Source organism: Ochotona curzoniae, unplaced genomic scaffold (assembly GCF_017591425.1).
Source record: "Ochotona curzoniae isolate NIBS_2020 unplaced genomic scaffold, NIBS_Ocur_1.0 contig_1014, whole genome shotgun sequence".
Classification (NCBI taxonomy): domain Eukaryota; kingdom Metazoa; phylum Chordata; class Mammalia; order Lagomorpha; family Ochotonidae; genus Ochotona; species Ochotona curzoniae.
The window spans coordinates 33,384-105,472 of NW_024464920.1; the positions used below are offsets into that span (position 1 = coordinate 33,384).

General features: G+C 41.2%; 1 protein-coding gene across 1 annotated transcript; it reads left to right on the forward strand.

Annotated features, from left to right (window-relative positions):
- Nucleotides 1–10,683: 10,683 nt before the first annotated feature.
- On the forward strand, nt 10,684–58,396 carry LOC121154637 (olfactory receptor 10H1-like). The gene is made up of 3 exons (XM_040977667.1): nt 10,684–10,747; nt 11,883–12,161; nt 57,435–58,396. The coding sequence occupies exons 1-3, from the start codon at nt 10,684–10,686 to the stop codon at nt 58,394–58,396; spliced, it is 1,305 nt and encodes a 434-aa protein (XP_040833601.1).
- Nucleotides 58,397–72,089: the final 13,693 nt, after the last annotated feature.

Sequence of the window (72,089 nt, forward strand, 5' to 3'; positions counted from 1 at the left end):
TTCCCCATAGAGCAGTGTCATCTGAGACATGAGGGGAGGACAAAAGAACCCGTGTAGATGACTGACTGCAAAGAAGGGATAGAATTAGAATAAAACTGAACAATAATCCAGTGGTCTCTGAAAGCAGTGGGGGATGTTTCAAGGCCTCAGGCTGCTGCACCCACGTGGGAGGACCCAGAAGAGGCTCCTTTGTCCCAGCTTTGGACCAGCCCAGCTCTAGCCTTCCAGCCATTGGGAGAGTGAACCAGCAGATGGAAGATTGTCTCTCCATCTCCCCCTGTTTCCCTGCAGCTCTGACTTTCAAATAAAACAGATAAATCTTACAAAACACGACAGTGTGGCAATGGAAGTTGGATGACTGAGTGTAAGTGGTATTGATGATGGAGTAACAGCTCCAGGTTGGGGAAGGTGTCGGATGAGTCATGTGCCTGAGCAGTTAAATTGTCCAGATGATGGTGAGAGGTGGGACTGAAGGAAGAAGCAGACACACTGAGGCTTTCTTGAACTGATGCCACTGAAGGATGAGGAGAGCCAGGGCAGTGTTCTTACTCAGTCCTGTGCCTCTGCTTGACAGATGTAGGCGATGGTTTTTCAGGTGGGAATCAAGCAGGTGTTGTCACCTTCATTCATTTCATCTTGATCACAAATATTGTCACATGCACATTCCTCCTCTTCCACAGAATGCCCACTGTGCTGCGTTGCTGTTACTAGTCTTCGTTTGTCAGTACAGAGATAGAAAAGAAAAGAAAGAAAAACCTTGTTAGTAGTAGTTGATGACAGAAAAGTGAAGGCATTTTTATCGGAAAAATGGGTGGAAGAAATTATGCAGAAATCGCAATAAAAACTACAGCAATGACCCCATGAGGTGAAAGATGATTGGGGCAAATACAGTATTTGTTGTTAAGAGGACCTTAGGGGAAGCTTTTTGCTCAGTCAAATCACATTTGCAGTGAGGTGTAGAAGTCTGAAGAAACTGAGGCTTATTTTTTATAAAAGATGTGTTTTTGTCAGGAGGAATTAGAGAAGCAGAGACAGAGGGAAAGGTTTTTCATCGACTGGTTCTCTCTCCCCAAATGACCACAGTGACTGGAGTTGAGCTGACCCAAAGCAAGGATCCAGGAGTCTGCTTGGCATATTCCCAAGGCCTTGGACCATCCTCCACTGCTTTCCTAGGCCACAAATAGGAAGCTACATGTGAGGCGGAGCAGCTGGGATAAGAACTGATGTTGAAATGAGATGCTGCTGCAAGGAGGAGGATCAGCCAGTTAAGCCATCTAGCTGCTTCCCACCCCATTCAAGATTTATTTATTTTTATCAGAAAGGCAGATGAACAGGAGAGGAGATAGCAAAAGGTGAGGGGTTATCCCTAAGGTAAAGGAGCTTCGGAAAAGAAAGTGTGGTTTGCTCATGACAATGGAACAAAACGATAGAGCAGTGAGAATCTAATTAAAAGTATGATTTCTGGGCCCGGCGCAGTGGCGCAAGTGGTTAAGTCCTCGCCTTGCACGCCCGGGATCCCATATGGGAGCCGGTTCTAATCCCGGCAGCCCCGCTTCCCTTCCAGCTCCCCGCTTGTGGCCCAGGAAAGCAGTCGAGGACGGCCCAAAGCTTTGGGAACCTGCACCCACGTGGGAGACCCGGAAGAGGCTCCTGGCTTTGGATCGGCATAGTATCGGCCCGTTGTGCTCACCTGGGGAGTGAATCATTGGACGGAAGATCTTCCTCTCTGTCTCTCCTCTCTGTATATCCGCCTTTCCAATGAAAAAATAATAAAAATAAATCTTTAAAAAAAATAAAAAATAAATAAAAGTATGATTTCTGCTGGGTTGAGCTGCTCTGAGCTTTTCAGAACAATGTTAGGCAGCTTATGGGGATTTTGAACATGTGATTGATGGTCACTATTTGTAGCATGTAACATGTTTTATCTAATCAGCACAACAAACCGAAGGGGCAGGCTTTTGATAAAGAAATAATTGAGAGCAGAGGAGAGTGGTTATCAGCAGTTTGGTATTCAAGTATTGAAGACTACTTATGTAAATCGGTGTTTTCAAAATATGGTCCCAGCCCAGTACTGTGATCATCTGGAAGCTTGTTAGAATCTGTGCCTCTTTGGGCCACACCACAGACCTACTGAGTTAGAGCTCTGGGAGTGGGGCCTGGTAATTCTGTTGTACACGGAAGTATGAGAAATGCTTGTGTAAAAATTAGGTCGCATTAGGGTGCCAATTAAAAGGCTGTTGGAATAAAGCAAAAGGCAAGGTGAGGGAACTTGTAACTGAGATGGGGTGAAGGTGACCATGTTGCAGAGATGTGTGGGAAACAAGACAGACAGGATTCTGCAAAGATTGGGGAATAGAGCATGTTGAGAAGGTGGGCTGAGTCAGTCTGGGGGCTCAGGTTTGTCCATCTGCATGAGAGTACTAGTCCCTGGGGTGATGGTGGAGGAGCAGAGGTCGTGAGCTTCATTTCTTCATCAGAAGACTTTGGATGTTCCCATTTCTTTCAGGAACATTGGATAAGGCTTTCTCATGGACATTTGAAGACCAAATGGGAGCATTATAGCTATCACAAGTTTCCAGGTTCTTGCTTTGGCCTCCAAGTTGACATGGGTAGAATGAATGAGATTTTGCGAACTGAAAATCTGCTTGGCAGGCTTTGTTGAACTTCTTTTCTGAAGATTTAAAAAAAATTGTTTTGAAAGGCAGAATTACTAAATAGGAGAGACAGGTCTTGCAGTGTGCTGGTCCACTGCCTAAGTGGCTTCATTGGCTATGGCAGGGTCAGGCTGAAGCCATGAACTAGAAGCTTCTTTTAGGACTGTCAGGAGTGCAAGGGCCCAGGCCCTGTGCTGTCCTCCATTGTTAGCACCAGCATAAACTACAATATGAGCTTGAAATCAGCTTTGCTTTTGTTTAGAGAAATATGTTATTTACAGTATTGCTTGGAATAAGAGCAGAAGTGTCTGAGTGTAGAAGTCACATTCTGAGTAGAATTTAAGTTACTTTGAGCATGTAAAGATTGTAGTTTTTCTTTTTTTACTGTCTTTGGTTTTGTTTATAGGACAAAATGAAGTATAAAAGTATACTTCAGAAAGTTCATGGAAATAGAATTTACAAAATCTAAGTGAATGAATAGTTTTTCTCTGAGCATTATAGAACTCAAGCTTCATGGTTGGTTACTTAAGTTTTTTTTGTTTGTTTTGGTTTTTTTGTTTGTTTATTTGTTTGTTTTGAAAGAGTACCAGGGATGGAGACCTAGATTTAAAAAAGTCTTCTAGTACTGTCCTCCTGGCAGGTACCTTAGTTGAGCCATGTCAAGCAGGCCCCCTAGCTATGGCTCTTGTGTGCACTGGTAGGCTGTGATTGATGGCAGCAATCCCAGCTCAGGTCTCCCATGTGGATGGGTGTATTGATCTGGTCCCTAAAGGTCCACCCATTTCTGTCCTCTAAACTATCTGGTCTCCGCGCCCTCATTCACCTGTAGTGCATTAGCCAGGTTGATGGCAGTCCCCCAGAAGTTACTCTCCCGCTGTCATAGTCTCCCTCAGTGACCCTCCCTCACACACATGACCAGACGCACTTCCCTTCGTAATCCAAAACCCCTTATACTAGTCCTCTTGCAGTGTGCAGTGCCAGCCTGGGGCCCTGCTTGCCTACACAGGGCCCGCATATGTTTGTGTACTGGTTCCAGGACACTCTCTGTGTGTCAGCATCTGCCTCCCTACATATCTTAGAAAAAAAAAATAGAATAGGCAACTATGTTAGCACACTGGTGTGTTAACACAAATTTGACAATAACCAGGCCCAGGATGCCTACAGCTATTAGCTGCTGTTCTCCCAGCAGTGTCACACTTGCCTATATACAGTGCAACTGAGGCTGTTGCCTTAAACTGGGTGTTTATAACATTTTCATCAAGGAATAAGATCATGTGGTTCCAATTCCACAGGCAGATAAAGGGTAGCCACAAAAGTTGCCTTACGTGCCTGGCATTTGCAATTCTACTCAATAATCTGTTTACAGATTAATATATGACTTCACTAAGTCTGAGATCTTTAACCATGAATAATTTTTTTAGATAGTGTTTCTTGACTATTCCTGTGATATGTGTCAGGGCATACTGAATTTTACTCCAGACACTTGTCTCACATATAGACGAGCATTCTACCTTCGCATATTTTTAAGATGTAGAAGTAATCTCAAAATCGATTCAGAGGATGAGAAAGTGAACACACACACACATTCATGGGCTAAGCGTTACTCCATAATGAAAAATACCCAGGATTGCCTCAGAGTTGGAGAAATGGGATGTAAGAGACAGAAATTGTACCCAAACCTCAACTCCAGTCTCTTCTCAAAGAGAGAGTCCTTTCCTGTTATTGACCTCCTTGATGAGGTAGGGAGTGGTGCTTCTACAGGGGTGAAGCTACCTGGGGATTACATAGCACCTCCACAAGTTCCATGGGGCACACAGTATCCATATTTTCATAGTGCCTCTCCTGCTTCATGGGTCCTGAATGAAGCTGATGCATCCTGGGAAATGGAGCAGTTCAGATGACAAGGAGGGATAGAATGACACATGGGTGCTTATGACTTCCAGCTCCTAAACTGTCTGGGATACATTCAACGAGACTGGATTTAAGCACGAAGCCGACACATGTAATGTCATCAACACTAGCTCAGTGTCCACCTTGTTTTCCTCCGTGTCTCTCAGTTGAGACAGTATAATCCAAAAACATGCTCGGGAACATGAGTTCCTCAGACTAACCAAGCTGAAACTGCAAGACATCATGCAAATGTAGAAATCCATGTGTGTCCACTGAGACCCAAGCGCTCTATCCTATACAAACATAGCTGCTTCCCTAGTTACAAGCACTGGAGGGTATCCACTGTATTGCTCCTATTTCAGTTGACATTTGTCATGTAGATTGCTTCTGTGGCTATTAGCTTGATTCCCTCTGATTGCCTATCTAGCTTTATCTCGTAATGGTCTCCTACATTATTATTAGTGAACAGGAAGGTTGAAAATGAAGCTCAAAACATTCATTCATTTTATGTCTTTGATATTGGAAAACTGGAATCACATGCAACCAAATGGTTGTTTTGGGGCACTAGGAAAACTGTGAAGGAAAAAGACCTGTTTGGGGCAAATCTGGATCCTACTCCAGACTTTATTATTTTGGATGAACTATTCCATCTGCCATAGCTTTAGTTTCTTCTTCACTGAAGTGCAATTTAAGAACTGTTCACCCTAAATACCCTTAGCAGTGCTAAGAGCACAAGTCTCCAAGGTCAGGCAGGCGTTTCAGCCCTATGTGCACAAAATTAATTCCATCTTGTGAAATTATTGTGAGTAAACCACAATGCCTGTGAATAAGTACCCTGACCTTCCAATGACATGTCAGATGCTATGGGTGAATCTTACAAGAAATATCAGAGTCAACAGCGTGAATTTTATACGAACCATCTTGATGACAAGCTAATTCCAGAGACAATGTCTGTGGTTTCCTTTATTTTTTTTTTAATTTCCCCAAATTCTTTTTTTATTTTGACAATCTTTACATAGTTCATTTGGGTCAAAAGGTCCAAGGGCTACAGGAAAGTGGGTAATACTATTCTTTCCATATTGTTTCCTTCATGTATCTGAGATAAAGGGGGATATTGAGGGAGAAGCCCCACCCGGTTTCCCACCCACCCCAAGTCCCGGGTGTGGGGCATGCTCTGAGATATTCGCTCAGGCGGTTTTAATAGTTCACTAGTTATGAATCGCTGCCAATCTCGCCCCTCCAAACACGATGAGGTCGTTGAAAAATCCACTGATTGACATTGTCCATCATAGCGTCTCTATTTGCCCGGTATTTTATTGCCAACCTATAGCTGAGGTGGTTGATTAACTTGTTCCATCTTCTGCCATTTCATGGTTAGGGTTCTTCTGAGCCCGGCATTTCAATTGGGGAGATCGTCAAAGAAATTTCCTCTGAGGTGTTCCCAGGCCAGATTCTTGTATGCACCAGCAAGTACCAGGCCCGGCACAGTCCATCACCCTGGTCAGCTGGTGGTTGCAATTGCTGGGTTAGTTCTGTTTTCAGCCCTGCCTTCCACTGGAACCAATGGGTGTTGCAGTCCAGACTGGTTCTGTGCAGCACATACTCGGCCCTCACACAAACCAGTGGGAGCTGCAGCCTGGTGAGAGCGACCTGCAATAACCCCCACCAGGCCCACCCCCTACCCTTGTTTGCCAGTATGTGAGGCAGACCAGTCCAGTCTGTCCCACATCCCCCTTGGCTCTCGTACATGGCAAATGGCATTGAAGCTTAGATCCACCTAACCAGCTCAACAACCAAGCCCTCACGGGTGTTGTTGAGTGCCTCTCTGTCTAGCCACCCCAGCCCCTGTCCTAGTTTCTGTGCCAACCCATGGCAGTGGCAACCCAAGAGGGGGGGAAACCCTCTATTTTCCTCCCAGGTCTCTCACTCCCGGATTGTGCACTTTCCAGGTGGTTCTGTGATTTAACTCTACCAGCTGATGCTGCGGCTATGCCCAAGCAACCCTCGCCCACTCTAATTGTAGGTTGCACCCATAGGAATAATCAGCCCAGCCTGGATTTTCCCTGATCTAGTCCACATGAGACGTACAGGTGTTGTAGCCCTGCTTAGTCTGGTCTGGCCCCATCCCACTTCATGCTCTCCAGTGGGAGTAGCTGTCCAGCAGGGGAACCACCCCTTATTTCCCTGCTGGCTCTGCCCCCTCCCTTCCTGGTTCTCACCTGTGCTGGATGGGCACTGCAGTCACATCCGGCACAGACAACCTCATCCTGGCATTCTGTAGAGAGGACTGGTTTTTATTGCAACCAAACCTGGCTCGACCCTTACTCTGATCTGGTGCTGGGATTTGCCAGTGATGATGTTAACTGATTCAGCCTGGTCTGCCCCCGATCCATGCCTAATATATGCCAGTCTGAAACTTCTTGTGGCCTGCTCTGGGCTGTCTCCATTCTTGCTTCTTGCACTTACCTGCAGGGTCTGTGTCCTGCCAGAGGAGTTGCCCAGGCTCCTCCATCAGAATCTCTCCCAATGTCAGATTTCGCGCGTATCAGGGATGTCCATGAGCCAGCCCTACTCAGTTCACCTCCTGTCCTAGCAGGAACAGTGGCTTTTCCTGACTGGCCTTTGACCCAAGCTGGTTCTTGTTGTTGGATGTTTCAGCCCAGTGGTTTCCTTTAGAAGAGAGAATCCCATCTGTGTTAATGAATGATATGAATTATAATAGTAAGAAGTAGGGCATAAATGAAATGGACTGCATTACTGATGCCAAGGATACTAAAACAAAAGCCTTCAACTCCAACATCCACATCGCTCCCATTCACAATTTGAAAGAAGGAATGATTACCTTCATACCGCAATGGATATTCTCTCATTAAAGACGTTTTCTAAATACAAATGCCAAATTTCAAAGAATAGGTTTCCTATTGCACAAATTTGTTTCTATTTGTGATTGTATAGCTTAAAATAAATAATATACGTATATAATCACTTGCCAAAATTAATTTAGCTAAGCCCAAATTTTATCCAAATTCTGCAATCTTCTAGTATTTTGAAAGATCATAATGTCTGAGCAATTTTCTGAGTAGAAATGTACAATATCACTATTACTTTTGAAACAAATGAGGGGAAAACGTCATGAATTTGGAAAGAGATAATGAATAAAGAATTGCCCTTTAAACATCAGAGGAGACGTGTTTAATCTAATTCATGAAATAGTATTTATTACTCTAGGAAAATATGTTTGGTTCTGGCATTCTACTTACTATTTCCTTAAGGTTCGATATTGTAAATTCCCCTACTATGCAGATTTCAGGTCAATTTTGTTGCAATTTCTTGTCAAAGCTGAGCACTAAGATTAGATCTTCAGCTGCTGATGTGCTTAATTCCATCTCACTCTGTGTGTGTGTGTGTCTCTCTCTCTTTCTCTCTCTCTCCTGTTCATTTCTTTTTGTCCTCTCATTGCTGCTAATCTCCAGTTCCTGAACTGCTTGTGAAAAATATGTCTGCCATTATGTACTGTTCCCTTCACTGATATTTTGATAATGAATGTGGATTACTTACTGTAGCTATTGAAAATCCTGTGTGTAAGTATTGGAAATTTTTGAATTTAGACATGTGAACTGTTTTTTTTTTTAGAGCGACTCACAGAAAGAACATGAAAAGTCTCAACTATTAGTGTTCTTCTCTTGGTAGTGTAGTTAGAGGTTAAAGATACAAGTCTTAGGATGAGCCATATTGGACTGCAAGCCAGGCTTTGGAGTATAGAAATTGCATAAGGTGCTTCGGCCTTTCTAACCTCCTGTGACAATGTAGCACACCTACTGACCCTAATTACCTCCCTCCCCTTGCTGTTTGTGAGGATTTAATAGCATTAAGCATTTTGGACTTCTTGGCAACACTCTGACACTGAGCACACAGTATTACTATGATTCAAGTAAAGGGAACCTGTACTCAGATTGGGGATGTCATACACAGACATGCTAAAGTGTTGTGTAGTTCCGGGTTTACCAAGAGGGTTGGAAACAGCAATCATACTTCTTTTTTTTTTTTTTTTTGAAAGATTTATTTTTATTATTTTTTCATTGGAAAGGCGGATATACAGAGAGGAGAGACAGAGAGGAAGATCTTCCGTCCGATGATTCACTCCCCAAGTGAGCGCAACGGGCAGATACTATGCCGATCCGAAGCCAGGAGCCTCTTCCGGGTCTCCCACGTGGGTGCAGGTTCCCAAAGCTTTGGGCCGTCCTCGACTGCTTTCCCAGGCCACAGGCAGGGAGCTGGATGGGAAGCGGGGCTGCTGGGATTAGAACCGGCGCCCATATGGGATCCCGGGCGTTCAAGGCGAGGACCTTTAACCACTTGCGCCACTGCGCCGGGCCCAACAGCAATCATACTTCTGAAGCTGCTATCAGAGTGAAATTACCTGTGCCTGGGGGAAACACATTTATCAAATAACAGTGAACCAGGTTAAAAAAATTTAAAAAAAAATTTTTTTAATGTGTGCATTTTCCTAAGCTAGAGATTTCTACACCTAAATCTTTTCAAGTGTGTCCTAGTTCCAGAAGAGAAGCAGAAAATTCTTGCAGACACCAGACCACACTATTCAGTGAGCCCTTCAGAGTATGTCCCAACATGAAGGCTTGCGTATACATGAGGATAATGTGTGTGATGCTTCCATTACAATCCTGCAGAAATAAGGGCTTTCCTTGATTGCATGTCTTCAAATAACAAGGGCAGAAACTCTGCCTGGATCAATGAGCAGGAGCATGAACTTGACTAGGCTATTACCTCCCATGATTAATATCAATAATAATGATTTTTAAAACCCTGAAGATGTTTATTGGATTTTCCTCTTATTTTTGTACAAAATAAGTAAAGACTGAGTGGTCAGGAACCAATAGCCCCACCCATGATTAACCAGAGAGGATCATTTTTAAGGGCAGTGATAACAAAAATCGGTTCCAATAAATGAACTTTGGTCTAGGATGGAAAAGGGGACGGGATGAAGAGTCTAACAGGAACCTCAGTATTTGTAGTTTTTGTAGTCCTGTGCTCAAAAAAATTTTAACTTATGGAAGGTTAAGATTATCAGACAACAAAACTCCAGGCTTCCTCTATTTATACAAGCTTATTTTTTAAAAGATGTGTTTGTTTAATCAAAAGAGTTACAGGGAGAAAGTGAGAGTGAGAGAAATACCGCCCATCCAAAGAATCACTCTTCAGAAGACCACAATGGGTGGGGCTCGGGTTGAGCAAGGCCAACAACCAATTTCTCCAGTTCTCCCTTGTGGGTGGCAGTGCCCAAACACTCCAGCTATCTCCCACTGCCATTTGCAGATGATTAGCAGGAGTGGACAGGAAAGGCAGCAAGAAGGACACACATCCTATTCAGGATACTGTTAATTTTAAGGTTTTATTTACTTATTTGAGACATACACCATAGCTGCTTCATCTCTCAAATGACCAAAAATGCTTAGGCTGGGCCAAGCTCAAGCCAGAAGCTGAGGACACAACCCTATCCTCTAAATGTGAGTGCCAGAGGTTTAGCCACTTAGACCATTTTCCATTGTTCTTCCAGCCCGTTAACAGGAAGCCGGATTGGAAGTGGAGCAGCCAGGACTCAAACTAGTACTCATATCAGATGCAGGTGCATCAGGCTGCACACCTTTATCCTTTGCACTATGATACCGAACCCTGGTGTTCCAACATTAAACTTACCTGCCACAAAAGCAATCGGAGAGGAACACAGCCTGTGGGGTGAGAGCATGCACTGTTGATTTTTGATCAAATGAAAAAGGTAAAATTTCAAAAGAGCCATTGGATGTTAAGAAGAAGCCTCTTGGGCTACCCCATCTGTCCAGTTCAGTGCACAGGGATGCATGGGCAGGGGTTGTTCCCTGGAAGTGTGGTCCCAGACAAGACCCTTCTATACTTGGCTTGCCACCCATGGGGTACCCATGACAGCAGCCAGCAGCTGTTAGTGCAGGAACAGGGATTGGAATAGCCATGGCTGCTGGGCCATCCCTGTGGTCCCTCCCAGCCTGATACCCACTCTCATGCCTTGAGCGCCTGCTGAAGATGCCCCGGAACCTAATCTGGGAGTTCCTGCAGGTTACCCTGAAGCAAGCCTGGAACCTGGACAATGACGCTGTCATCAAGCAGCTACAAGCCTCCAAGTGTGACCTGCCTCCTCCTGCCTTCTGAAGGTGTGCCCCACCTAGGGCTCTGGTCAGCTTCCCTTCTGGAGGGGGAGGGGTTCAGCAGTGGGAGGGCCCAGCTGGGGGGATTTCTGCCTTCTCCTCACACCCCTTGTCTTCCTGTGCTCCACAGCTCTGCTTGAGAACATTCTGATCTGGGCCTCAGGCAGCTTCCAATATGGTCATTTGGGGAGGGAGGGTGCAGCGGTGACAGCTCTCCCACCCCCACAATGTCACTGCCCTACCTGGAAGGCCCAGTTTCTCTGACTCCATGAGTGGGCATGGGACTGCAGGTCCCTGCACAGAACCGAGAGTGCAGCTGAGTGAGGGTGGTGACCCTGCCTGACTTCAAGGTCTCTGAGGGCGCAGCACCACCCACCTGTGTATGTGATGCAGAAGGTCCCTGTGCATGCCCGCAGTTGTTGCCAGAGATGACTGGAGAGCCTGAGTCAGGCATGCAGAACAGAGATGGGCTTGTCCCAGTTCTGGAGGTTGTAGAGTGGGCCCAGGGGCAGGCTTGTATTGGAACTGGTCAGGCTGCCCAGTGGGTGCCTTCCTTGTGCTCTCACATAGCAGAGATGGTGATGGCCAAATCTCTCAGCAGGGCAAGTTCATGTTGTGTCCTCAGCTCGCAGAGGCTCAAGGCAGAGGCGCAGGGCTTGCCCAGCCCCCACTATGGAAGACAGCATCTCTTGTTCCCAAGGGCCCTGCCTGGGACTGCATCTTTGCCCCAAATGCCCACCTCTTCCTACCAACACTGGAGGGTTCAGATCCATCCTAGCCATTTAAGGGGGACCCAAATGCTCATAATTAAGCCATTCCCATGATGCAGCACAGGGAAATTGAGGGGTTAGGTGACAGGGCCAACATGAATCCTGAGTAGCTACCAAGTGTCCCCAGAGATGAGGCCAAGAGGCAGGGCCCTCAGGTCCTTTGCATCTCTTGGGGCCATCCAGGGAAGCCAGAGGTGTCCCTGACACTGCCCTGATCCAGGCTACACATAGCCTTCCCTTAGGGTCAGCAACCTGGAGGGTGTCCTCATGTCACTTCTGTGTTGAGGACCCAAGAGATTAGGTGCAGACCATGTACTCTGTAGGCCATATGGTACAAATGGAGAAGCAAACTTGCTGTGTTTTCCTTTCAGCAAAGCCTGGTGAGGCCTGCAGCAGGAACCATGATCAGATCCACAGCCCTGAGAAGCCTGCCTCTAAAGCCCTGCAGGGCAGGGACACAACTCAGGACCTGGGGCCACCATCGCAGCCCCCTGAGTCTTCAGATTCCCTCGCCGAGAGTAGCTTTTCTGAACCACCCACCATCTATGTGGATTGGGTAGAAGATACAAAGGAGGAGGAAAACTCTTCTGAGGAAGACATCTTTGAATGCCTCAACCGAGACACACAAGTGCAGGCTTGGAGGGCTCCACGTGAGCCCAGCATCACCAAGACACCATGGAGCGTGTGGCACAAGGGAAGGCTGCTCCAGTGGTGGAGTCTTGCCAATCTACAAGGACCAGTGACGGGTGCAGATGGCCCGTGGCTGGAGATGGGAAGCCAGAAGGACCTCTCTGCTCCTCTGCATTCCTCCCAGCCCATGGTTCCAGGACCCACACAGGCCATCCAGGCCCCAGGTTCAGGCCTGAAGACGGCTTCCCTCCATGACTTCCACCAGAGTCCCCTGGAGTATGCTGATGCCTGTGTGATGAACAACATGGCCAGATGCACACAAGGGACAAATGAGCTAGTTCATCTAGAGCAACAGGGGGTGTCAACTGCCTCTTCAGACGATGGAAAGCAAAACAGGTTAGACAACTCTCCTGGCTAAGCTTTGCAGCATGTCCCTGGGCTTGTGGATGCTGTCAACCAATAGACCTTGGAAAGATTTTCTTGGCCTGGGAACATGGGGAAGCTGCTGTGTGTGGGTCTCCCTGTGAACCGTAAGCAGGCTGTTTACCAGAGCTCATTCTCTGTCATGTCCGTGTGCTTTGACTTACAATTTGCCTACTTAAGAAGGAATGATGTGTGGATGTCACATCTTTGTTCTCTGTATCAAATCTGAGTTTATTCAATGGTTTCAGAGAAGGACTAGAAAATTCTGTGCCACCTTATTTTCTGCCAAATTTCAGTAAAACTGTAAAAAATATAAACTGCTTAGGTGAGAAAAAAAAAAAAAGCCTTTGTTGTTCAGGTCTTGATCTCTTTTATCTGTGTCCCCAGAGGTCACTAAGTCCTGCTTCTGCCTGAGGTTTGATGTCTTTGCTCCAAATTTGTTTCTTTGGTAGTGTGCTAGCATGGCAAATTAACATGCCAACTGTATATGGGTGCCAATTCAAGATCTGGCTGCTTCCCTTGCAATTATGCTGCTCACTAATACATCTGGTAATGCAGCCTAAGGTTTCCCAAGTACTTGGGTTTCGGCCCCACTGTGGGACACCCAAAAGATGCTCTAATTTCTTGCCTTTTGTTTGACCCAGTAAGTGCTGCCATATATTGAGTGAGCCAGAAGGTAGAAGATCTCTTGTTCTCTCTCTGCCTTTGAAATAAATAATTAAACCTTAAAAATAGAGACTGGCTTATTTTCAAGCAAAAATTACGAACTAAAAGAGACAGAGATCTATTCACTCACTGGCTCACTCCCCAATGGCAAAAAGAAGGAGTGCTGGACCAAGCCGAGTCCTGGAGCCTGCAGCTTCCTCCAGGTCTTCTGTGAAGGTGAACAGGGTCCAAGCCCTTGGACTGCTTTTCCCAGCAGATTAACAGAGCTGGACTGGAAGTGGAACAGCTGCTTCCATATGAGATTCTGGTGTTGCAATTGGCAGCTTCACATATTATACCACAATGCTGGCCTTTGCCTTAGCTTTTGATACTATTGACAATGTTTTTTTCTTTTTTCTTTCAAAGATTTATTTATTTATTTTGAGTCAAGAATATTTATCTTAAATCGAGCACATAAAAATTTATATTCAGAAGCTAAATGCAAATTTCGTCATACCTGAGAATATTTGTTAGATATACCAGACATTCCTATCTTTCCTATAGACAGTTTTAGGAAAACCATTGGAAGGTAGCTGAATCAGATGGGAAACAGAACTACCACAGTGAGTTGTTTTTTTTATTTCTTATAGTCTAATTCATGACAAGTGTTTTACAGTTAGTACAATCTTATATTACAAATTTTGAATAAATTCTGATGCTGTATGAGTTAGTGGGAGGGTAGAAGGATGGGAGTCTAACATATCCTTCCTGTGCACTTCTTTATTTTGTGATTCTCTGGGACTCGGTTTGACTTTATTTTCTTCATGTGGTGTTAACTAATATGCCTGTGTGACGACCACCTTGCTAAGTAGTAGCCACCACTGGCAAGGCACTGACACTGCAGCATTAACTTGTCCTGATTACTGCCAGTCGGTGTGGACCTTCCCTTGTTGTTCAGTGAGATTTTCCCTTACATAAAGTGCTGCTCTAGTTAGGATCAGTGGGAAGAAGCATGTTGTCTAAATTGTGTGTGAAAAGCTGTATTATTCATGCCAATTCTCGTATTCAAATTGTTTCTTTTTGTCATCATTTTTTTAAGATTTATTTTATTTTTATTGGAAAGGCAGCTATACAGAGAGGAGAGACAGAGAGGAAGATCTTCCGTCCGATGATTCACTCCCCAAGTGAGCGCAACAGGCTGATACTATGCCGATCCAAAGCCAGGATCCAGGAACCTCCTCCGGGTCTCCCAAGCAGGTGCAGGGTCCCAAAGCCTTGGGCCGTCCTTGACTGCTTTCTCAGGCCACAGGCAGGGAGCTGGATGGGAAGCGGGGCTGCCAGGATTAGAACCGGTGTCCATATGGGATCCCAGGCATGCAAGGCGAGGACCTTAACCACTTGTGCCACCACGCCGGGCCCAATCATTTTTTTAAAATAATTCTTACTCATGTATTTTATTCATGAAAGTCACAGAGACAGAGTGATCTACAATCTTCTGGTTAACTCCTTAAATTCCTGCAAGATTGTGACAAGGCCTGGCCAAACACAGGAGCCAGTAGCTAAGTCTGTGTCCAGGAGAGTAGTTGTAAAAACTAACATACCTGAGAAATTTCCTGCTTTCTTTTAGGGAGTGTGTTAGCAGCAAGATGAAATTTGTTGTGGAGCCATAACAAACACCGAAAAGTCCAGTGCAAGGTGAAGGTTCCTAAGCATTTTCTCCAACACTTCTCCAGATGTCCAGACCTCCTCGTTTTAACTGAGCATCTGGTAGGATTGTATTTTCTGTCTTTTAATAAGTTATCTAGGCTATGTGTCTCCTAATTTTTGTTTGTATAATTTCCCTAGAGTCTGTAATGTACATTTGTAAATAATCTACACCCAATTTTAAATAACACTGCAGTTTCTTGAGAAGTTCAGATATGTTATAGTGGCTGTGTTTTTCACCTATCCTGTGTATAATTTCTGTCATTCCTATCAGTTATTATAAATTGTAATGACTTGGTTCATGAATGGTAGTATCATTTGAATATTGATTTACACATTAAATGGTATGGGATGGAGAAAATGAATGTTTGTACCATAATTTAATGCAAACAACTCTGTTCCTCCAATGACCTGACCTCCCAAATCACATTGTACTTTTTGATTAGTTTCTCTATTTTTTAAAGAGAATATAAGCAACATCAGAATTTTGATTAGATGTTTTATTTCCCAAATGCCCACAACTAAAAGTACAGATCAGGGCTAAAGCTGGGAGCTGAGAACTCAATGCAGCTTATTCCTGTGGGCAGCAGAACCCCAGTGTCTGAAGCCATCACCACTGCTGCCCAAGGTCTGTGTTAACACAAAGCTGGAGTCAAGATCAGAACTGGGAATGGGACCCAGGTACTCCAGTGTAAGACACAAGTTCCTTTCCTGCTAGGCTGAACACTCCTCATGTGCTATTGTTGTTTTGTTTTTGTTTTGTCATCATTATTAACTGAGATACATTGATTCAATTCTGAGTACCTTTCCTGTAATTTTACAGTGTGCTTGGAAGACAGCATAGCATGTCCCAACTCCTTGGTCCCTGAACCCCTATGGAGGATTCGAATGGAATTCCAGGCTCTCAGATTTGGCCTGGACTTTGTTGATTATTGTGGCTTAATATGGAGTAAACAAGTGGAGAGAAGATCTCTCAGTCTGTCTCTATTTGACTCTTGCTCTGTAATTCTCACATTTAAGCAAATAATCAAATTGTTTTTAAATAATTACTAAGGGTCTGGCATGGTAGCCTAGTGGTTAAAGTCCTCAACTTGCAATAGCCATTATAACATATGGTTGCCGGTTCAAGTCCCACCTGCTCCAGTTCCTATCAGCTCCCTGCATGTGACCTGGGAAAGTAGTAGAGGACAGCCCAAACCCTTGGGAGCCTGCATCAGCCTGGGCAACCCAGAAGAAGCTCTTGCCTTGGCTTCGGCTCAGCTGAGCTCCAGCTGTTGTGGCCACTTGGGGAGTGAATCAATGGATGGGAGATCTTCCCCTCTCTCTCTTTCTCCTTCTCTCTGTATGGCTGAATTTTCAATGAAAGTAAATATTTATAAAAAAGAAAGATACAATAACAAATTTTAAAAGCACTGTGTTGTATATTGTGTCAGTTTGGACTGCTTAGTTGTTTTAGATAGCTCTTTGTTAGTATGAAGGGATGATTCTCATTTTTAATAAAATTAGTGAATTTTTATTAGCATGTACTTAAATACTATCATAAGTTACAGTGCAGTATTTGAGTATACAAGGCATACGCTAAGTCAATCAGGTGATCAGGCTGCCCACTGTGTTTTTGCAGCATGTAAGGTCGGTGGGCCAGTTTCCTGCATAAGCTTATCATTGTGTGAACTGTAGTCACCACGGGGATGGAACACTGGATTGTGTTCCTTCTGTTTCATTGTCTGTGTTACCTGTTCCACCTCCTTCCTATCCCTAGGCCTCACTCTTCCCAACCTGTAATAATCACCATTCTACATTTACAGTGATGTTTTTTTACATATATATGATAACATGCTAAATTTATTTGTACTTTGGCTTAATTTTATCATATACAGTTTCATCTATTTTACAGCAAACAACAGTATTTTATTATTTTTAATGACCGAATGCAGTCTTGACATTCATTCATTTTCATTATTGATAAAATCAGGGGAATCGAAACCTAAATCAAAAAGAATTGCATCTTCATTCCTATTCCTGTGCCTTTTATTTCCTTCCCTTGTCTACTTTCTTTGAGAAAGTATGAAATTGAATAACAGTAACAGGTTGGCATTCTAACTTGGTTGCATATCTTACAGGAAATACATCTATATACCTCAATTGAAGTTTAGTGAGGTATATCTAAATATTTGTAGGTTTATTTATAAATAACATTTATAAGTAAATGCAGGTAATTTATAAATAACATTTATGCATGCTATTATAAAGTAAATCTAGAATTTTATTGAATGTTTTCTATAAGATGATTTTAATGATCCGTATCCTTCATATGTTTACGTGAAATATTTGGTTTGTTGATTTGCATTTGTTGTCCCATATTCTTCATCCTCAGGATAGATGCACCTTGATTCTCATGTGTGAGTGTATTGGTGTGTTGTTGGATTCATTTTATGTGTATTATGCTAAGAATTTTACTTTTATTTTTATCAGGTATACTGGTCTGTGATATTTTCAACTAAATTTCTGGGGTATTAAAAGCTATTTCAGAAGAAGCATTAAGAAATAAATATACAGAATAACAAGTGTGCTACAATGGAGATTGCATTTTTACTTAAGCATTCCATTGTACAATTTAATTTAAAATACAGTCTGATGTAGGTTAAGATTTCACAACTGCTGATTCAGTCTGGTTTGGAAATCTAAATATTGCTAGGTTCAGGATAAAAACAGAAATTTTCTTTCTTTCAGATTTTTGCAATGATTCTAGAAACTTTAGTGTTAATTTGGTAGGATTTAGAGTGAAGACACCTGGCATTGACCTTTAGTTTGCAGTTTTTATTCCTGATTCAGTGTTGTTACTTACTGTTAGTTTTCTCCACATTAAAAAAAAATGTATTTATATTTATTGGCAAGTCAGATATACGGAGAGGACAGACACAGAGAAAAATCTTCTACCCACTGATTCTCTCCCCAAGTGGCTGCATTGGCTGGAGCTGAGCTGATCCAAAACCGGGAACAACTTCTGGGTCTTCCCACATGGGTTCTGGGTCCCAAGGCTTTGGGTCATCATTAATGCATTCCAATGGCACTGGCATGGAGCTTGAAGGAAACTGGAGTATCCAGGAAATGAACTGGTACCCAAATGGTCTCCAGTGCACACAAGGCAAGGACTTCAGCTACTAGGGTACTGGATGAGCCCTTGTAAGATTTTTAATATCTTCCTGATTCACTATGGTGGACTAATAAGTATCCAGTAGTTCATCATTTCTAACAACTTGCTTGTTTATAATTACTGTTATTCATTGCTAGTGGTCTGTTTCTTCTTCTTCTTCTTTTTTTCTTTATGGTAAGAAAAGATTTATTTTATCTATATGGAAGACAGTTTAGAGTAAGAGGGATAGTTAGACAGGGAGATCTCATTCTGCTTTATCCCTCTCCAAGTGACCACAGTGGCTAAAGGGGGACCAAGTTGAAGCCAGAAGTCAGTGGATTCTTCCAGTTTTCCCACAGCAGTACAGGGACTCAAACACTTGGAAAATCCTCTGCATTTCCACGTGCAGTAGTAGGGAGCAGGCTCAGAAAGGAAGCAGCCAGGACTTGAGGTGGCATCCACATAGGATGGTCGCGTCATAACCTTTGATTTCTATATGTCTCTGATGAAGGGGGGTTCTTTATCATTGACTTTAGGAAGTATAGTCACAAGTATAAGTGTGCTTTGGTTGCCATAACAAAATACACTAGAAAATGTGTCTTGAAACACAGTTATTCATTTCTTGTGGCTGTTTTTATTTTTCTTTTTAGATTGATTTGTTTCCATTGGAAGTCAGATTTCCAGAGTGAAGCAGAGATGGAGAAAGATCTTCCATCTACTGAATCACCCCCTAAGTATTCTCAACGGCCGAGGATGAGTCGTTCCAAAGCCAGGAGTCAGAGCTTCTTCTGGGTTTCCCATGTGGCTGCATGGACCCAAGGCATTGGGCCACCCTATACTGCTTTCCCAGTCCACAGGCAGGGAGCTGGAAGGGAAGTGCAGCAGCCTGGATTAGAACTGGCACCCATATGAGATACTGGATATGTAAAGGGAGGACTTTAGTCACTAGGGTATCACAGTAGTGTGTCCTGTGATTCTAATGACTGATACTTTAAAATGATAATAGGTTTGGTTTCTCCTGGGGTCACTCCATAGCCAATTCACAGCCTCCATCTTCCTGTACCCTCACATAGTGCTTCAGCTATCCATGTGCACCTTTCTAAGGGAACCTAAGGTTGTTTGAAGCAGATTGACAGCTACAATATTGTCTGATAATTACCTTCTTAAAAGTGCTGTCTCAAAGTAGAGTCACATTGGTGGTCCATCCTTTATGATGTAAAACTTAGGCATATCAATTTCTATGTATATCAATTAGAAGGAACCCAGTGATCTGCTCCAAAGACAACGATCTCTGTAGTGGATTTGGTATTTGAAATTAGTGTTATGACTGCTGATAGTTTCATATTAAATATTATCTCTGTCACCATGGATTCATGTATATCTATACCCACATATACTCATAAAACCTGTATATGCATATATACTCCGTTATGAAAATGCTTGATGATCATATGCATGTAATCATAGGGTAATCCACAAAACATGTAAAGTAGAAAGAATGATAAAAGTTAACATGTGCACCATGTAATATTTATAATTTTTAAATATGAACTCTAAAATTTGAGAAATTAAACAATGCAAAATAACAATCTTACTGCTCAGTCAGCGTGAGGGATGGTTTCCTATGTCTGTATATACATTTTGGGGGGGGACTAAATGAAACATGGAATGATGTACTTCCCAAAGTGTAAACCTACTACTATTGCAGCACAATTTTTGCTAAAACTGCTTATTTTCTTAAAAATAAATGCAGGTTTTCTGCTCTTTGATAAGCAGTTGTAATAATTAAATTTTCAAGTGCATCATAGGTGTATTTCTGAACACACACATTGATGGTACCCATTTAGTGCAGTAGGCATGACATTTGCAAGATTTAAAAGAAAATTTATAGTTCTAAATTTTTAAAAGCATTATATTCTTAATATAGTCAAGTCTCTGAAGCACAGAATGTGGGTCATTAATGGGAGACATATAATTGAATTTAATTTTCTTTTGCCAAGTGTTTCCTACTTGTGTGGCAATTAGAGGTATGTAAATTTAGAGTATGTAAGCACTCATGAGAGAGTGGAAAAAACAAAAATGACCCTACATTCACCAGTTCACTACCACCATGACCCAAGGTGTTCAATTTTAGTCTTAGCCAAGCCCAATTCTGGAGCAAATAATTCCATTGTGTGCTGGAGTCCAGCTCTGGTTGACTCGGAAGTTTGCAAAGGATGTGTGGATCGGTGAGACGACTAGAAGAGAAGAGAAGAAGGAAAGACAGAGGAGGCATGGACCATTACAGCACGATGTTCATAATGGACAACTCAGAAAAGTTGCCTTCTTTATTTGTACACAAATCATCACAAGCTTTTGCACATCATCCAATTGTTTCATTTTTACTTCATTATAAAAGAATGATTACAAAATCAATCCTAAAAAACATTATTATTATTTTACTTTAGAGAAAATATTTTCATCAAACTACTACTCATTCAGACCTGTGGTGACCTTGCAGAAGCCAGGAACTCCACGGTTGGCAGCACATGCAGTTCCATAATGACAACTGGTTTACCTATATTCAAAAGCAATTTTCACTAAACACAAACTAGCTAATATTGCTTAAAATATTAAGAGTAAATGAAAGAAATTTATAAAAGTATATAACAGATTCTTTGCTAAATCTTATAATAAAATCATGCATTAATTACCACCACCTTCACCTAGTGCTGATTCAATTGTACTTTGTTCTTAATGTTGATTTAATTGTTTTTTTGTTCTTTTGTTAAAGGGCAGTGAAAGGGATCAAGGCAATTCAGCCAATCTACAGAGGGTCTTTACAGGAAACTTTCTTTTATCTTTATAAACTGTTTTCTTTCCTAAAAGTGAGTGCCAATATAAAATAGAAGTTTTAATAAACTGTTTTCTTTCCTTAAATATAAGTGCCAATATAAGGCTGAGATTTTATGCCATTTTGGGGGCGGGATTCACGTTTGTTTCTCTTTAGAAACAATATACCCCATATACTTTCTGCTTTCCATGGTAAGAAACCAAAATGCATCATATCGTGTGTTGTAATAGTTTGAGGCGCATGGTAAACAAACTCTTTGTACCCCCGTGATTGCCATCTGTTCCAACATATTATCAAACCATTTCTTAAGGAAAACATAAGGTATATTAGGGCAAACTTCAGGACATATATGGGCACAAAACAGGATGTTTGGAGACATTGTGGGATCACTTGTGCTACTGTATGCTTTTAGCTGTGTGTCATTGCCTTACATTGCTAAAGATGTTTTTATCATAACAAGATTGATCAGTTTGAGGTGTCATACCAGTTACAGGAATAACTTCACCTTAGCAGAAAAACAACAACACCCTCAGGAGAATTCTGTGAGATATCAGGGAGGTGATTGAGTGTCCCTAAATGGGGTGAGGCAGCAATGAGGTGCCCAGAGACATTCTGCCGAACCTTGCCACGCAGCCAGAAACTCCTCTTAGACTTGCTAACTGAGGAGCGCTGCTCATCACAGACCCATGCCATGTGACTGAACTGCATGTCTCCCCACGTGTTCTCCTCCGGAGGTATCAGAGGCCCGATCCCTGGCACCATTCACTGCCATGTCAGGTGTATTATCTTACAGCTAATCTAAAGTAGAGTGGCTGGTACAGAAACTGGTGCTCTGATAACAGGATGCCATTAGTGGGTCAACCTGCCATGTCTCAATGACAACCGTGATAAAAACTATTTTAAAGAAAAGAAAGATAATTCTTTGTAAAGTTTCTCAAAATGTTATCAATGATATCGCAACTAGAAACATATTTAAAGACAATCCAGGATTTGATCAAGGCAAGGAGACTCAGTATTCTTTGAAGCTAGAACTGGTTCCTCCCTCTCACATCATGACCAGGTATTGTGGGAACTGCACTCCAGGCAAATGCAACTGAGAACACAGACCACCTCCTGCCGACTGACAGGAGATGACATCACCACTGTATCTGTCCTCAGTTACCTGTTGGCAGAACCATGCTCTGGATGAGTGGTGTTGAGAGGTATGGGCCCGGGGCCAGATTGGGTGATGAGGCCCTTTATTGAGCATGAGGACACCTAGATTCCGTCTTCACCATGTGCAGTGTCCACTCTGGGTGAATCTATTTAGAAGAAGGACATTTGCAGTGACATTTCACTGGAAGTATTAAAGGTGTTAGAAGTCCAGAGAGGATAAAATTTCTTTTTCTCCTTTCCTTTTCTCTTTTTTCTTTTCTTTTCTTTTCCTTTCTTTTTTCGTCTTTTCTTTCTTTCTTTCTTTTTCTTTCTTTTTCTTTAGTAAACCTTCCTTTAAAATGTATGTTTTTTTTCTATTTTAACCACAGCATTACAGAGAAAGAAGCAGAGACAGAGAAGGATGTTCTATCTGGTGATTCACTCTCTAGATGTCTCCATCAGCTGCAGGTGGGCTGGTCCTGGTTAGGAGCTTGGAACTTCTAGCCCTCCTACACGAGAACAGTGGTGAAGGACTTAGACCATCCTTTGCTGCCTTCCAGGCCATTAGCAGGGAGCTGGATGGTAAGTGGAGGAGCCGAACACAAGGCAGCACCCATATGGGATTGCATTCCTGCAAGTGGATGCTTGGCCAGAGGATGCTGCTGCCATTTTTGTATGTTTTTATTTTAGAAGCAGGGACAGAGAGCATGAAGATAGTGAACACTCAGAAGCCGATTGCCTACCTAAATTCCTGTGCCGTATTAGATGAAGTCAAAACTGGGAGGCAGGTATGGCAACACAGCATGTTTAGCAAGTGATTTGGATGCCTGTATTATCTTTCAAGAGTGCCAGTTCAGGATTTGGCTACGTGTAATTAGCAGCTTCCTGTTAATGTTCCTGGACAAACAGCAAAAATATCCCAAAAATATCCCTATGGGAGCATGTATAGAATTCCTCATTTCTAGCTTAGACTTAATTGCGTAATTGGGTTTTTTTAAGATTTATTTATTTTTATTGGAAAGGCGGATATACAGAGAGGAAGAGAGCCAGAGAGGAAGATCTTCTATCTGATGGTTCACTCCCCATGCGGCCTCAATGGCTAGAGTTGAGCCAATTCAAAGCCAGGAGCCAGGAGCTCCTCCAGGTTCCCATGTAGGTACAGGGTCCTAAGGCCTTGGGCCATCCTTAACTGTTTTCCCAAGCCACAAGCAGGGAGCTAGATGGGAAGTGGGGCTGCTGGGATTAAAACCAGTGCCCATATGGGATCGCAGTGCATGCAAGTTGAGGACTTTAACCACTATGCTATCGTGCTGGGCCCTCAATTGCACAATTGTTAATAGTCACTTGAAAATTGGTGGGGGTGATGATCATGATGGAAAAACTATTAGCTTTATTTATAACTCTTCTAGTTCCACTGAGGTGATTTTTGACATTGTAAAAGGATGCAATGGTTTATTTCAACATTTTCAAGTGTATTTTAGTAGGTCAAACTCCAATCCATGCCAAACTTAATTTTCCTCTATAGATTCTGTTGCATATTTACATGTTCATAAATTATATGAATTACAACGATTGTTTCAAACACAAGAGTTTTGGGAAAAAGTGTCATTAACATGTTTCTCTTTTTAAGATTGGGAGTATAGTGAATTAATTTTTTAATATGATCAAACATCAAAGGTACATAAGTCTATTTTTAGTATTAATGTATCAAAAAGACTAACCTTTGGTGCTTGCATTGTGGTGTAGTGTATTAGGCCACTGCTAGTCATGCTGCAAAGAATATTGTAGCACCAGGGTAAGGGAAATCCCAGAGCCCATGCAATATACCATAGGTTACAAATAAAATAGAAAGAAAACAAAAGAAGTAGAGTGCCCATGTACCTGCAAAAATATCAATTGTACAAGTGTTTTTGTGAAGTTTTATTAATTGTATTTGGTGTGTAGTTCTTTATGACTCACCAAGATATGTCCACAAATCAACTTCTAATATGTAGTTTTATGTACAATACACTTACTTGTAATTATTTTTTTAAAGATTTATTATGATTATGTTTTATTGGAAAGGCAGATATACAGAGAGGAGAGACAGAGAGGAAGATCTTCCGTCCAGTGATTCACTCCCCAAGTGAGCGCAATGGCCGATGCTATGCCGATCCGAAGCCAGGAGCCTCTTCTGGGTCTCCCATGCGGGTACAGGGTCCCAAGGCTTTGGGCCGTCCTCCACTGCTTTCCCGGGCCACAGGCAGGGAGCTGGATGGGAACCGGCGCCCATATGGGATAGAACTGGCGCCCATATGGGATCCCGGGCGTGCAAGGCGAGGACCTTAACCACTGTGCCACCGCACTGGGCCCACTTGTAATTATTTTTATAAATATGACATTTATTAGAAAGGTAGATTTGAGAGAAGAGCTCATTTATTCACTCCCTAGATATCAGGGCTCTGCTATATTTAATCCAGCAACAGGAATCCATCTAGGTTTCCAGGAAGTTCTTGGAGCCTACCCACTGTGTTTCAGGCACAATAGCAGGATGCTTCACTGAAAGTGGTAAATAGCCAGTAGACAGAAACAAGGCATCTGGGTATCAGATATGATCTATCCCAAGCAGCAGCCCAACCTTCTGTATGAAGATATTCATTCGTTCAAGTCTGAGGGTTTTCTCTGGCTGTTGGCCATGATGTAGCGATTTAATGAGCTAAAGGGAAAACATTTTCAAACTATGTTGATGTCAGATTTATGAGTGTTATATGGGCTAAGACAAGTAAAATGGCAAAGTCAAATGTCACTGAGGGTTTAGGAACTGGGAAGTGTTATCCAAGTTATGATAACTTTCATTTGGTACAATTACAAGAAAGCTATATAGAATAAATGCATATTGAATGCATTTTTTCAGATATCGGTTTAGACAAATTTGCTCTGACAAAGATATTTGCTTTCCACAGAGTTTTTAGTATTAATAGCAAGAAGTGTCCTAATGGAAGTCCCTACATGAAATCCTCTGCAGCTCATCTCTAGAAATAGAGAAACATTTAATGCCACCTAATTATTTTTCCGCGGCATAAATTTTAATGATGATATGATAGACTTCTATGATATATTGTAATTTGAACAATAGTTGTTAAAAATAAGTTAGAGGTTGGCAGTAACGTTATTTTTAAATAAATAGTATTTTTTTGCATTAGCTAATTATTGAAATTGTTGATGCTGTTTCATGGCAGCTTCCTGGCACTTGTCATCTGTAAAGCACTGTTCTTGCTCAGGAAAGCAGATTGCTTTTGTTTTTCCAGCCAATCTGCCTGGTTCCTGTCTTGACATTATTTAGCACGGTAGGAACCACTAAGGAGACAAGAAACAAACAAGACCAACTCGTGACTCCCTCTTTCCTACCTTGTCTTGCTGGTGTAGCTCTGCAGCCTGCTCCATCCTTCCAAGGCTGGAGAACACAACCACACCCTCAGTGAGTTGTTTCTTTACTTCTCAGCTTGTCTTACATTGTGTTTTGGGAACTTTATGACATTTTCAAACTAAGTAAATATGAGAGAAAGAAGGTTAAATTGCCATAACTAAGACATTGGAGCTGTCAAACCTGATTGAAGATTTCTCCAGGTTTTCTGATGCCATAACTCAGACGTTTGTTACATGATTCAAATTGAAACTAAGAACTTGTTAATGATTATAGGATATCAAGTTTGAAATGGTGCTTATTGATCTTTCAGATGATATAAAGATTATTTAATACCAACATAAAAATAAATGCTCAACATTTTGAATAGTAAGAATTACCAGAGATTAAAAGAAAATAGTTATTAAGTTATCAGTTTTTCTCTTTCATAACTGCTGAAATGGTGTGGTTCCTAATAGCATTTGGAGGCTGTATAAGATTCTGCCATCTTCATTCTCCCTCCAGAGCTTGTATGATATTCAAGAACTGCTATAGAAATGTGGGCAGAGGTAATGTGCTATATGTTCTTTTGTTGAATATTTAAATATTATTTATTAAATTGCTTATTTTAATAACTGAGTTACAGAAAGACAAGGGGAGAGACCTAGAGAGACATGACTGCTATCTGCTGATAGATTTTCCAATTTATCACAATTGTCAGAACTGAACCATGTCAAAGAAGAACCAGATCAATCTCAATCACCCATATGAGTCTCCCACCCAAATACTTGAGTCATCATCCACTGCTGCTAATGCACATTAGCTTAGAGGTGGATTGGAAGTGGGGCAGGTGGTAGTTTAACCTGAAATGCCACAATGCCTTTTCTTTTTGAAGATTTATTAATTTGAAAAGCAGAGCCACTAGGAAAGAGACATGAAGAGAAATCTCATCTGCTGGCTCACTGCTCAAATAACCAGAATGAGCAGAGATGAGCAAGTCTAAAGCCATCATCCAGGAGTATTGCCCAGGTCTCCAACTTGGTTACAGGAACCCGAACCCAAGTCCTTGAGCCATCCTGCAGTTCCTTTCCAGGTCTGTTATCAGGACCAAAAGTGGAGCGTTCAGGATATGAACCAATGTCCATGTGAGATGCCATTGGATTTATCTGCTAAGACACAGAGCTGACCCCCTATTGCATGTCCTATACAGAGCAAAGGAATGTGTGAGAGAACAGAGAGGGAGAGAGAGAACTACCATCTTTAAGTGTAGTTCCCATGTGGCTGTAATTGTAAAAGCTAACTAAACCAATCCACAGCCAGGGACCAGGAGCCAGGAGGCTCTTTTGGATCTCCCACATGGGTGCAGGTGACAGAGGACTTGAGCCATACTCTGTTGCTCCCCCAGGGCAAAAGCAGAAAACTGGATTGGAAGTGGAGCGCCCAGTACAAGAGCAGCGCCCATATGGGAAGCTCAGCCCACCAGGCCAATGCTTAGTACACAGATACTGACCGATTTATAAGGAAACAGAGGCAGATGATAAAATCACCTGTATGCTCCCTGCTTCTTGCAGGTGATGCCCTGTGTTGGTTCTAAAGTTTGTGAGGTTAATAACATATGCAATCCTTGAGTGCCATTTTCCACATTACTGTCACCATTTTACCCTTACATCACTAATGCCCGATTTCAGTTTCTCTCTGTGAACTTTTTTTTTAAATGAAGAACATTGCTGTAAATATAAAGTGGCATCTCATTGTGATTGTCATTTTCATACTGAGACTCTTGTGTTAATTACACTTTTGGTTATCTTTGTAGAAATGCCTGTTTAGTTCTTTGTCTATTTTGAAATATGTTTATTTCTTTTAAATTGTAGAATTTTCTTCCTTATTATACATTTCTAACATATGATCTCTTATGCCATATGGTTTCCAAATATTTTCTCATAAAATTGTTTTCCTTTTAATTCATTTGAGGGTGTTGATATGAAATTTTTTGCTTAATTTATTTTATCTTACATATTTTTAAATTTCATTGGAATGTCAGATCTATAGAGAAAAAGATATGGAGAGAAAAATCGTTTATCTGTTGGCTCACTCCCCAAGTGGCTGCAATGGCTGAACCTGAGCCAATCCTAACCTAGGATCCAGGAGTTTCTTCCAGGTCTCCCACATGGGTGCAGGATCCCAAGCCTTTGGGCCATGTGCTATCACTTACCCAGGCCCCAAATAGGGAGCTGGAAGGGAAGTGGAGCGGCTGGGACATGAATCAGCACCCATAAGGGACCCTGGGTGTGCAAGGCAAGGATTTAACCACTAAGCCATTGTGCCAAACCCAAAGGTTTCCATTTGGAGTATTTTTAATAGTTTCTTTTGTTGCCCATGTTATGAATTTTACTCTTTATTTAGTCTTAAAAATCTTAAACTGATAATTATATCCCTATATTTCAATGCACATTTATTATTCATATTTAAACTGATGCACAAATTGAGATTTTCCTATGGCTGTACTATCTATTGACCTTAATAACTTTTTCTGTGTTCCACAATGGTTAATAATGCTTTCTATGCAAATTCCTAAAAACAACTTGCATGTAATGTACTGGAATGTGTGAATAGCAGAGGCATTTTCATGACTAGAAATCTACTTAGAATGCCATTTTAAGTATAATTTGTTAAGTGTATTTTTTAATTTCCCTTAATTCTTTCTCTCACGGAATATAAAAAACATATAATGATTAACTTAATTACTGATGGTGTTATTATTTTGGTTTTAGATCTTTTTTTAAAAAAGATTTCTTTTTATTATTTTTTTTATTGGAAAGGTGGATATACAGAGAGGAGAGACACAGAGGAAGAACTTCCGTCCGATGATTCACTCCCCAAGTGAGCACAACGGCTGATGCTATGCCGATCCAAAGCCAGGAGACTCTTCCAGGTCTCCCACATGGGTGCAGGGTCCCAAAGCTTTGGGCCATGCTCGACTGCTTTCCCAGGCCACAGGCAGGGAGCTGGAAGGGAAGCGGGGCTGCCGGGATAGAACCAGCGCCCATATGGGATGCTGGGCATGCAAGGAGAGGACCTTAACCACTGCGCCACCGCCCCGGGCCCTGGTTTTAGATCTTATAGTCTTAGGTGTCTTAAAATACTTTTAAAAATTTGATTATTTACTTGACAGTGTTGTAGAGAGATAGACGGGGAATTCTCCCAACCTCTGGTTCATTATCCAGATTAAGTGCAACAGCTGCATCTGAGCCAGGCTGAATTCAGGAACAAGAAGCTTCTTATTGGTCTTCCACATAGGGAGCAGGGACCCAAACACTTGGGACATCGTTGTTGTCAGGAACCGGGATCAAAGCGGAGCAATTGAATATGAACCAGAACCAATATGGGATGTTGGCCATGTGGGCAGTGGCTTTACTCACCATGCTACCATGCCAACCTCATGATTTTTCTTCTTCATTTTTTTAAATCTGAAAATCAATTTTAAAGAGAAAGGAGAGGCAAAGAAATCTTCTGTCTGTTGCTTCACTCCTCAAATGTCTGTAACTGACAGAGCTGAGTTGCTTTGAATCCAGGAGTTAGTAACTTTGCACCGATTTTTCCCAAAGAATACCAGGTCTGAGGATTTGGGCTATTCTCTGCTTTCCCTGGCCATAAGCAGGATGCTGTATCAGAAATGGAGTAGCCAGAATATGAACTGTGTGCATACGGGATGCTTGCACCAACGTCCAGGATTAGCCTACCACACAATCACATTGGCCGCAATGATAGCACTTTTGATTTATGGTTCAGTATATGTTTTCTCATAGTTCCCCAGAGTGATTTATAAACATTGCAATTTATGCTTGTATTTGATTTCTATCACTTTATTTTTTCAGTTACTATAAAATTGATGCAAATTTTCAAACACTATTTCTGATTTTTTAGTTTATTGTGTGTACTTCATGTCATGTTTTGGTCTTTTTTTAGGGACTTTATGTCATAATTTTGTCATTCTGAAGCACTGTCTGTTATGTAATATCGGTCCAGTGTGCATACATACATTCATATACGTATGTTTGTATGTAGTGAACATATTTACATGTATCAAAATACAGACTTTAATTCAGTAAATGTTTATAGGAAATATTACTGATGTCTTTTTTAAAAAGTTTCTTCCCAAAGGACAGATGATGTCATGCATCAGACACAAGCATTCAACAGTCTCCATGTGCAGCTTTATTCTAACAATGTCTTCAACAGTTAAAATTTGCCAGCCTGAAATAAAAAATCTAGAACTACATGTTGATCTTTTACACGCACTTGAGTCATCATCTGCCACTCCCAGAATACATTTCCAGGATGTTGTACTGCAAGCAGAGTAGCCAAGACAAGACAAACTAGCACCATGGTACTATGTAAGACATCCCAAGCACTAGTTAGAATTTCTGTGCCACATTTTCTGTCCTACACCCATCAACTTATAATACATTGCACATAGTTGAAATTGAAGGTGGGTCTCAGGACGGGCCGTCTCATGCCTGGATCCCAGGCGGCCACCATGGGCACATGGTGAGCCGTTCCCAGCCGGCCAGTGCACCATTGGTGCCAGGCTCCGCCTGCTGGCCGCCCGGCTGGGGAGCTCTGGGGATTTGGTTCTTTCAGTCGCTGCTTAATTAGCTCCAGGTTGAACCCATTGTGATTCTCGGACATGAAACAGGCAGTAACTCTTTCTTTGTAAATGTTGTAATCACTAATAATGCTGGGCACCAAATACCAGTCCATGCAGAAGCCTGGGCTTGGGGCTTGTCCTGCAAAAGTAGCTCCAACGGCTGGCTAATGTGTTAACTGGTAGGGAACAGAATAGATCTGGTATGACGGAGCAAACCTTAGCCCACAAGTAAAACTAGAAACCAGGAGGGAGCAAAGGTCATGCTGAGCTAGGCTCTTGTACCTACTGGTCTGCAGGAGCCAGGGACACGAAGCCACAGTGTCTAAGGCAGAGGTCGGGACAGGTGAGGAGCTGTGCCAAGCTGAGTCAGAGCAACCACTGGCATGCGAGTGATCTATGGCTGGGAACAGACCCGGTTGGGGAGCAAAGGGGACAACCCTAGCTGGGCTGAGGTTCCCACAAAGAGGCGCGTGGCCTAGAAGAGGGGCTGCGTTCTGATCTGGAAACAGTTGTAGTCTCCCTTGGCACAAGTGTGGACTGGGATTGGATGCACCGAACCGGGCTGGACCCTGACTCCCCCTGGTGTTCTGGAGGACCAGGGCAGATGTGTGATAGAATAGGCAAGGTCTCAACCCCTACTGAGCCATGTGTGAGCCATACATAGGTATGGACAAACCATGGCTGGGCTGGAACATCCAACAGCAACAACCAGATTGGGTGGAAGGCCAGTCAGGAAAAGCCACAGTTCCTGCTATGACAGGAGGTGGACTGAGTAGGGTTGGCTCATGGACCCACTGGTAAGCGTGTAACCTGGCATTGGGAGAGGTTCTGATGGAGGAGCTTGGGCAACTCCTCTGGCAGGACACAGACCCGACAGGTCAACGCAAGAAACATGATAGGAAACAGCCCAGAAAAGGCCATGGAAAGCTACCCACTGGCATACACTTGGCAGACGTGGGGGCAAGACCAGGCTGAATCTGTCCACGTCATCCACTGGCAAATCCAGGCACCAGTGTGGGTCGACCCAGGTTCGGTCGCAACAAAGACTAGTGCACAATATGGAATGCCGAGGTGAGGTTGCCTGTACTGGAGGCGACCGCAGCGTCCAACCAGCCTGAGAACAAGAAAGGAAGTAGGCAGAGCCAGCAGGGGAATAAGGGAGGGTTCCTTGGCAGGATAGCTACTTCCGCAGGAGAGCATGGGCTGGGATGGGGGCAGACCAGACTAGGCAGAGCTACCACACCTGTGCGCCTCATGTGGACTAGATCAGGGAAAAGCCGGGCTCGGCGGATTATTCCTACTGGTGCAAACAAAATTAAAGTGGGCGAGGTTTGTTTGGGCAGCATCAACTGGAATCTGGGAGTGGGAGAGGCCTGGGAGGGTAATAGTGGGCTCCTCCCTCTTGGGTTACCACTTCCACGGGAGGACATAAAACTAAATAGTGGCTGGGGTGGAATGGGGTGTGGGACAGACTGGATTACTGCTACACTTACTGGCAAACAAGGGTAGGGGCGGTCCTGGTGGGGGTTATTGTGGGTCGCTCCAACTAGGCTGCAGCTCCCACTGGTTTAGGTGAGGGCCAAATATGTGCGGGGCAGAACCAGGCTGGACCGCAACACCCATTGGTTCCAGTGGAAGTCGGGAGTGAAAACAGAACCAACCCAGCAATTACAACCACCAGCTGATTGGAGCGATGGACTTGTTAGCACATACAAGAAGTTTCTTTGGAGATCTTCCTAATCTAAATGCTGGACTCAGAACCCTAATGAAGAAAAGAGAGAAGACAGAACAGGTCAACCAACCATCTCAGCTATGATGGACTATGTCAATCAGTGGATTTTTCAAAGACCTCATAGTGCTTGGAGTGGCAAGATTGACAGCGATTCATAACTGTGGCAATATCAAAACCACTCGAGCAAGAACCTCAGAGCATGCCCTACACCCGGGACTTGGGGAGGGTGGGAAATTGGTGGGCCTTCTTCCTTAATACCCCCCTTTTAAACATGAAGGTAACAATATGGAAAACATACTAGTATTATCCACTTTCCTGTAGCCCTTGAACCTTCTTACTCTAAGTATGTAAAGAATATCAAAATAAATTTTATTAATAAAAAAAAGAAATTGAAAAAGAAAACTATTATATTAATGTGTCAGTAAAGATACAATGCTCGTGCATGGCCAAATTTTACAGATATTAAGCTTGAATGTACCTAGAATGGCAAAAACTTCTTTGAATTCACTTGAATTTGAAATGTGTTATTTAGATGTGATTTATGGATATGGTTATTCTTTTTCTTCATTTCAGATTCCTACAGAAAATATGAGTTGATTGGAGCTAATCAGGAAAGTTAGGAAACAATCACCAGGTAATTTGTAATCACAGAAATGCCAAAGATAATTAATAAGCTCTGGCCATAATTGAAACATGATATGAAAGGGAAATTGTACAAAAAGGAAGCTTGAGAAATATAATTTGTTTCTGTTTTAATTTGCAGACAGAGAGATTTATTTACAAAGTGACCAGGTGCATTTGGAAACCAGAGAGAATGGAAAAGCACCTCCCAAGAGCGAGCCAGGCAATGGGGCACCACTTGAATGGAGAGAGGAAGAGACACCATTTTTTTTTCAGAAGTTTTGGGAAAGAATTGTTTACCTCTAAACCAAGCCAGGAAATAGCTTCTACTGAGCAGCTCCAAATGAACCACTACCATTTTATGGCTCCTCAGGGCTCAGAGCTTGTAAGTCATATAAGTGATAGAATTGAGACAGCAGACACAATTAAAGAACGTGTCCACTCTAGCACAACTAATCAAAAAATAAAGGGGAAGAGAGAGAATATACAAATTAATGAAGTAAGTGATGAACAAGAAATACAACAACGGATACCACAGACACAAAAGAATGAGAAACCATTACAAGCAACTATATGGAAGCAAATCAGAAATCACAAAAAAAAGGAAACCTGCAATTTTCTGAAGCTGAAACATGAGGTCATTTAAAACTTAAATATCCCAGTAGCTAAGATGGAGATTGAATCAGTAATAAAAAAAATTTCCTAAAAAGGACCAGGTAGATTAACAGCTGAATTCCCCCAAACATCTTAAGAAAAATTAACTCTAGTTATTCACAAACCATTCAAAACAGTACAAAGGAGGGCAATCCTCCTAAATTCCTTCTATAAAGCCAGCACTACATTAATCATAAAAACAGAAAAAGACACAACAGAGAAAGAGAAGTATAGATGTAGATTTGATGAAAATAGATGCAAAATTCTCAACACATTGCTAGCCAATTGAATCCAACATTGCATTACACAGGTCACTCACCTGTACCAGACAGAATTTATCATACTTACACAAGGATATCTCATATACCCAAGTCAATAAATGTGATACAAGTGAAAATAAAAAACATATGATCTCCTCAATAGATGTAGAAAGAGCGTTCTATAAAAATCCAACATCACCTTATTTTAAAAGTCCTAAGCAAGACAGACAAGAAGGAACAATTAACAACACAATCAATACAATATACAAACAACAACAACAAAACAAGCATGTAGTGAATGTAGAAAGGCTTAAGTTTTCCCATTAAGATTTAAGACCAAACAGAGATGTCCACATTCAACAATGCTATATATAATATATATAATATACCTATATAAGGTCCTGGAAATCCCAGCCACAACTATTAAGTAAGAAAAAGAAATCAAGGGCCCTGTGTAATGACTTAATGGCTAAATCCTCATCTTGCAAGTGCTGGGATTCCATATGGGCACCAGTTCATGTAGCAGTTGCTCCACTTCCCTTTTAGCTTCCTGCTAAGATCCTGAGAAAACTATGTAGGACAGCCATAAGCCTTGGGATCCTGCACCTGCATGGGAGACCTGGAAGAAATTCCAGGCTCCTGGTTTTGGGTCAGCTCAGCTTCAGCCATTGTGGCCATCTGGGGAGTGAAACAGTAGATGGAAGATATTTATCTGTGGCTCTCCTTCTCCATAAATCTGATCTGACTTTTCAATAAAAAACCAATCATTAAAATATAAATTAAAGGGATCCAAATTGGAGCAGAGGAAATAACATCATCTCTGTTCACAAGCAACATAATTCTATACAAAGGAGAACCATTGGAACTTATAAGAGAGTATGGTAAGATAGCACGGTACAGAATCAATAGACATAAAATTATGGCCTTAGTATATACAAATAACTCTATGGCTCAGAAATAACTTGTAATATCAGTCCCACTCAAGAATAGTAGAGAAGAACCCTAAATACCTTGAAATACACCTAACATGTGAAAAGCTTCTATGAAAAAAATCACAAAACACTGAAGAAAAAAAGAAATAGAAAATGTTAAAAGACAGAAAAATCTGCCATATTGTTGGACAGGTAGAAACATCATCGAAATTTTTATAATACAAAAATTAATCTAGAAATTCAATGTGGTTCCAATCAAAAACTCACCAAAAACATTATTCTCAGAGGAGAAAATGTGACTCAAAAATTCATCTGGAAACACAGGATAGTCCAAGTAGCAAAAGCAATCTTAAGCAATAAAGCAAATCTTAAACAATAGCAGATTTTAAAATATAATAAAAGGCAGTGGCAATCAAAACAGTTTGGTATTGGTACAAAAACAGAATGGAGCAATATAGAAACTTCTGAAATAAACCCACACATCCACAGCCAATTTATCTTCTACAAAAGAACTGTAAAAATCAGACAAAAAGGATTGTCTCTTTAACAAATACTACTACGAGAATTGGATATGCATTTGCAGAAGTAAGAAACAAGACTGCCAACTTTTACATTATACAAAAATCATCTCTAGATGGATCAAGGACAGAAATGCTCGTGCAGAAACCATCAAATTATTGCAGGAAGACATAGGGAATACAGTATAAGGAATAGACATAGGCAAACATTTATTGGAAAAGACACCAAAGCACAGAGAATCACTGTCTAAATAAATAAATAAGAATGCATTGGGCCCGGCGCAATGGTGCAGTGGTTAAGGTCCTCACCTTGCACGCCCTCGATCCCATATGGGTGCCAGTTCTAATCCCAGCAGCCCCGCTTCCCATCCAGCTCCCTGCCTGTGGCCTGGGAAAGCAGTCCAGGACGGCCCAAGGCTTTGGGACCCTGCACCCGCGTGGGAGACCCGGAAGAGGCTCCTGGCTTCAGGTCAGCATAGCACCGGCCGTTGTGCTCACTTGGGAAGTGAATCATTGGACGGAAGATCTTTCTCTCTGTCTCTCTTCTCTGTATACCCGCCTTTCCAATAAAAAAATAAATCTTTTTAAAAAAAGAATGCATTGAACTAATAAGCTTCTGTTCAGCAAGGTAAAAGGTCAACAAAGTGAGGATGCTATGAACAAAATAGAATGAAATATTTGCACACTACCCAACAGATAGATAACTAATATCCAAGATCTACAATGAGGTGCAGAAACTCAAAACATAAACAAACCAGTTAAGAAATCAGAAATGGACATGTACGGATATTTTTCCAAAGAAGGAATTCAAATAGCTAATAGTCACATGAAAAAAAGCTCAGATTCCCTAGTTTTTACAGAAATGCAAATTAAAACTACAAGAGGTTCCAACTACAGTGTGAATGGCCTACACACAGAAATGAACTAACAAAACCTCTTGATGAAAGGGTGTGAAAGAGGTATACTACTCCAATCTGGGTGGAAATTTAAACTAGTATTACTGTGGAAGTCAGTATGGAAAGTGCCCAGGCAACTGAAAATTGATCTAACATATGACCCAGCCTTCGAACTTCTGGGACTAAATCCAAAGAAATGAAATCAGCATTTGGTTGGAAACCCTGCAACCCTTCATTTATAGAAACACAGTTCACTGTAGCAAAGCCTGTTCGCAGGTGCCCGTTAACAGAGGAATAAATAAAGAAATGTGGTACATCTACTTGTACTGCTACTCAGTCATAGAAAGAGTATCTTATTGAACTAAGCCTTTCCCAAAAGGGCAATTTTACACACACACACACACACACACACACATACACATGCATGAACTGCACAAGGGAAATAGGAACAGTGGGAACTAAAGGTACTATTCACTATCTATTTCTGAATGAAAAGTTCCCAATAAAATGTTTAATGGACCTCTAAATATGATGCTAGGTTTTCTACGTTTGCCTTTACTTATAATTAAATACTGATATTTAAATACATGTACTGATATTTAAATACATGATTTTATCATGTACTAAAAAATATATACTAATATGAGAATATGCAAGAAATGGCAGTAGGGGGAAAAGGAGAGGAAGGAAGGAAGGAAGGAAGAAAGAAAGAAAGGAAGGGAGAGAAAAACACTTAAAAATAAAAATCTGTATGGAAAAAATTGTTTCAGATTAAAATATAAACATATTAAAAAACTAGCTTTTTGTACACTAATGATGAATTTATAGAAGGGCTAATGAAAGCAATCCCATTCACAACAACCAGAAAAAGTAAATATTAGTAATAAATTTAACCAAAGAAGTGAAAGAACTCTAAAATGAAATTATAAAAATTTGAGGCCGAAATCATCAATGATACCAAAATAGAAAGATAGTCCTTGATCATAGATTGAAAAATTCAGTATCATTATATTTCACTACATAATGCAATCTAGATTCAATGCTATCTGTATTAAAATGCCAATGATATTGTAGACAGAATTGGAACAATCTATGCAAAATACACTAGAATTACAAATAACCAGAATAATCAAAGTGATCCTGAACTAAAAAAAAAAAAGTGAAGCTGCAGGCATCCCAATTCTTGACTAGTGATAGTCACTAAAATAGCCTGAGGGGTGTGTGTGTGTGTGTGAACATGAAAGCACCCAGAAACATCTGCAAAAAAATGAAGAAAGGACTAATTTGCAGAAGTCTGACTGACACAAATTTCAGTGAGAAAATGAAGAAAAAAATGGTGGAAGCTCCATGGAACAGGAGGACAATGCTTGGTTATGTAGCTTGTGGTCTGTTATTTGGGACTTCCAAATTCAATATGAGCTGCAGCTCATCGCCAACTCAACTGGGAATCACTGCACCATGGTTCATGGAAGACGCTGAGGAGCATAATGCAATCAAGCAGCTGGGGGCATTGCCTGGCATAGACTCACTGGGGCCACAATGAATCCAGTCCCATAGATGCCATAGCAAGGGAAAGCTATTGGTTGGTAGCTGTGCAGAAATAACATGCTACTTTCTCAGATTATCCTACAGAGTGACCAAACTGGTGATGAGTAGTCACCATTTTGGTAGTGGCCCTGTCCTGTGGCTATGAGACTATGGCATACATTTGATTCTTTGCAATAGTGGTTCTGTTGAAAGAATAAGCCCATTTCACTCTGAGTTGGGGAAGGTTGCCTAACATAGGTGGAAAATACAAAGCCACTCTTTGAAGAACCTTGAAAGGAGGTATAGTAGCAAAAACTTTTAAGGCAAAGCACCCAAGGTAGCTGGAGCAGGTAAAAATTGCTGTTGTGTGCAATTGGAGCAGACACTTGGGGCTGAAGAAACTTCAGAATCCTGTGACTGTGTGTGTTTTCTGCACAAAGAGTAGGAGAGTTTACTGATTATAAAATAGCGTATTGTGTGTAACAGAGTCTCCTAGCACACAGAGAACTGCAGACATTTTGTTTTATTCGTGCACTGTGTGGGTGGGAGTTGTAGCAACAGTGGGCCAAGCTCAAATATTGATCATCTGGAAAGAAAGCAGGTCAGGGCACAACTGAATAACAGTCATGAACATTGTCTCCCACATGCTGACATAAGAAAATGTTCACCATTCCCAGCTTGAGTGTCACCCTAGACACTCACTTCAAACTTGAAAACAGACCACAGTATGCCGCCCAAAGTTGGTACACACATCTAGATATTCACCGAAGGTGCAATAATTACAGCAAGCCAGTGAAAAGACAGCAATAGGTTTGGTTGCATGGGGGAGCTGAAGAGACATCTATGAGCTAGAAGATAATTGTTTGGAAATTTTTCAGTCAGAAGAGAAAAAAAAAGAAATAGGAAAATCAAAAAAAGTCCAAGAATATTATGCAGTATTCAAATGACATAACAGACATGTCTTAGATGTTTATGGAGGTGTAGAAAGAGAAAGTGGAATAGAAAGTCTATTCTATAAAATAGTAACTAAAAGTTACTCTAAGTTGGGTGGTGGAGTGTATATAAAAGTACAGGAATCACAAAGCACTCCTCAACTCCTCATCATACAGAGTGACTGGATAGATTAAAAACAAGAGACATCTATTTGATGGCTGCAAGCAACAAATGTCACTAACAAAAAAACACACAGACTGAAAGTGAAAGATTTGAAAAAAGATACTCCACATGACAGAAAGGAAAATTGAATAGGAGCAACTGTATTTATAATAGGAAAAAAAAAAGTTTAGGGGCCAGTGCATAGGCTCAACTGGCTAATCTGTGTGCAAGAGCCAGCACCCTGGATGAGCACTGGTTCATGTTCTAGCTGCTCCACTTAGCCATCCATCTCCCTACTTATACCCTGGTAAACGGTGAAAGGTAGAGACCCAGAAGAAGCTCCTGGCCCCTGGCTTTGGAGCAGCTTAGTTCTGGCCACTGTGGCAACTTGGAGAGTAAACCAACAGATAAAAGATCTTTCTCTCTCTTTCTCTCTTTTCACTGTGAATCTGTCTCTCCAATAAGAATAAATATTAATAAAATAGGCTTTAACATAAAATAGGTTAAAAGAGATGAAACAAGTGACTAAAGAAATCTATATGTACTTGATGCTGGAGCACCTGGCTATTTAATATAATGGAAGACATATAATGTAATGGGAGACAAAGCTTCTAACAAATTGACCTCTGGTTATTTCAATACGCCATTATCAAGAATGAGCAAATCAATGAGACAGAAAATCAAAAAAGAACCAACAGAGCTAATCTATACTATGAAACAAATGGGCATAATTTGTATCTATAGAACATTTCATCCCATAGATGCAGAATACACACTCTTTTCACCAACTCATGAAATATACTCTAGAGTAGATCACATGCTAAACCATTAAACAAGCCTTAGAAAATGTTTTAGAAAATGGAATTATACCATGTATCTTTTCTGATCAGCATCCGAAAAGCCAGAAATCAGCAACTCTGGAAAATACGCAAATATATGGAAACTGAAAAATATGACACTGAATCAAAATATCAATATAAACTTTAACATTAAATAAATAAATAAATATGGCATGGGAAAATGTATGGGATACATCAAAAATAGTATTAAGAGGAAAATTCAGATAGGGGATGACAAATTGGCCAACCACGGAAGGCAGGTGTAACTGAGAGCACTGGAACAGGGACAGTTAGAGCAGAGAGCTGGAAAAGGAGCATCACTGGGTGAGGTGACTGAATCTCCCTGGAGTCCACTAGTGGGAAGCGGGAGCCAAACAGACAAGGAAAAACAGCTGAAAAACATCCAAGGTTGCAGCCAGCAGTCCAAGAGGGTGAACACAGGCAAGCTACGGGACAGCACCCCAAGCTGCAGACAAAAGCCTGGTGAGTTTTGAAGCAACACAGAGAGAAAAGGAACAGGGAGACTCCCAGCGAGAGGCTCCTCAAAAAGACAGTGGGAGGCAAAAAACAACAACAACAACAAAAACCCTTAGGAGAAAACACTGGTGAAAGAAGGCAAAGCAGAGGAGAAACTCACAGGCTCTCCATCCAATGCCCTCTTCCCCCACCAAGAAGGGCATGTCATTGGGGAGGCAGCATCTAGGGAGTGAGCCATCTGAGAGAGGAACACACAGAGGGAGCCATGGGGCAGGGAGCATCTGGGGAGTGAGCCATCTGACAGAGGGATATGCTAAGTGAGAATGAATCTACCCACACCTGAAGGGTCTGTGCCCTTAACCCCTGGAGACTGGGGCCACCCAAGAGGGAGACACAGGATTCCTGGGGTGCAGTCTAGATTGGGAAAATCTAACTATGAACCACAAAGAAACTCCAGACACACTTATGTCAATAAGTATTAGGACCCAGAGACCAAATAATACAACAGGATGCAGACCCACTGATGCACAGGGATACAGCTGCAAGTGCCTGGTGGCATGCACCTCGTTTGTGCAGGCCTCATACACCTAGTCTGCTGAGGCTGCACACAAATGATCCATAGCTGCAGCTAACCGGTCAAGGGGAAAGGTTGTCAGAGAAGAACTCTCCCCAAGCAGGTGCACAGCGGGTGTTCCTCAGATGAGAAAACCTCATTATGAGCCTCAGCTGGCTAGCATTGAGATGCACACACTGAATAGCACAGGATGGTGCAGACCTGCACTTCGTGGCTGAGCTGAAAGTCCCTGGGGGCTGAGAGCCTGTGAGTCAGAGAGGAACTTTCCCCCAAGAAGGTGTACAGCAAGTGTCCCAGCAGCCTCCCTGACCACAGACACCTCAGAAAACACCAGCAAGGCACCAGAGACTGAAGACCCACAGAGGCATGCACGTTAATAGCAGGAACAAGAAAGCCCACAGATCTGAAGGGACATGGGGAAGGGCAACAGAAAAACAGGAAGCAGCATGAATGAGGAAAGTAGTGCCTCTCTCAAAAATGAACAGATGTCCATAGCAATTACAAAGCTACAGGATGAAGATATTGAAGATCTCCAGACAGGGAATATCAGAAAACCATATAAACAAAGCAAACATACCAGTCAAGAAAGTGGCAAAGGAAATGAGTAGACACATTTCAAAGGAACAAATCCAAATGCCTAACAGACACATGAGGAAATGTTCAAGCTTCCTGACAACAAGGGAAAACACTTGAGGTTCCACTTAACTCCAGTGAGAATGGCCTACATACTGAAAAGCAACAGCACCTGCTGGCAGGGATGTGGAGAAAAAGGAACCCATTCCACTGCTGCTGGGATTGCGGGCTGGTGCAGCCACTGTAGAAGTCTGCATGGGGAACATCAAGGCAACTGAAAATAACCTATTATATGACCCAACTACTGGGAATATATCCAAAGGATCTCATCCATACACATAAGAAAGCGACTTGCATCCTGTACTCATTGCAACACAAACAACAATTGTAAAAACATGGAAAAAGTGAAAAGTGACTGGACAAAGAAACTGTACATCTACTCTATTGAATACGACTCAGCTATTAAAAACAATAAAATCCTATCATTTGCATCCATATGGATCCAACTTGGAGACCATTATGCTAAATAAAATGAGCCAATACTGAAAGGACAGATATCATGTGTCCACTCTGAGACAACTTCCATCAAAATTATGTAACAAGGGCCCGGCGCGGTGGCACAGTGGTTAAGTTCCTCACCTTGCACGCCCGGGATCCCATATGGGTGCCGGTTCTATCCTGGCAGCACCACTTCCCTTCCAGCTTCCTGACTGTGGCCTGGGAGAGCAGTCGAGGACGGCCCAAGGCTTTGGGAACCTGCACCCATGTGGGAGACCCAGAAGAGGCTCCTGGCTTCGGATCGGCATAGCATCGGCCATTGCGCTCACTTGGGGAGTGAATCATTGGACGGAAGATCTTCCTCTCTGTCTCTCCTCTCTGTATATCCACCTTTCCAATAAAAAATAATAAAAATAATTTTAAAAAACATTTTTTAAAAAATTACATAACAAAAGACAAAGAAGAAAAACTACCCACATGTAACCCACAAACAAAGGATGTGATGGAGACCAAGCACCTGAAATCAAGGAAAATAAACAGAAGACCTTTCTACTAAGGATTGATGGTAGACTCCCATCAAAACTTCTAAGTAGACCTGGACAACAAAAAAATTACAAACCCTGCTACTGACAATGCCAACAGCATTATGACCCACATAATGAGTAAAAATTGCAGCCATTTCTCTCTCATCTCTAATTTTAAGTGTTTGTCCCCTGGTGATGCTCAGTGCTATTATGACTAAGAGGTTGTTTTGCTCATCTTCAGGAATGGCTCTTTTTTGCTTCAATTTACAATTTCATGCTTTTAAATATAATCATTTTCGCTGTGAATTTTACCTTTTCACACTTCCTAGTCATTTGTATTTTTTTTCAAGAAGTTCTTGTGATTCATTGATTGGTCATCCATAAAAGACCTAAGTTGTAAATGTCCCTTTCAACACTATTTTTGTTACATCTAATGGGTAATGATGTTCTTGTCTTTATTGTAATTTCTTCAATGCCACATGAGTCATGCAGTAGAATGAATTCCTACAAAAAATGTTTTTGCTTTTCTTTCTCATCCCTCCAGCGATGTAATGGCATTTTTGTGCCATGCTGTTTAATTTCATATTGATATCAATTTTCCGTTTTTCTCCCTGATGAAGACTGTGTTTACTGTCTCTGTATTTAAGAGGATGTATGATAGTAGTGTAGCAGAGACTGATATTTTCAGATGTGGAGACAAAATGCTGTATGTCTGTGTGCATCCAGACCAAAGATGGACTCCAGTGAAGCAGTTGAAAATGTCCCACTAGGATGCTGGACTCACTGACATTGTCCATGCCCACAACGTGAAAACACTTCAATAGTAGCATGCTGGACTTATCACTGTTCATGAAGGACCAACCATTGTAATACAGAGGGAAAATCAATAGTGAGAAAAGGAACTTGAGGAGGAGGCGGAGAAATTTCAGATCCCATGGAAGTGTATCATAAAACAATAATAAAAATAATTTTAAAAGAAAAAAATGAAAATACAAGCAATAAATCATTGATGAAAAAATTGAAACAAACACAAAAACATCACATGTTTATTGGTAAAATCAGTATCACTAAGCTCTAATAGTCAAAGCTTTTTTTTTTTAACAAATTCAGCATGCACCCTATCAACATTCCAGATATTCTTCAAAGAACTAGGGAAAACACTAACAAAATTAATATGGAAACATGAAAGATTAAAAATAGAATGATGCAAAGCAGAGAATATTTCACTACACAGTTTTAATATATATTATAAAGTTATACTAATCAAAATTATATATCATTGACTAAAAACAAACCCATTTACCCATGGAACATTTTAGAGAACATAGAAAAGCCCAGGATAGTAGTACTAAGAATATACATTGGAAAAAGAATAGTCCTCTGACCTAACCACACTAGAGAATGATATTCATATACAGAAAAATGAAATCAGACCTCTACCTATCACCATGCACAAAAATCAATACAAAATGAATTCATGCAAAATGAATGAAATTAATTTGAAACATGGTACAATGGAATTATCAGAAGAAACAGAAAAAAATCAGGGTATTGGATTAAGCAAGGATTTTTCTGGATTAAACTCTCAAAATATAGGGGGAAAAAAGCAAAGGCAATAAATGAGACTTGATCAAGCTAAAGAGCTTGTTTACAGCAAGATAGATAATCAGGGATGAAGAGACAAGTATAGACGAAAATAGACAAGAGTAGGTAAAAAAATATTTTCAAGCTATACATCATATATCCAGAATTTATAATGAGCTCAAACGATTAAAAAAAACTAGTTACCAATTATCCAGGTAGAAGGACACCATGGATGTGCAGTGGGTTAAGCCTCCACCTGCAAAGCCAGGAACGCAGATGAGCACTGGTTTGCATATCAACTACTGCACATCTGAACCAGCTCCTTACCAATGCAGAAAATAACCCAAAGTGCTTGAGCTCCTGCCACTCATGTGAGAGACCCAGAGTTCCAAGTTCCTCTACCATCTCATCCCAGCCATGATGGGTAATGCATCAACAGCTGAAGATTCTCATTTTCTCTCTTTCATTTGCTCTTTGTCCATCTCCCTCTCTCCCGCTTTCTCTCTTCCACTGTGTCTATCCATCTATCTTTGTAATTCACCTTTCAAATAAGTAAATCTTCAGAATATAATAAAACAATTAAAAGTGGGTAGTAGATTGAAGTTGTAAATGGCCAAGAGGTACATTTAAAAATCTCTGTATGCTTCCCTAATCGTTGGAGGACTGAAAATGAGTGTAGAAGGACATTGTGATTCTAGAAGGACAACAAAAATGGGATTACAATTGATAGGATAACATTTGTATGAGGACAACTGATTGGATAGCATTTGAATGAGAACACTGGATGGGATATACAAAACAAGAGTTCCAAACAAGGGTGTGCAAACAATTGGGTTCTATAAGAAGGTTTTATGGGACCTGCATAAGCTCAATACCTCTTCCCTTCTCCTGTGCGACCCTCAGTCTATAAAAGTCTGATGTCACTAATAAACTTCGGCTACCTCACCAAGATGATAGTCCACGTGCACTATTTCAGGCACCAAATCCATCGCTGCAGGACAGCGATAAAAATGAGAACTTCAGTGACACAGCTTCAAGTATTGGTGTTTCACAGTTGGTGGGGAAATAAATTAGCACAGGAATTGTGGGAAACAGTACAAAGGTCTTCCCAAATAAACATGAAAATAGAGTAACTGTGTGATCAAGAAATTCCATTCCTGGGTACATAGCTAAGGGAAGTCAAATCCATCTGTAGATGAGACATCTACACCCCCTTGTGTATTGCAACATAATTCACAATAGTCAAGAAATGGAAGAAACCTAAGCTTTCATCCGCTATGAATAAACAAAACCTGAGAGAGAAACAGAATACCATTCATCCACATGAAAGGATCTTTCCAACAACACAGATGGAACTGTATGTAGGTCACGATGTCAAGTGAAATGAGCCAAGGACAGGACAAATTGTTTTAAATCTCACTTATACACAGAGTTAAAAGCTAGGCGACTTCAAGGAAGTTAAAAATTGAACAGTTGTTACCAGTGTCTGAGGAAGCAAGCGAGATAGAGGTTAGGTAAAAATTGATTGACAGGTACCAGATTGTAGACACTTAGTCAATAGTTATGGAACTTTTTAATATACTATCAATAATTTTAATATGTTGTTTGCTTCTGTATTTAAAACCCTGAAGTTAGGTTTTTATATTTTCACTAAAACAGTATTGCTAAGTTCTTTTTTTGTATTAAGATATTTGCCTGATTAAACATTATACAACATATTTAAGTGAAACGTTGTATCTAGTCCATAAATATGAATACTTTTACAGCTAATTTTAATAACTTTTTAAGTATTGATATCTTACATTTTGACTTTCTTGCCTCTCCCTTGAATATAAGTTCTGTGCTCACTTCCTTTTCCTTAACATTCTCTCTCTTGCCTTCACTTGTTCTGCAGCTTTGCTACAACATATTTCTCTTTATCTATTCTTCCTGGATATTCACTTTTATTTTTGAACCAATGTATAGATTTTTCGTATTTTAATCAGATTTAAAAAGACTTCACTATGGTTCCTGGACTAGTCCATGTCCCCGTTTTCTCTTGTATTTCTGAGATTTCGATTAAATAAAACCATACATTCAACTTCCAAACTCCATATTGCCTTTTATGTGCTTCCTTGTTTATCACTGATTCCACACCAATTCATTATTTCTGTCTTTGATTGTCTGACCTGCCTTAAACTCCTCCCCATTCATTTTAATGTTCTGTTTTCACTCTTACAATTACAGTTTTCCTTTTCAATCTCACATTTTTTAACAACCAAAAATTGCATTTTATTCTTTCAGTTTATAGTTGCTTCATAACCCCTTGCCCGGTAATCCCAATGTGTGAAGTGTGCATTGGACAGTTTCTAGGACAAAAGGGAATTGGGTGACTCTGAAGTTGTTAACTGTGTCATGATGCACACTATGAAGTTTGTGGTGAAAGATGCAGACTTAGATCCGTAGTCACCCTCTATTCTATCTCAGACTTGGTGCAGGGTCTGCTGTGTAAGCTTGGTCCTTTCCCTGATCCTCTATGTACATTGTATTCTAAGAGGCAACAGTACTGGAGACCTCTTCTGAGAAGCAGAATCTGCAGTTCTCCCAACTCTTCTTTATATCAGTGGACAGAAGGGAGCAGACTGTGTGATATCATCCTGGAATCCTATCTCATTTCCTCCAATGCTTGCCTACTCAGCAGCAGTGAGGGTGATGAAAATATAGGTGTAGTCTAATACCTAAAAAAGAAACAGCTGAGACAGGAGAGTGTGTGACAGGAGATAAATAGTCCAAGACATTAAAAGGGAGGCAGGGAGAGAGAATGTTAAGGAAAGAAGAAAGAAGAAAATAAAGAAAAATAAAGGAATGTAGTGAAGACGGAGTAGGGGAGAAGATAGGGAAGGAGATTAAAGTGTCACATGCATTTTCAGTGTCTGAACCACCTTCCTCAGGCTTTCTTGTCATTCCTCAGCCTCGGACAGGCAGTGTGGAGAGGCCCCTGGGAGCTGGCCACTGGGGAGACATCTGCAGTTATAAACCTCCCCCCTCCCATCACGAGCCCAGACCCACCGCATGGGGCCACCCTCAGCCTTGGTAAGAAGGCTTCCACAAAGTTTTCTGAAAAAGGTAAGAGGAACCCTCTATTTTCAGGGAAATTTTCTAAGATGAAATGACAAAATTTAGAGTATGCAAGGAGAAGGCGTGAGGAATAAAACTGGAATCAGGGAAGCTATGAGTTGGACACAGGAGCAGATAGCGTGGTAATGGAGTGAGGGGCATATTATGCCAACGACCCGGGCCCTGGCTGATTCAGTGTGTCCTGGTTCTTGATCACCCACCACCGCATTTCTGCTGCACAACTTCCCCATTCCGCAGTAATTATGTCTGCCAGTTTTCAGTCCATCTAAGCAATGGCATTGTTCCAGACTGCGGTGAGGGCAACACGTATATGCTACTAGGTATATGCATTCACTTAGTCACAAATGTGTATTTCTGCCTTTACTGTGTGTTTGTGTGTGTGTGGTTATACCTACTTCTTGTAGTTGTCATTGCAGAGTCACAAACGTGGTGGCTCAGAGCAAGAAATATTTACTGTCTCATACTTTTGAGTCCAGAAATATGAAATCAAGATGTCCAAAAACCCAACCACAAACCTCTGAATACTCTAAAAATCCTTCAATACTTCTTGCAGCTTCTGGTAGTTCTACCTGCTGACTAGCGTGTGATGCATCCCTCCAATCTCGGGCTCATTATTCACATGGCTTCTCTGTGTCTTTTCTTACAAGGATGCCAATCACTGCTTAGGAGCTTTTCTAATAGATTACTAATCTCCATCCTCAAATTTATTACCTCTGCAAAGCCATTGTGGAAAACTGTGAGGTTCTAGAGGAAATGAATTCTGAAGGCATATTTCTCATGTGGCTGATTTGTGTCTCTAGTTTATCAAAATTCCTGATAAGCTTTTGACACTTTCCAAGTGCTCAGAAGGAAGGTGCAGCATATGTGGTGTTGGTTCCCTCTGCTTGTTTCCTGGGTGTCACTGCTACTATGGTTCAGAATTAGTGCAATCGTGCAAAATGAGTTAGATCTAAGGAACAGGTGAATTAAAAGAAAGCTGAATGCCCCAACCTTGGTGGGGGAATTACGTCGAAACAGTGGTCTTACCCACTTTCCTGTAGCCCTTGATGCTTTGTAAAGATTGTAAAAATAAAATAATTACAAATAAAATAAAATAAAATAAAGGCAAATTGGTGCTCCCCTTGGAGAGAAAGGGCGCGGAAGCAGAATCTGGGGTCAATACTGTCTTTGCAGTAGCATGGGGCTTCATATAGGATCCCTTAGCTGGAAGGATACTGCTCTCATTCTACCCAAATTTCAGACATATAGAGGGCTTTTGGAGAAGACTCCAAAATTCCTAGGCATTTTACTGGTCACTGCTGGTGTGGAACAAGAGCTAAAGGGAGACAAGGGACACAGAAAGCTCTCTTGGACACTGCTTTTTCATAGTGTGCATTTGGGAGCTGTGACCCTAGAGCCTGTTTGTATTCAGGAGGGAAAAAGTAGTGGACTGCCTGGAGGAACAGATTCTGAGAAGTAGAGGGCGTTTAGAGTGCAAGGGGAAAGAATAACCTGAAATGGAATTTACATCCATTTGCCTGGTTTATACATGGGTTATCTTGCAGGGATTACCTAGTGGGGAGGAATGGGGGGCAATCAGGTTGGCAAAGAACAGCCAACATCCAAAGATAAAGATCCGGGAGGAGGTGTGTGTATATATTGAGCAGGCAAGTAGTGATTTTCAGAGATGGCAGCTAAGGTAAAAGAGGGTGAAGAAGAGGATGGTGTAAAGGCTGGTATTCCAGGCACTGGCTCAGCTGGCTGCATCCCCTTGAGCCTATAATGCTATTTTCCTGCATGGCACGGCTTGTCCTAATCTAAGCCAAAATATCCATTTGCCAGTGGGATTATGAATCTCATAAACATTAATGTGATCTTCCTGTTAGAAACAACACATAGCAATGACCTTTTCAAGTGGGATTAGGGTGAACACTGTCCTGGTGTATTTCAATGCTATTATTAAAGCAGCTTCAGTTAGTTAAAGAATTTAGATATTTCAGTAATTGCACTTATTACAACATTTTGTCACTGTTTATACAACAGTGAAGACATTGCTTGGCTGATTCTCACTTATTATGTCGCTCCATTCCTTCACTCCTCTCATGGCAGTCACATGTTCTTATTTGTTCAAAGTCCGTTTACCTACATGATTCTTAAAATGTGTGCTTTAGCATATAGATATTTTCAGTGTGATGGGTTGTTCTGTGCTGGAAGTCTCCTATGTTTTCTAATAATTTTACTCAATACTGTTTTCCTTTCATTCAATAGTCATTTTTGAATTTTAGATGTTTATGAAACACAATGTGATACTGTGTATGCAATGTGTAATTATGAAATCAGATAAAAGTTAAAATTTCCATCTCCTAAACATTTATCATTTATTTGCTGGGAATATTTGAACACTTATCCCCTAGTTCTTTGTGACGTATATAACAGATTGCTGTGAACCACAGCCACCCTTTTGTGATATAGACTAGTATCTGTTTTTCATACGTAACTGAATTTTAGTACCGATTATTTGACTTCCCTTTAAGTCTCCACTCATTCCTAACCTCTTTAGCTCTATGAGAGCAAAACTCATTGTTTCTACCTGCAACATGTGACATTTGTCTTTCTATGGCTGGTTGACCTTACCAAACAATGCGTTCCCACTCCAGCCACATTGCCACAAAAGACAGCATTTCCGATCTGAAGTAAATATACTCGCTTGCTCACCTGATCACACTTTCCTGATCTAGTCTTCCCTCCTTGAACAACTGGATTTATTGACTATCTTGGCTATTCTGAATGGCCAACATTATGTTTTTAAGAGTCATTGAAAAAAGGAGGGAGGTAAATATGATTATTGTCTTAGAATTGTACTTATGAAGTAATAAAATCTGTTCTCTTTGTATTAATAGATTTCTTTTTTAAAAAAATCAGTGGAACTTAAACAGATTTGTGCCTCAATAAAATGCCATTTCAATGTCCAAAACAGTCACTCACATTGCCGTATCAATGTCAACTTCTTATTAATAATATCTTTAGTCTCATGGCATGTAACTGCCACATTTTATTATTCATTCTCAGACAACTAGGGCCACCCAGTCTCCTGGTTCTTCACTTTCTCAGAAAATGTTGAAGAGAATGTCTGTGAGAACTCCATTATGGTAGAAACCCAAGAGCAGCATACTGGGGACTTGGGGAAAATGTTGTCTTGATTTGACCATGAATATCTAGGCATCAGTGACATTTTTAAGTGACATATTAAAACTATATATAATTATAGGATACCATGTGAAGTGTTAGTGAGTAAAAGCATTATATAGTGATGAAAATTTATGCAGTGAAGAAAAGCATTGGGAAAAAAATAGTCATTGAGTACCAAATCACAGCTATAATAAGTAAGATCCACTGCATAATAACGTGACTATGAAACATTTTTAAGAAAGCTAGAAGAGAGATTGACATTGTGGAATAATTAGTAAGGCTGTTGCTTCCCATGTGGACTCTGGTTTATGTCCTGGCTACTACACATCATATCTAGTGCCCACTCCCTGTTGATAGCATGGGGAAACCAGCAGAGATCAGCCCAGGTATTTGTGTCCCTTACACCTATGGGGGAGACCTGCATGAAGCTCCAGGCTCTCGGCTTCAGGCTGGTTCAGCATTGGCCATTACATTCACACTGTGTGTGTACCTAGAGACAGACTATCCCACTCTCCCTCTTCCAAATAGGTAATTTTTATAAATGGAAGAAACAATGTTAATGTCTTTACCTATTTTAATCACTTCACTCTAATTGCTGGTGAAGTTAAATGGGCCAGTTTATCATTAGCATAATAGATTTTTGCTTCTGCAAGCTACCTATGTTTATTCATTGCCCACATTGTGCCATGCTTTGTTGTCTATTTCCTTCTTGGTTTATATCAGTTTCTTTTAGATTAAACGTATATTTTCCATTCTAAATATTGCAAATATCTTATTATTTTCTATCATCTGTTGACTTTATCCATGATAGTCATTGTTAATAAAATCTAGAATGCTAATGTGACATATTTGATCACCTTATTCCTTTTCCGGTTTGATTTTTTTCCCTTTGCCTTCCTGTTTTCTTGTTAACTTTTTTGTTTATATGATAGTGTCATATGGTTTATTATCTGTGCTCTCATCACTCACCATTAGGTCTTTACTTTGATTTAATGGGTTAGTATGGAGAGTCCATTTGCACTTTTACCCATAATAAAGAAGTACTTTCCCCCACAGCATCCCTAAAATGGTTCATCTTTTGCCTATTGATCTGTGTAGCATGACTTTCACCATCTATGTATGTCTTTATTTCTTAGGTAACTATTTTTCAAGTTTTTTAGTGATACAGTTCTATAGGCTGAGGGATTTCTCTTTCCTCTCCTAGTGTTCTCCCCCATTATTTTCCCCTAATTATTACAACAGTGCAGTCCTTCAAACACAGTCACAAGTCCACTATTCTGATATTTAGGTGCATCCTTAAGTATCCATTTTGAATCATCAGTCTGTTTTGATGTTTTTGTGATCATTTGACAGTGCTTTAATTCCGAGACTTCCTAGACTGTTTCATTATCGAGAGATTATTTTCCCACACTTCCTCTCACTCATCATCTTCAAGATTTTCTATTTACTAATGGATCCTATTTTCTCACAGAAGTTTCATAATAAATACACCATCTTTATTGAAAAATTCAGCTGAATTTTTTGAGAAGTGGCTGATGAACAGGCACTTTAACTCTAGGGAAGAATTAACACTTTCTTTAATATTCTCTTCTCTGTTCTACCCATCGATTTAAAATATCTGTTATGTTTCCTTTTTTAAGATTTATTTGAACGACAATATCAGAAAGAGAGAGAGTCTGAGAGAGATCTTCCATCTACTGGCTTCCATCTAAATGATCTTTTCATTTAGATCTTCCATCTAAATGGCTTCAATGAACAAATATCTATGCCAGGCCACAGCCAGGAACCAAAGGTTTCAGCTGACTATCTCACATGGGTAACACATGGGTAATATTGGGTCATCATCATCCTCTTTTCCTAGTCCATTAGCAGAAAGCTAGAGTAGAAGTAGAGGAGCTAAGACATGAGCAAGCCCTCATATAGGATGCCATAATCTAAACAGTGCCCAAATCTGCTATTCCACAGTGCTAGCCCCATTGTTTCCTCTTAATAAGAAGCTCAATTAACTTGCATGAAAGTATTGTGTGTTCCTCATTAAATAATTTTTAGATATGTGATACTTTCGCTGCTACTTTGAATTGAACCTTTCTTTGTGGTTTTAACTTTTTATCCTTAACACTCAACTTATAAAATTTTGCAAGTGCAATACAAAAACATTTTCTCCTTGTCACCCAAATTCTCATTTTGTCAGCATCTTACAACAGTCTATTACATCCGCTAGTGATAAAAAAATGTTATTGGTACATTTTTAAGCCAACTACAAATTTACTTCAATTTTATCATCGGTTATACTAATATGCTTTTATGCTCCAGAATTAAATTAATTTTAATGTATTGTCATTTCAACTTGTTGTTATCATTTAGTTCTTAGTATTTTTTAACCTTTTCTTTTATCCCACAGATTATTGATAACTATGTTTTTATGACACAGCAAATTGATATCCAACTGATATGTGTGTTTCAAATACATGGAAATTTTGTGTATTTTCTGCTTTTTAATTTTGATTTTTAGTGCACAATGGCCAGAAAGGCTCTTTTTATTATTGTAACTTGGGGTTTACCTATACTTCTTTTATTATCAAACAGAAGTTCTTTTAGGTGTAATGTCATGTTTTAAACAATTACTGCAGGACAGGCATTGGACTTAGTGAATTAGGCCACTGTTTAGGAAACCTGTAACCCATATTGAAGTCCTTGAGTTCAAGTTCAAGAGTCACTGAATATTCTGATTTCTACTATTGCATACCCAGGGAGTCATACGTGATGATTCAAGTAGTTGTATTTCTGCTACACACAAAAGAGTTCCAAGGTCCTGGCTCCTGCTCAGCCAAACCTGACCTGCTGTAGGCAATGGGAGAGCTAATGAATGGGATGTGTTTCTCCGTCTCCCTACTTCTCAGATAAACTGAAGGACTAAATACCTTAAAATATTTTTTGTTATGTTGAAAGAATTGTGTGTGTTTATATACATTTAACAGGCTAAATACACATATGAAAACATAGCTACTTGATATTGTATATAGACATATTTAATATTTCAAGTATTAGTTACAGAATGAAGTTCCAAAATAATTGTAATTGACCAGAAAAAGCCTCATATGCATTAATTGAATTTACCAATAAAAGGAGAACTATGTTCATAAGCATCTATAATTTAAGAAAAAAAAACAATGTAAACCCTGCCATTTTGGGACTATTATTGTCCTCTTGTTTTTAAATAGGAAGAAAGCAAGGTTCATAGACAGGAACGAACCCATGGACATGAGTCTCTAAAGTAATGATTCAACACAGTTGTGCCTGAATACAGACTCTGATTTTCTACCACTGAGCTACTAAAATAGTAGTAACAACTATTATTATTAACAACACTGAGGGATAACTGTGTTAATGACTTTCCCAGATGGACTAACCATGGCTTGGATAGGTAAAGGACTGGATAAGAAAGTGTGGCCTCGGGCTGGTCCTTGGACCATGCTCTGTGGCAGAGCAGCCACCATTCAGGCTGGTTGCCCATGGGGCACAGACACAGTCCTATGTTCATGGGAACCTAGAGGTGCAGGTGGTAGGGGGTCTGGGGATTTGTCAGTGGGGGTGTGGGGAGATCTGAGGCCTCGTATCCAGACTGGTGGAAAGGGCCTGAGGATTTCCCCACATGTGTGATCCATGGATTGATCAGGGAAGAGAGGAAGATGTGTGGGAGGAAAGACTACTAAAGGAATATGTTGCAGGTAAGGAATGACTTCTGAGGGACTCCCACCAACAAGGGACTGTACTTGCAGGTAGGTGAAGGGGCTAAGACCCAGTGGTTGGAAGGTGGAAGGAGCAGGACTTCTATGATTCAGACAGACAACCCAGCCCATATGGAAGATTACAGTTAGGCTAGTTAGCATAGACCACTTACCAGTGCATACTAAAGCTAAGGCCTACCTAGTAGGGCTAGATCCCAGTACCCAATGGTGAAAGTCAAAACAGGGGACAGGTAATGATAGGCTGGGCCATAAGAGAACCAAGTACAGGAGGCAGATTCTCTGGGGAATATATGGGCCCACCCCAGTGAAACTGCAATTTTCACTGGTTTGTTTAAGAGCTGGAGGCAGTGATTAGCTGAGCTAGGCATGACCATGAAACCCTCTGACATTCATGAGTACTGGGGTTGGGAACAGGCAGGGCTGATCCAGGCTGCAGCATCCATAGATGCACCCAGGAAAAAGGTGTGAGCTGGGCTGGGCTGGGCTGGACCATAACATCTACCAGCTCATACAAAGACTCGGGTGGAGGGAGACTATGCTGGGTAAAGGCCTAACACCTGGTACATGTGAGATCTGATTCTTGGAATGGGCCCGATCAGGGAACTTGGGAAATTCCCCCGGGGTGGCATAAGTCCTGCTGGCGAGCATGTGAATCAGGCCTGGGTGTTGGTCATGGTAGGCAGGGCAGCTCAACCCATTGGCAGGTATGTGTGCTGGTTCTAGAGGAGAGTGAACTGGGAAAAGCTGGGTTGAACACTAGCTCACTGGCATATGCAAGACCCAGGCTGAAGTACAGGTCATACCAGGCTAGGCTATCACATCTATGAGTTTGCATGGGCCAGGGATAAGAGATGACTGGCAGGGCTAGGCTGCAGTAACCACCAATGAGAGTTGGAACGGGGGACAGGCCAGGACAGGTAAGGATGCAGCATCCAATGGCAAAGGCCAAGACAGGGGATGGGATATCCTGAGCTGGATCAGAGCAACTGCTGCCACACGTGGGATTAGCAGCTGGGAACGGGCCTGGTTGGGTAGTTAAGGGGAGTCCACAGCTGGATTGTAGTTCTCACTGGTTAGTGTGAAGGCCAGAAGGGGAGCAGCATTCTTGGCTGGATATGACTGCAGTATCCAACATGGATGTGGACTGGGTTTTGGCTACACCAGAGTGAGTTTGACTCCAGCACTCAATGGGGCTTGTGAGAGACAGGATGATGTAGGATAGGCTGGACTGGGTCATGGCACTTGCTGAACCACAAGAGAGCTATGTTTGAGTGTGGGCCAGGTATGGCTGAGCTGTAGCACCCAACAGTAAGAACCAGAATGGGTGTGGGCCAGTTGGGCTATGCTACTGTTCGTGCCAGGACAGGAGATAGGCTAAGGCAATCTGGACCAAAGACTCACTGTTATGTGCTAGATCTGCCACTGGAAGGAGGTCTGAAAGAGAAACTTAGGGAACTCCTTTGTCAGGATGCAGTCCATGCAGATGAGTGCAAGAACCAGGGCTGGGAGCAGGCCAGCCCAGGCCAGGTTGTAATACCCACCAGCATACTTGTGGGGCAGGTCTGAGGGCAGACCACACTGGGCCAGTTCAAAATACCCATTGGCAGATAGAGAACCAGGATAGGGTGTAGGATAAGTCGAGTCAGGCTGCAATACCAACCAGTTCACAATAGAGCTGGGACTTGGGGTCTGGCTGGGTTGGTCTTGGCAGTAGCACCAACCAGCATGAGCTGGACCTGGGGACATGGGCTGGGTCAGGCTACAGTATCTGTCTGCAAAAAGGACCATGCTAGACTGGGCCACAGCACACACTAGCATCCCTGAGACCCAGGTGGTGGGTGGTAGAAGCTAGGTAGGGAGCTCTGCAGCACTCTCCTACTGGGCCACTGCTCTCACTGGTGAATGTGAGAACTGGAACTGGCAGGGCAGGGCTACAACACATATTGGCCTGCATGTGAACTAGGTGAAGGGAAGAGCCAGAATGGGCTAACCAATTATATCCACTGTGCTGGTTGGGCTTTGTCACGGCATCATCTGGCAAATGCTAGGAATGGAGGGCAAGTCCTGTCAGGCAAGACTGCAGAACCACCTGGAGAGAGCAAGATCATGGCTGGGAGTGGGTCCAGTGGGGAAACAGTGAAAACCTCTCTGATGTGCTGCAACTCTCACTGATGAGTATGAGAATCAGGGCTGGGGATAGGCCTAGCTAGAAAAGCAGTGGCATCCACTAATGTAAATGATGGCTAAATAATAGGGTTGGTTGGGTTGAGCTAGGTTTCAATGCCCATTGATGTGTATAAGAGATAAATGGGTCAGTCTGCTGCACATACAGGCAAGCATAGGAACCATGGCTTGGAGCGGTTCTGATGGGGGCTCTGGAGTCACTCTAACTAGGCTGCAGTTCCTGATGGTGAATGTGAGGGTTGAGTGTGTGGTGAACAAGTTGGATTGGACTGCAGTATCCATTGGTTAACGCATGAAGTGGGACTGGAGACAGAACTGGCCCAGCATTTCCAACTACCAGCATCTGTGTAGGCTGACATGGGTGATGGACTAAGCTGGACCCCATATGACAAGCACACACAAGAGTCAGGTCTGGGATTGCCTCAGATAAGGTTACGACTGAACTGCTGGACTCAGAACTCCAACCATGGGGAGAATGGTAGGATCTGTCGTCGGACTGTGGAGTGCATTTTCAGAACTGGATCTCCTCAGTGGCTAAGATGGAGCAGTGGATAGCATACCAAGATGCACATAGATGCTATGCAATCATTGGGACCTGCAGAGGACATCTGGTATCATAGCAGAGGAAGGAGTGCAGAACAAATTGCTCAAACACCCCAGCCAAATGTTGACAGCAAATAGGACAAATGGAGACTCTGGGGTAAACTATGTCATCAGATGTACCTTGGAAGGATTTCCTCATTCTTGAATCAGCAAGACTGATGGCATTTCATAACTATCAGAACCACCCAAGTGGAGCCCTCAGAGCAGACCCCACATTAGAGACCCTAGGATGGCATCAGGTGGCTGTTCCCCAACCTCAGGACTGGAGTAGTGGGGAGGCGGGTAACAATTTCACCCCTAGAATTGCCCCTTACTTCAAACACAGGAGGAAGAAAGGGAAAACTGGAAAACAATTGTCTCACCAACATTGCCCTAGTCCTTGACCATTCTCATTCTGGTCAACTATAAAAACATCAAAAATCAAAAAATTTTAAATGTTGTATAAATACTTAATGGAATATTATTCAGCCATAAAAAGGAATGAAATTCCATTTTTCCTAACAACATACATGCAACTGGAAACTATCATTCTTAGAATGATAGATCACCTCAGAGATGTATAATATATAGATTTTATGATTTATGATGTAGGAGGACATTGTGAGCCTGGAAGGTCAGCGAGCACAGGTTTGCAGTTCATTGGACAGTATTTGCATGACAACAACCAAATGGCTACCTTTGGTATAAACAGCATGTAAATGAGAACACCTGGGGTAATATACAAAACAAAAGGAATTCCAATCAAGAGAGGGAAACAGTAAGGACTCTCAGTGTATAAAGTCTGATGCCCCTAATAAACTTCGGCTTTGACCATCAGTCAGGGTCCACGCGTGTTATTATTGGCTCCGTGCACCAAGTCCATCGCTGTGGGACAGCGACATATAATAACCAATATACCAAGTTTCAAAAAGTACAATTTATATAAACAAAATCAACATTTTGAGATATGATTATTACTTATTACCCTTGTCTACATTCTTAAGAAATATTTTTCTACTTACTACTTATTGAATTATTATTTTGAGAAGTTAAGCTTGCTATTATGAAGTAAATTTAAAATATGCTATTACAAAAATTTTTTAAATAAGATGGAGGGTAGAAATATCAATATGTCAATAAAATGCTATACATGAAATACATGAAATTAGTTCACTTTTATAAACTTTAAAAGTATAAAATAAATTTTTGGTTTTTTATAAAAAAAAAAAAAGACCGTAATAAAGAACTGCATCTACTAACCATTGGGTCTTCCTTCTCTCTCTCTAGGTGTGACTGCCATTATGGTGCCAAACTACACATCAGTGTCTGAATTCATCCTCGTGGGCTTCTCTTCTTTCCCCCGTTTTCAGCTCATTTTCTTCATGCTGTTCCTGCTGATGTATCTGTTCACCCTGCTGGGGAACCTGCTCATCATGGCCACCATCTGGAGTGAACACAGCCTACATACACCCATGTACTTCTTCCTTTGTGCCCTTTCCATATCTGAGATTCTGTACACCTTTGCCATCATCCCACGCATGCTGGGAGATCTGCTCTTCCCCCACAGCTCCTCCATCACTTTTATGGCTTGTGCTAGCCAGATGTTCTTCTCCTTCATGTTTGGTTTCACTCACTCTTTCCTGCTCACTGTCATGGGCTATGACCGCTATGTTGCCATTTGTCAGCCCCTGCGCTACAATGTGCTCATGAGACCCCATGGCTGTGCCTGCCTGGTAGCCTGGTCTTGGGCTGGCGGCTCAGTCATTGGTATGGTGGTGACAATGTCTGTATTCCATCTGACTTTCTGTGGATCCAATGTGATCCACCACTTCTTCTGTCATGTACCACCTTTACTGAAGTTGGCTTGTGGACATGAGGCGCTGGTAGTTGCCAAGAGTATGGGCCTGATGTGCATCACAGCTCTATTGGGCTGCTTCTTCCTCATCCTTCTATCCTATGTCTTCATTGTAACCACTATCTTGAAAATACCATCGATTGCAGGTCAGTACAAAGCCTTCTCCACCTGTGCGTCCCACCTTACTGTGGTGGTTGTGCATTATGGCTTTGCCTCTGTCATCTACCTCAAGCCCAATGGCTCACAGTCTCTGGAAGGAGACTCTCTGATGGGCATAACCTACACAGTCCTCACTCCCTTCCTCAGCCCTATCATCTTCAGCCTTAGGAACAAGGAGCTGAAGATTGCCATGAAGAAAAGCTTCTTCAACAAACTCTTTCCCCAGAACTCCTAAACTTGCTCATTTTCTGGAAGGAAATGTGGTGAATGGGGAACTTTCTTTTTCTTCCTCTTGCTCCTTCATCCTTTATTCTTATCTCTTTCAGTCTCCATTTATCTGGTTTTTAAAAATTAATGTATTTTTAACACAGTCCCATTGGCTCAGGGATTTCCTCTCCTCCCTTTATAATTCCCCCACACACACTGATTTTCCTAGTACAGTCCTTCAAAAACAGTCATAAGTCCATTAGTTTGCTATTTACGAGAATCCTGATATTGTTGACATAGACAATGGAATAAGAGCCCAGCATCCTATTGTATCAGTGTTCACAAAATAAATTTTGTTGATTATTATTTATCATTATGAAGACTGAAAACTTTGAATTGTTTCTTAAATATTTACAGATTTGGAAATTAAGTTTTCATACAATTCATATTTAGCTTCTCCTAGTGATTTTGGAGTATTTGATATTTTGACATTTTCTACATAAGTTATGCAAAAAATTACCTAAAAAACTTCCTGTCACTCATGAAGTCAGTTTAGTCATCTATTTTTTTCACTTTTGCAGGATTTTTTTTTTATTAATTACATTGCACTATGTGACACAGTTTTATAGACACTGGGATTCCTCCCACCCCTCCCATAACCCTCCCCGCAAGGTGGATTCATCCACCTTGCTGCATTGCCACAGTTCAAGTCAGTTGAGATACTTTCATTGCAAGCATATACCAAGCATAGAGTCCAGTAACTTAGTGTCCAGATAAGTTCAACGGCTTCTTGGGGAGACCATCTCTGGTCTGAAGGCAGAGCCAGCAGAGTATCATCCTGATCAATTAAAAGCCCCAACATAACATCAGCAACAAATTATACCATTATGGAATTAGTGGACATAGTATTGAGTAACTAATATGTTATAAAAAAAAATTCAAGTTCTTAACCACATCCTGTGACTTCTTCATTGACATTTTGATTTTAGTTTATATACAATCGGTTCTATACACCTTAAAATTGCTGTAGATTACTATTCAGCTGTCTTGTGTCTATTTTCGTTGTAGTATTTAGCTTTTTATAGCACTGAAGCGTAATTTTGCTGGGCCTGGCTTTTTTTTCTTCTTCTTTTTTTGTTTTTTTTTTTGGGGGGGGGGGAATTTAGACTGGCTTATAACTCTAACAAGATATATGTTGACAGTTTAGGTGCAGAACAGTTTAAAGGAGGGGTGTGCAGAGAAATCTTCAATGCCCTAGTGAGGAATAATTAATCTTTGTGTCCCACTTAGTAAGATAAAAGTGAGTCCACGCTGGCCACTTCCCATCTGATTCTAGTCTTTCCTGTTGTTCTCTATCTATTCTAGATTTTTGGTTTGTTTGTTTGATTGATTGTTTATTTGTTTTGAGGGGTTTCCAGAGCGACCCGGATGGTCATTGCCAGAGAGGGTGTGGACCCAAAGTTGGAACCAAGCGAGGACCAGAGAGAGCTCCCGTCCTTATTCCCGAAGGAAGTTTACTGTTCTGTTTCTGCAGACTGTGAGCCCTGAGCCATCCGCAGAAGCAGAATAGTCATGTATTTTTAACTCACAAGAATTTCTCACTTCACAATGATGTTGTGTAGATTTATTAGTTACATTATGAAACTGAGCTGTAATGATACTATCGGTTATTTAAAGGAATCACTCCTAAACTGAAAAATCCAGAATTAATCTTATTTTTTAAATTTTAACTTCTCAATCAAAACATTTCTTAGAAGGCTATGAGGAGAAGCCAGTCTGTTTCAGAAATGAATGAAGACCATTGTTTCAGTTAAGATAGAAATTCTAGCTAATATGAATGAAAAGAGACCAAGATGAGAAATATAGTTATTATTGGATTAAAGCCAGTATAAGAGAAGTAACAACATGTTTGGCCAAACTGGCTACAGTTTTTTAAATAGATCATTACTGTGGAGCAACATTCAATAATATTGAATGCCACATATCCAAAACTCTTGAGAGCAGAGGTGTTTTAGATTTTAGATTCTTTTTGAGTTTTGGGATATCCACATGTCCATAATAAGATATCCTATCAATGGGACCCAGCTCTAATTTATGTCTCACATACACCTTACGCATATTGGCTGCAGACAATTTTCTACAGTATTTTAGTCTGCTTGTGTTTTGACTGCAAATTATAACATGAGGTTGGGTAAATAATATTTCACTTGTAGAATCATGTCAATGCTCAGATGTTTACAGGTCAAAACTTTCTGAAATTCATAGCTCCCGAATATCTTGTTGTTTGTGTTTCTTGCTAATGATCTCCTTTGTGGACATTCCTCAGCATCCCCAGGGCAGCTCCAGAACCCAGAGAGGTGATTACAGGCAGGGGCACCAATACAGACTATGACTGTGACAGATCCCCAGACACTGCCTAATTGGAAAGCAGTGTTGTGATGCTGAGTCCCCCTTGAGATGAGATGTATTTCCCTGCCTTCTTTTGTTCTGGTCTTCCCTGATGTTGATACAATCCCCTTGATCGTAACAAAATGTCATCCTCCCCTCCTGTATGTTTTCTTTATTCCTCCCCCAAAGCTCCAGTGTACCTCTACCTAAAAATCAGGGATATTTCTTAAACAAAATACTTAAAATTTCTCTTATGCTTAAACCATCCTTTTTTTGCAGAAAAGTACAAATTCTAGAGTGGTTAACACCAACAAGACCACAGGGTCAGTTATCACTTCATCTCTGAATTTATCCTTTCAGCTACAATGATCTCCCTCCTAGTGCTGCAGAAAATCAGGTACATCTGGACCTCAGGCCTCTTGCTCCCACTACACAAACAACCTGAAATCCTTTTTCCCTGTCTAGTCTTAGACAGCCATGGATCTGACCTAAAGCATTCCTTCTAGAAATCTCTCCCCTGATTTTCCACACTATTACCATCTCTACCACAGCCCTTTATTGAAACACATTCATTGCCTTTGTAGCTTTTATCACAACCAACACATATAGTAATGTGTATAGTAATTCCTCAATATCCACAGGGAATTGCATCCAGGACACCTGAAGAAACAAAAGCTGTAAATATTCAAGTTCTTCAAATTTTATATTTCCATATTGCCAAGGGGCACCCACACACATACTTTAATCATATTAAGTAGCATGACATCACAATTTTGTAAGTGGCTCTTTCTTGTATTTCTCAGCAAAATGACAACAGAATTCTGAACATGTGCAGTGCACTTGCAATTGCAGATTCAAGTATTTTGATCCACAATTGCTATAATATATGGATGAAAAAATACAGATGTGGAAATCCAAGTATATAGACTTTGCTTTTTTTAGATTTTATTTTATTTTTACTGGAAAATCAGATATACAGAGAGAATGAGAGACAGAGAGGAAAATCATCCATCTGTTGATTCCCTCCCCAAGTAGCCAGATCGACCAGAGCTGAGCCAATCTGAAGCCAGGAACCAGGAGACTCCTCCAGATCTCCCATGTGGGTGCAGGGTCTCGAGGCTTTGGGCCATCCTTGACTGTTTTCCCAGGCCACAAGCAGGGAGCTGGATGGGAAGTGGACCTCCCGGGATTAGAACCAGCATCCATATGGGATCCTGGCACATGAAAGGCAAGGACTTTAGACACTAGGCTATCATGCCGAGCCCATAGATTTTTTTCAATCTCTATGTTTTCCTTTCTTGAGTGCAAACCCTGGATAAATTCTCCAATGCCACCTAGAAACGTGTCTGGAACACAGTAGATGCTCGATACATGTTTCCTGAATGAATATAGCAGTTTTACATCCTTCATGCTAACACTGAAGATGGTGATAGACTCTAACCTGTGCATTGCGGAGTTTGAGCAGAATTCCTGACCCTTGACCTTTTAGATGCTGGACTTTAGGACTTTATTTCTTCCTTCAGCTGCACCAACCAAAATGTCTCCAAAAACTTCCAAGTTTCTCCAAGGAGTTTGAAAATTATCTCTTAGAAGAAGATCATTAGAATGAATGAAGGTAAAGCTAAAATATATGTCTGACTGCAGATCTTGCATCTCTTGGCAGTCCTGGACTATCACACAGTAATCTGTCTGTTACTGACTTTGATATGCTAGCTTCACTGCTCCAAAGAATGATATCACACTTTAAACACCGTTCTGGAGTATGTTTTTGAAAGTTTCTGAGATTAGCATTCATACTGGTAGACTACAAAGCTGGTTGCTTAATGTCACATGGATCCACATAGAATAGAAGAACACAGAAACTGGCTGCATGAACCGGGAGGGTAATCATCACTTGCCCTCGGTGTCCTGGTTCTCAGGCAGTTGAAGTCTCACAAGAGTGTACATCACTGACTGGCTGGTTCTCAATAATTTAGACTGCATTGCTGGATTTCCATGATCTCTACCTTATGTATAGATCACTGGATGTCCCAATTTCCATAATTGCAAGAAGCAATAGCTTATATAAGGTACACAAAAATATATACATATCCTTTTAGTTCTTTTTCCTTGGAGAACTATGAATTACATGCTTCATCTGATATTTCTCTGTGTGTCTTTTTGCAAAGTGCAATAGAAACACCTCAAAGCCAGGGAACTGTAGTGTTCCCAACTTTGTACTCCAAATATGAGCACTTTAGAGACATAGATGATCACAAATAAATTACTAAATTTGTCTTAAAATATGGCAATTATCAAATGCTTTATCTTGAAAGACATTATCCAATTTGCATAAACAAAAATATTGAGAGCAATAAAATTTTTTAAAGATTTATTTTTATTATGTTTTTATTGGAAAGGCGGATATACAGAGAGGAGAGACAGAGAGGAAGATCTTCCATCCAATGATTCACTCCCCAAGTGAGCGCAATGGCCGATACTATGCCAATCCGAAGCCAGGAGCCTCTTCCGGGTCTCCCACGCGGGTGCAGGGTCCCAAAGCTTTGGGCTGTCCTCCACTGCTTTCCCGGGCCACAGGCAGGGAGCTGGAAGGGAAGTGGGGCACCCGGGTTTAGAACAGGCGCCCATATGGGATCCCGGGTGTGCTAGGCGAGGACCTTAACCACTTGCGCCACCGCGCCTGGCCCATGGGAGCAATAAAATTTATAATTCTGTCCTTTGGTTCACTAAGCAACAGTTTCTAGTTGGGACTATTATGTAGGATTTCATTCTTTTAATGGTTGAGTAGTATTCCGAATGTCTTCTATGATAATCAATGACCAATATACAAAACAATATTGTAATGGGGTGTATCTAGATAATAGTACCCCATAGTAGCGAGAAGGTGTGACTGCATTTTGGTTCATGGACTAAGTTTTGAGCATAGCTGGCCTGATTGGCTTAAGGTGTGATCTGAAAGTGATTGGATACTTTGTGTTGCACACCACTTAAGTTGATTGGGTGATTTGCAATGCACATCACCTACGTTGATGGAACAGTTTTTACAATGTGATCCTCTGATTCGATGGTTTGAGAAGAAATCCCTGGCTGTTGCACACCAAGGGGAGTTTAAAAACCCCTCCCTTTGGCCTTGCAGCACGATGGTTCCTGGAATGTAGCTGAAGCCACCATTGCAAAGCTTGGCATTCTTCCTTACATCCTACACTTGTTTCTGGCATGATCTCTCTTGTGCTCCAGAACACTTTGTGTGTGTGTGTGTGTGTGTGTGTGTGTACTTTACAAGAAAATCTAACATACTGGGGAATAATGGATGTATGCAAGTGTGTCTTTACTCTTGATTACTAGTTGGATTGCCATTAATTTATAATTAAGCTTTTGCATTATATTACTGTATTTTCCACTATTTTCTATACTTAACATGTCATTATAAACTCACATATCAGAAAGTTTAGATTGTTACAGTGAAATTAATAACTTCTACAATGATAACTTTGAATAAATAATAGGAGGGGATTGTAAGAGCAGAGAGGAGATATGAACCCCTGTACTTGTAAGTCCACTGTGGAAAATAAATAAGTATATTTTAAACATGTATACATATATGCTTAAGGATTTATTCATTTTAAACACAGAGTTAGAGAGCCTCACAGGCAGAGAAACAAAGGGTAAATAAAAACATCTATTTCTTCATACAGTGAAACACAAAGCAGACAACAAAAACACACCAAAAGGTTTGGAAATGAAACTGTTATTTTGGAATATGATTGTCATTTTTACCCTGTGTTTATATTCTAGTGGAAATGTAATCTCATGATTCCCTCTTTACTTTTTAAGTATTATCACTAGCAGGAAACTAAGCCAGTGAATATAAAGTGGCTTAAAACTGTGTCTGTGCAAACACAGCAAGCCAAAATACCTCTAAAAACATACAAAGCTTGGAAACTCAACAGCATGCTGCTGAATGAATGTATAGAAGGGCTAAAAGGCATTTCAAAAAGTACTCAAGCTCCCCAGATATAGGAAAATACAAATAAAAACCACATTGAAGAGCACCTAATTCCAATGAGAATGGCTTACGTATTGCAATCAGCTAACAGAATCTGCTGGAGAAGATGTGGGGAGAAAGAGTGAGCAGGAGTGTGGACCAGTGCAGCCATTATAGAGGACTATCTCTCTCTGAGTATGGAAGGTGCTCAGAGAACTGAAAATTGATCTACCATGTGATAGAGCTATCACACTCCAAGAAATATATTAAAAGGAAGTAAAATCTGTATACAAGAAAGCAACTTGCAACCCTGCATTTATAGAATAATCCACAATAGCACAGACATGGAAACAACCCAGATGTCCATTCAAAAAGGAATGGAAAGGGCCCGGCGCGGTGGCGCAAGTGGTTAAAGTCCTCGCCTAGCACACCCGGGATCCCATATGGGCGCCGGTTCTAATCCCGGCAGCCCCGCTTCCCTTCCAGCTCCCTGCCTGTGGCCCGGGAAAGCAGTGGAGGTCGGCCCAAAGCTTTGGGACCCTGCACCCGCGTGGGAGACTCGGAAGAGGCTCCTGGCTTTGGATCGGCATAGTATAGGCCGTTGCGCTCACTTGGGGAGTGAATCATCGGACGGAAGATCTTCCTCTCTGTCTATCCTCTCTGTATATCCGCCTTTCCAATCAAAAAATGATAGAAATAAATCTTTAAAAAAAAAGGAATGGAAAAAGAAATTGTGGCACGTGTAATCCATAGAATATCACAAGGCCATCAAATAGAATGAAATTTTACCATTTATAACAAAATGGTTCCAATTGGAGACTATAATACTCAGTGAAATAAAATCTTGACTCAAAAGAAGAAACTTGGGCTCAGGGGCTTGGCCTAGCAGCTAAAGTCCCCACCTTGAACAAGCCAGGATCCCATATGAGCACCAGTTCTAATCCTGGCAGCTCCACTTCCCATCCAGCTCCCTGCTTGTGGCCTGGGAAAGCAGTCAAGGACGGCCCAAAGCCTTGGGACCCTGCACCCATGTGGGAGAACTGGAAGAAGTTCCTGGATCCTGGCTTCGGATCGGCATAGCACTGGCCATTGTGCTCACTTGGGGAGTGAATCAGCAGACAGAAGATCTTCTTCTCTGTCTCTCCTCCTCTCTGTATATCTGACTTTCCAATAAAAATAAATAAATCTTTTAAAATAATAAGAAGAAATTTTATATATTCTCTCTGATATAAAACAGCCTTCATGGGCCTGGCATGATATCCTAGCAGCTAAAATCCTCGCTTTGCATGACTAGGATCTCATATGGACGCCAGTTCTAATCCCAGCAGCCCTGATTCCCATCCATATCCATGCCAGTGGCCTGGGAAAGCAGTTGAGGATGATCCAAAGCCTTGGGACCCTGCACCCTCATGATAGACTTGGAGGAGGCTCTGGGGTCCTGGCTTCAGATCAGCTCCACCCCAGCCATTGCAACGTCTTGGGAAGTAAACCAGCAGATGGAAGATCTTTCTCTTGATATCTCCTTCTCTCTGTATATCTGCCTTTCTAATAAAAACAAATAAATCTTAAAAAAATAAACATCATGGCTTTATGTACCTCTGTACATAAATGTCTTCAAATTATATTTTAATACAAAAACTAAAAAAAAAAAAAAACCTATCTTAAAATGAAGAAACCCACTAAAGCAGCAAGGCTTATGTTTCATAAGAACTAATTAATTTTTCTTATTTTCACAGTACATTTTTAGATTTTTTTAATCTTATTTTTATTGGAAAGGCGCATATACAGAGAGGAGAGACAGAGAGGAAGATATTCCATCCGATGATTCACTCCCCAGGTGAGCGCAACGGCCAATGCTATGCCGATCCAAAGCCAGGAGCCTCTTCCGGGTCTCCCACACGGGTGCAAGTTCTCAAAGCTTTGGGCTGTCCTTCACTGCTTTCCCAGGCCACAGGCAGGGAGCTGGAAGGGAAGCGGGGCTGCCAGGATTGGAACCGGCGCCCATATGGGATCCCGGGTGTGCTAGGCGAGGACCTTAACCACTTGCGCCACCGTGCTGGGCCCCACAATATGTTTTTATAGGTATAGAGATTCATCCTTCCAAACTCTTAGTTTCCTCTTTCCTAATGCCTACTGACTATCTTCACATTATCCTGTAGTAAACATGATAAATTTAGGGTAACCAAGTTGCTAACTTGGAATATTCTCATTACTATTTCTCTCCATCTGTGATTCATTCTATCTCATGTGCACATAATCCATTCTAATATAGACTTTCCTGTCTCAGAAAGCAGAAACTCAAGGGAGGAAAATCAGGATGGCAGAATATGGTAAGGACACGTTGAAATCGACAGAGAACCATTAGCCAGGGTGAAGCAGAGCGGGAACATTCCAGGAAATAGGAGAGGACACACCAACAGCAGAGGAACACCTGCAGACCCAGGAAAGCAGCAGAGACAATGGTGTGGTGTTACAATAACCAGATACCCCAGTGGCAGTCAGTGAGTGACAAACGGAGCTCCACAAGCAGCCGGACCTCTGCCAGCAGCCAAGTGGGAAGGGGAGTTCATGGGGAGCTTAGCAGGTGAACCCAGAGAAAGAACTGCCTGTCCTGCTGATTCTTTCAATTCAACCAGGAGCAGAGACCATGCAGTATATCCCACACAGGTGGTGCAGGAGCAAGGTGGATCTCACAATCCAGACCCCACCAGCGTGTGGATCTATTTGGGTAGGGAAGCAAAGCCTTTGGGGCAGGAGTGCCCATGCTCGGCTCAGTGCATTGCACTGAAATGGCATACTACAGATTCCACCAAAAATAAGTTCAGTAGCCCCCAGACCTAATGGTTAGCAGATCCAGAACATCACAAATGGCACACCAGGTGCCATTTTGTAAGGTGTGGTAAAGGCTGTGTGCATGTGCTGAACTGAGAATAAACTCATTTCCAGCTCAGTGTATTTCACTGGTCCACAGGAAAATAATACCAACTTTGGCATCCTACATGTCAAAAGAGGTCCAGGTGGCCTTCACATCTAACAGCCAGCAGGTTCCAGCAAGATCATCACCACCAGCAACCTAGTTATTTAGGTCACCTGGTGTCTCCCTAATCCTGAAAAGTGCTCAAATTGGAAGTGGGAGAAAGGTTATATACACAATGGTGCAACCACAGCATGGGATGACAGGAGGAGAAGAGTGGTAAGACAGGAGCTGGGGCTACAAAGATCATGGTGGAAGCCTAACACAAGAGTTTGAACCTAAAACTCTGTGGATGGAATGGCTTAAGTAACTGCGAACAAAGAACAAGGTACCAATAGGTAAAGTCAAAATTTAGACCTGTGGGTGACACAGCTTAAAAACCTGCCCTAAGGAGAATAATCCGCTAACCAGAAGTGCAATGACCAAGAGCAAAAGAAGAGACAAAGGCACAATGAATATTACTGAAGACTCCCCTGCAAAGGAGCAAAAGCCTTTGTCAACCTCAGAGTTAACTGAGGGAAACATCAGAGAAATGGGGGATACAGAATTCAAAATACTTGTTGTAAAGCTTCCTGTCAACAACAAGAAGCACATACAAGAGTTCAAGGAATTTAAGAAATATATCACACGGGAAATAACACTGAAACAAAATCAAGTCAAATCGTTGAAAATGAAGGACACAATAGAGAAAATTAAAAATTCAGTGGATGGTCTCCATAATAGAGTGAATGAGGCAGAAGAAATAACCTCAGTATGGAAGATATTTCTTGTCATTCTGGGGAAACAATCAAAAAGCTGGAAGTAGAGCTTCTGGGACAAACTAATGCAAGTATTCAAAAATTAAGAGACACAATTAAAAAGCCAAATATAATGACTATGGGAGTCCCAGAAGGTGCAGAAAGAGAAGCTGGGTTTGAATATGTATCCAATGAAATAATAATTTTTTAAAACTTCCCTAATATGGAAAAAGAATTGGGAAACAACATCCAGGAGGGGCACAGAACTCCTAACAGGCTTGATCAAAAGTGATCTCCACAACACATGATCATCAAGCTCTCTTCACACATAAGGAAAAGATACTTAATTGTACACGTGAAAAAAGATCAACTGACATATAAAGGAATGGCAATCAGAATCACAGCTGATCTCTCTCACAGGAAGCTGTACAGGGCAGAAGAGAATGGAGTGACATATTCCAGAATCTAAAAACAAAAAATTATTGGCCCAGAATAACATACCAGCAAAGCTCTCCTTTGTCTTTGAAAATGAAATAAAATTCTTCCACAGTAAAGAAAAGTTAAAAGAATATGCCTCTTCCAGACTTACCCTACAAATAATGCTTAAAGATGTTCTCTTGAAGGACAAATGGAAGAACCCCACCAAAACCAAAAGCAAATGTAAAGAACATCCCAGCAAAATAGCAAAAGAAGATTAAATCAATTAACAGCCCATTGCTAAAATAACAGGACAAGATTATCATCTGTTCATATTAACCCTGAATATTAATGGCTTAAACTTATCAATCAAAGAACACAGATTAGTAGACTGGATGAAAAAAATAAAACCCATTTATCTGTTGCCCACAGGAGACACATCTCACCAACAAAGATAAGTGGAAACTGTATCTCATGGATATTGATGCTTTTATTTTTATTTTCATTTCTTCAAAATAGTTTTTTCATATTAAATTCTTCACTGACTCATAGATCATAGTATTTTCTTCAAGAAGGTTCTGAATTTTCTTTTTCATTTTTTAGCAACACATTAGTGATTCAAAAGCATGTAATTTAGCTTCACGACATTGTAAATTTTTTCTTACCATTGCTGATTTTGTTTCGTGGCTTTTCATTTTAGGAGATGTATAGTAACTGTGTAATGGAGATTATTATATCCAGAAGTAAGGATATAATGCAGTATGCATCTCTATTTCTAGATCAAAGATGGATTCGGAATGAAGCTGTTAAACGTATCTTGACAATAAGATGTTGGTCTCTGCCATTATCCAAACCCACAATGATAGATTTATGACTGTTCATGAAGAACTATACTATACTATTGCAATAATATGAGGGAACTCAGTGGGTTAGGGAAGGGGATTTGGAGAGAGTCAGGGAAATCCCGGAACTTATGGAACTGTATCATAAAATAATGATAAGGGAAAATTTTTCAAAAAAAACAAACAAACAGAAACTCAACCTCAATTACTTGTTTGTATGTTTGGCTTTCTATTGCTCTTACCCCATATTTAATCTATAGCAAATCAAGACTGCGTCTTCCTTCCAAATATGCTCAGACCTGGGTTACTGCTCGGCATCTTTACTGATCCTCTCCTGTCTAAACAATTATCTTCTTTCACTTGGATGGTTCCCATAGCTTCCGAACTAGAATCTTCTAGACTCTATCTGTGTTCCTTTACTCCCCCAGTGTATTCGCAATAAAGATGGAGATGTGGACCTTTCAGACATATGCTATATTATATTTCCTATACTCAGGTGGAAAAAAAAACGGAAGATTCTCAGAATATGCTCTGAGCCCGACAATCTGCGCTCACTTCTTCTCTGACAGTATCCTGCCTCTACCACTGTGTCCCAGTGTCAATGCCACCTCTGAAACACACCTGTCATATTCTTGCTCCTGATGCGCTTATCTTTCACTTGTGCATTTTGTAAATCAGTGAGGCACATTGTGTGGCTGTCAGCAGGAATGTGCTGGCCCGTCAGAAGGCAACGCTGCTGGAATCTCTACTTCAGCTGAACTTCACGACCTACTCTCCTTTCCCCTCAATCCTCTCTAAGGCTCCAAGCGCCCAAACAGTTCTAGTATAACATCTAGGAAGTGAAGTATATGCTATTTTGCTCTTCCAAGCAAGATAGAGACATGTTCTAATCCTCGGGAGATCTGTGGAGTGGTTATGCAATGAGGTGCATTGGTTTGGATAAGTCACAGTCCATTTGCTAGACTGCTTTTCTTATCATTAACAGTCACAAATCCATCCTCCTTTGATTTAGGTGCATCATGACATCAGAGGTATAACAATGATAGAAAGCCAAGCAAACTGTTGTTGAGTTACGTTTAACAGTTTTGTTGGGAGTCTTGTTTTTATTTCGGAGTTTTTATGCATACGTCACTGTATTTTCAATTCTTGGTATGCCAATCTCCCTTAAACAGTTCCTCTAGAAAAATATGTATGTACATATTGACCTATCCATTGATCTTGTACTTTGCATGAAGGTTGTTGCCTTTTAGCAGAGAGAATGTATGGTATCTGTCTTGGGGGGATTGGCTTTTTTCGCAGAGCATAAATTGGTCTCTAATTGGAACCATTCTGCTGCAAATGACAGAATTTGGTTTTTTTTTTTAAAGATTTGTTGATTTTTATTGCAAAGTCAGATACACAGAGAGGAGGAGAGACAGAGAAGAAGATCTTCTGTCTGCTGATTCACTCCCCAAGTGACCGCAATGGCCGGTGCTGCACCAATTCGAAGCCAGGAGCCAGGACTCTCCTCTGGGCCTCTCATGCAGGTTTAGGGTCCCAAGGCTTTGGGCTGTCCTCGACTGCTTTCCCAGGCCACAAGCAGAGAGCTCATGGAAGCAGGGTTGCCAGGATTAGAACTGGCACCCATACTAGACCCCAGCGTGTGCAAGATGAGGACTTTAGCTGCTAGGCTATCGCACTGGACCTGCACATTTTATTCTTGATGGGTGAGTAGTACCACACTTTCTTTATTCATTCGTCTTTCAATAAGCATCAGGATTGTTTCTATATTTTCAATATAATATATTGTGCTGCTGTAAACATAGGATTGTAGGTCACTTTCTCATATGTATATTTCACTTCCTTTGAATATATTCCCAGAAATGGGATAGCTGGGTTATACGGTAGATCAATTTTCAGCTGTCTTACCACTCTGCCTGCTGGCTTCCATAGCAGATACACGAGCCTACATTCCCCACCAACAGTGAAGTAGAGTACTTTTCTCCCCACATCCACAGCAGCAGATATTTTAGTTGAGTTTTGAATATATGCCAATCTCACTGGAGGTAGGTGGAGTCTCAATGTAGTTTTTTTTTGTTTGTATTTCCCCGATGTGAGCCAAAACATTTTTTCCTATGTCTATTAGTCATTTGAATTTGTTCTTTTGAAAAGTGTCTGCTCATTTCTTTTACCCCTTCGTTCCCGGAGTTGTTTGTTTTGCTGTCATTGAGTTTCTGAAGCTATTTCTAAATCCTGGATACTACCCCCTAGCTGTCGTGTAGTGTGCAAGCTTTTTCTACCATTCTGCTTGTTGCTTCTTCACTTTGTTCATAATTTCCCTTTGTTGTGCAGAAACTTCTTAGTTTGATGTAGTCCCTTGCTTTTTTTTTTTTTTTTTT

Excerpts from the sequence above, each read along its gene's own strand:
- LOC121154637 (XM_040977667.1), top strand. The coding sequence starts at position 10,684 with ATGACGCTGTCATCAAGCAGCTACAAGCCTCCAAGTGTGACCTGCCTC. Across the intron at positions 10,748-11,882 it reads CCTCCTCCTGCCTTCTGAAG|CAAAGCCTGGTGAGGCCTGC; the intron begins GTGTGCCCCACC and ends TTTTCCTTTCAG. Across the intron at positions 12,162-57,434 it reads GCAGGCTTGGAGGGCTCCAC|GTGTGACTGCCATTATGGTG; the intron begins GTGAGCCCAGCA and ends CTCTCTCTCTAG.